The sequence below is a fragment of the Pleurodeles waltl genome, chromosome 6 (assembly GCF_031143425.1).
Source record: "Pleurodeles waltl isolate 20211129_DDA chromosome 6, aPleWal1.hap1.20221129, whole genome shotgun sequence".
NCBI classification, from domain to species: domain Eukaryota; kingdom Metazoa; phylum Chordata; class Amphibia; order Caudata; family Salamandridae; genus Pleurodeles; species Pleurodeles waltl.
In genome coordinates, this window is record NC_090445.1 from 1077638321 (window position 1) to 1077710409 (window position 72089).

Below are 72089 nucleotides of genomic sequence, written 5' to 3' on the forward strand. Positions count from 1 at the left end.
TTGGTTAAAGTTGCCACCTACCTGTCATTTCACTTAATAAATTTCACTGCTAAAGCTAATGTTAGTTTTGCTTAAATACCGGCAACAAAATGCCCAAGCTTTGTTTTGCCCTATTAGACTATTAGCATCCAACTGCAGCTGCTTGCCTTTCTCTCTTTCTACTAACTTACCTGTCGACCTACTACCCTCTGCGTTTACCCTTAGCATACTCTCCTGCTAGTCCCACATCATCCCCACCTATTCTAACTACACTTTTCACACTTACTCTCCACAATATCAACTACTCTCTTTATCGCCACTCTACTGCGTTTACCCGGCTCTCACCCTCCAAAACCTTATCCCTCCTGCCTCCCAGCCTAACCCACCCTGCAAAACCCATCAGCCATCCTTTAATTTCTAACAATGTCCCCTTTAACTCCTAGTTCCCCCTCACACCACTATCCCATACCCCTTTCACCCACCCACCTACCGACCTCTTAATCTCGGTTCTCCAATAATGCTCTTGCATTCTTACCCACCTCCTGCTCATCACAGTGGACTTATTACGTGATGATGCACCACCAACCTGCCATTAGGCCATTCCACTGGGATGTGGAAACTTCTCCCAAAACCAACACAGCACCATGGAAGAAGGCCTATGTCAAACATTCAAGATTTGGACACAAATGGAGGCCAGTCTATCCTGCTTCACTGCTCCCTCTCTTCTACATTCTCCTGGTAATTGCTGATGATATACAGATCTCCCTCAAGTAAAGGATACAGATACTGTATTGCTAGGTACAGTCACGGACATCACTGTAAACCACAACACTTGCAACTACGCAACCCGAGACAACTAGCTCAATAGGTCCTTCATGGCAAACCTAGAGGCCTTCATCCCGTCGAAATTTATCCCTGGACTGACACATTCATCTTGACAGACCAAGAGTGGTGCTTGTGTTTTCTTGTTTACATGATTCCACAGCTAGGTGCTGGTTTTATTGTGCAGTGCCGCGGCAGTCTCCTTACTTTTCAGATACTTCGAGGGTTGTATTTGCTTTTCATGGCGGTGGGATTGCATCCCGGTTTATCCTGTGTACTTCCGGCACATGCATGCATAAGCGTCTTTGTCTGTGAATGGCCTGAACATTTTTTATTTTGTGTGGGCACTGCAGAGAGGTTTGAGGTGTGGGACATCGTTTTCATACTGCCATTTTTGCCACACTGTGGACCAGCTGTACTAAAAGACTTGTTGCAAAAATTGGTCGCAAACTGCATAGAATTGTTGAGACCATTGTTTAATTTTGTAATGTGATCTGTGTACTAAAGGGTAGAATGGTGAAATCTCAAGTCGCAGGGAATCAAGGAGTGAGATGCCAAATAAATGTTAACTAGCAAGTCCCTATTTGTGACCCTGCGATTGCCTTCAAACAAAGGGGTGGTGATTGCCTGGGCCAGTAGTCCACCGTCCCTGGGTTTGCATTCCAAATTGGGAAACTTTTTTTCAGCATCCTATGTTCCTTAAAGGAACCAGTGCTGCTTTTAAATATGTTTTCTGTTTGGGGAGCTGTTGGCGGGCAGGCAGTAGTCCCAGGGACCACTGCCTGCCCCAGTGCTTAATTTGTACTTCTTGTTTCCGGCACAGAGCACCAGCACTTATTTCTGAGGGCCGACATTTATTTTTCTGCCTCAAGCATTTACTTCGAGCAAAAGACACATATGGAAAAGACGGAGGAAGAGAAAAACGAAAAAGTGTCACAAAGGGAGAAAGCAGAAAACTGCAAGAGTGAGCTGAAGGGGCAGCGAGTGGCTGTAAATGGATTAAAAAGGCCCGAGATGGCTTCAGGAATACGCTGTCTCTGTATTCCGTGCTTGTACATTTAATTGCAGCGGCCGCATGTTTAAAAGGAGGGCTTTGGGCACGGGCACGTTTTTATTTACAAATTAAGCACTGCCTCCTGCCCCGACACACACACACAAGGCCAGTTGTACGATTCTCAAAGTGACTGATGTACAAAGGGGACAGCTTGCTATGTGAATCTGTTACCACTTTGAGGAGTTGTTGACTAGTAAATAGTTGGTCACAGTTTCAATCAAAGTCTTTAACACGTGATTCCAACGCGCAATTAGATGGTGTTGCCCCTTCAATGCTACTTCCTAATTGCGAATAGAAATGAGTTGTTAAATTTTGAGATTTGGAATCACAAAAGGTGTTTAGTACATACTAAAATACCATTTTGGGGTCAAAACCCTGTGATTTTGAAAATCGCAGGATCTGCAACCACAAAATGCTGTGTCACATGAGGCAGATAATTCCTGTGATGACACACAGAATTTTCCAGATTGTAATATTTTTGTCTGTTGTAAATTGTTTCCTTGTGGACAGGTCATGTTTAGCCAAAAGTATTTCTCTACTCAGCCATCCCTATGCTGACGTTCATATTTGCGATTACTCTATCTATAGCCTTAACACTGATACACAGTAATGTTTTATGGGATTCCTATTCGTATCCAGTTATTTATTGCACTGCTGGAAATTTCATCTATTCGTTTTAGTTCGAATTTCAACACAGAGGTAGGCTAACTGCAAGTTACAGGTTCTCAATGCACCAGGAATATGGTGGTCACCATCCTTCGCGTGTTTTCCGTTCAAAGATTCCAGCCTGGACTTTTTATGGTAGGTTAACACGTTAGGAATTTTGTAGCCCTGCTTTGCTCTCTTTGAACTAACTTGACTACTACACCTGAAAACAAGGATTTGTGGGTAAAAAGTTCAAGACTGGAGAAAATGTCATTGATAACCTGGTGTGAGGTGCCACTGTTTACTTGGACATCAGAGAACACAACACTAAGTAATGGTGCTGGTGGAGGGTCAGGCTGCCATGTAATGCAAATAATTAAATAGCCTTCCAAATGTAAAAAGAAAAATGCAAGTTGCATCCAGGTTGTGAGAATTTATAAAGCAACTCAGCCATTCGTCACATTTTTCTCTATCAATTAATCAAATATTGTTTATCGGAACAAAGTACACTACATAAAAAGATAACGCATAATTCCATACAGATTTGCGAACAATAAGAGAAATGTGTTAACATTTTAAGAATGCATTAAAGTTACGTCATAAAAGAGTTTTAAAAAAGCAAAATGAGGAACAAATACTGTCTGATGAGCAGAATGCAATATTATCAAAGCAGATTGCACAGTTAGACATTGGCGCATAGCTGGTGTCATGGGCCCAAATGCAAGCAAGGAAATGGGCCTGTGTCCTCTCCTCCACCCGGGTGAGTGTTAAAATACAGATGGAACTTGGGTGCGGGGGGGGGCGTTCATCTATAACTCGATGTCACTGCGCCCGCTGCACTAATGATTGCTACGGATCGCTTATGTGTCTGCACGTTCTTTCTTCCTTCTATCTGTCGCACCCTGTCTCCTCCCGTTCTTTTCCCTCTCTCCTTGTATCTCCTTCCTCTCTCTCCCACCCTCTCCTTTCTCTTCCTCTCTCTCCGTTCCCCTCCTCTCCCGCTTATTCTTATTTCCTTTCACCCTCTGTACCCCACAGCCTTATTTCTCCTTTCTTTCCCGTTACCTCGTTTGCTCTTCTTTATCTCCTTTACTCTGACCGTTTTACCTCTCCTTTTTATCTTTCGCTCTCTCCTTTTACCTTTTCTCCATGTCCACCTAAACCGCTTCCCCATCTTCCGCCACCCACCCTCCAGAGGCGTAAACACAGCCCTAGGCCCCAGGCAGTCTCTGCTTTTTAGGCCACTATAATAACTGCAGTTCTCCAGAGAGACCCACTCTGCGCCCCGGTGCCGCTGCACAGTCTGCACCACAGCTAGGTGTGCCGCTGTTGTTCAGCTCTCCTTATCAACAAACACTGGCTTAACGGTGTCAGGATCTGTGAGGAATCCATTCCTATCTTACTACAAGGGGCCCTATAATATCCTATACCTTGTCGTGACCAGCAGGATCTACCGCCCGCCAAAGGCGAGGCACCGATTCCATGTTTAAATAAAATGGTAGCCTTCGTTTACTTCATTAGCTTTAAGATAGAGTTTCCCGTTTAAGCAAATAACCGTTTCTCTATATGAGCACAGAACTCCCCAGTGACTTATACGGTAAGGGGTACTGTACCCCCTGCCCGATGGTACCCCCTCCTCAGCTGCTTCTTCCAGTCTATACTGGCGGGTTCGGAGCAGGATGTTGGCCTTATCGCGAGACGTCCACTGCGCCTAGTAAGCCAAGGACATAGCGAAGTCAGAAGAGAGGGTCAAACCATTGCACGACTGGCCCCACCTGGGGAGAGGTTGAGGGCTCACTATCCGAACCCAGCCCCCGGAGATGGTGCCACAAGCACCTCCTCTTTCCCTGAGGATGTGAGGGCACTACGGAGACCCCCGGGCAGGGGCCTGTCACGCACAGGTTTAGTCCAGTCCGATTACGCGGGTTACGCATCAATGTTCCTTCTGAAAGGCCAGGATGACGACAGCGTATGCTCCGTTTTTCAGTAAACATGCTCCCAGTGAAACGCCGCCGCTGTTCGTACTATCTTAGAGATGAATGCGAAGTTTATTACGGTAAATCAGCCCGAAGAATCGATGCTACGCTGCGAGCTTTGGGCAGACGAGCCTTAGAGGGGCTACTGTGTCCTTCTGATTGGAAAGATAATGATTTACTGCAACATGCCAGTGTCTAGGACAACAAACCACATTCCTCCACACCACATGGCAAAGTCCAGGAAACTGTCCTCATCAAGTCAGATTTAACATGCCAGTGCCACGGTTTTGTGGGCCCCCGAGGGCCTTCATTACTGACTGAGGGTGGGTAATGTCGAGGTACTACGTTATCACTACCACGTCCAGTAGCCCTCTGTGGTCGCCAAGAGTGGGAGAAGCAACCATGGTTGTTGAAGGTTCTTGGGGTGTTCATGAGTAAAATTATCTCCCATGAGTACTAATTCTGCCTCCCACTTTGGGTACTTTTCTCCTTTCCCCCACCTAAACAAAGGGTTGTCCAAACTGAACAATACAATACAATCAATAACTAAAACTCCCTTCCTCCTATCTGTCTTTAACACACCAACTAACCACTGCCCATTACATGCCATTGGCCCTAAACCGAACACTTCGTATATATTACACAATTCCTGTGGCTACCAGCATCCTCGAAGATTACCTAAAATGCTTATACTTTCCCAGTTATTATTATTCTCTGCTTCCTACATTATCTTTCCGTTTCTTTTAGTCTGCAGAAATGCAAAGCACTTTCACAGCCACCACCGCAATACACCCCTCCTCAACATCAAGCAACCGTCCCAGAAGATCTCAAGACAGGACACAGTTCCCTTCTGCTGAACGAGCCCAAACTGGTGGGGGACATGTACCTGGCTTGCACTCCTTGTAGGAACCAAACAGTTCGAAATACATGAAACTAGGAAAGTAAGAAACTTAAAATGTGCAAAACAATATAAAAGCAAATCCAAATAGTACAAAACAAAAAAAGTAAAACTCAGAGGGGCATATTTATACTCCGTTTGCGCCGAATTTGTGTCGTTTTTTTCGACGCAAATTCGACGCAAAACTAACTCCATATTTATACTTTGGCGTTAGACGCGTCTAGCGCCAAAGTTCATGGAGTTAGCGTCATTTTTTTGCGTGAACACCTTCCTTGCGTTAATGATATGCAAGGTAGGCGTTCCCGTCTTAAAAAATGACTCCGATGCATATGCGTCGTATTTATACTCCCGGGCAAAAATGACGCCCGGGAGTGGGCGGGTCTAAAAAAACCCGCATTTGCGCCGGATTTTAGCGCCTGGGTCAGGGCAGGCATTAAGGGACCTGTGGGCTCAGAATGAGCCCAGAGGTGCCCTCCCCTTCCCCCAGGGACACCCCCTGCCACCCTTGCCCACCCCAGGAGGACACCCAAGGATGGAGGGACCCACCCCAGGGACATTAAGGTAAGTATTTTTTTTATTTTTTTTTTGAGGCATAGGGGGGCCTGATTTGTGCCCCCCTACATGCCACTATGCCCAATGACCATGCCCAGGGGACAGAAGTCCCCTGGGCATGGCCATTGGGCAAGGGGGCATGACTCCTGTCTTTGCTAAGACAGGAGTCATTTCAATGGGGGATGGGCGTCGTAAAAAAATGGCGCAAATCGGGTTGTGGCGATTTTTTTGCCTCAGCCTGACTTGCACCATTTGTGGACGCCCATACGCCATTTTCCCCCTACGCCGGCGCTGCCTGGTGTACGTCGTTTTTTTTAACACACATCAGACAGCGCCGGCGGCTAACGCCGGCTAACGTCATTGAATAAATACGGCGCCCGCATGGTGCTTCAGAATGGCGTTAGCCGGCGCTAATTTTTTGGGCGCAAAACTGCGTTAGCGCAGTTTTGCGTCAAAAAGTATAAATATGGCCCAGAATGCATAAATGCATATTCATGGTAGGCAGACGTGTCCTCTTCAGACCACCCTCTCTGTAGATATTAAGGCTCTCATTCTAAGAATCTTGGAAGTCCCTGTTTGACTGAGTACAGAAGTTTCCAGAGCTGAATCACAACTATGAGATGTGCGGTAATCATGCACCCTCTGGGCTTTTCAAGGGCACATGTTAACAGTCAGAACCTTGTGTAATATATGTGCACAAAAGGCCTAGATTGTGGGAAGTGCTTGTGGAAAATGGGGTAAATAATGCTTTCTGGGATAATTCCCAAACCATATCGGAAATCTCATACCATGTGGTAATACCACACCCGGAAATTATTGCACCTAGAATTATCAGGATTTCCAAGTGCAATATTATCCTGTTTGTGTCTGGTGCTCGCAGCAAAACAAGGTTTACGCTCTTGCATGCACAGCCTGTTTAGTTGGTATTGGAGCGCATGGCCCAGTCGCCACACCACATGTAGGGCACAATGAAGTAAACTGGCTGAGCCCATTGATATCGATTCTCTGCCCCTGTCATATTTGTAACTGCTGATTGCTTTTTTTTAGTTAGGAACAGTTAGGAGAGGAGTGTGGCACAGAGAGGCATTTAGGGAGTTAGAAGCCAGATAATGGGAAACAAGATTCATTGATGAGGGGTTCTTGCGTAAAACACACTGAAAACCTATATGTTAATGAAGTTGTTTTGTGGGGCTGGGTAAGTTTAGCAGATGTGGAATAGAAGATAGGAGGCGAGGTATGGGTTGGATATGTGTACCTGGAGTCATTCTGTTTTTAGTTGGCTTTATTTCTATGAATTCAATTAGTTCAATGAATTTTTTATTGATTTTGTTAGGTAAAATGCTAGAGCCTCAATGCATGTTTACATGGGCATGTTTAATCAGAGCTACTAAAATAGATACAAGATAAATAAATGAAAATGGAAACTGGACAGGGCTCTGCTGGATTATGAGAGAGCTTTGTGAAACAAAATAGATTTACTTAACTAAAATTAGGTTGATTTTGCTTGCATACCAAAATATCAGAAACAAAAATATCATGACACAAGAATATCGTGTTAAAAATAACATCAGCAAAAATACTGAGTTTACATACTTTGTATGTAAACTACCAAAAAATTATGTTAAATTACGATGGAACAGAATATCAACAAAAAAGTCATGTATATCAAAAAATACATATATAGCATTATATGTAATTTATAATAATATAATTAACAATAAATAGTTTTAAATTGTAATGTGAATTAAATTATAAATGTATATGCTTATATTTTTATACTTAAAACATATAAAAACAATATTTATGCAATTTATTTAAAATGAAAATATACTAACCATATTTTTACAATTAAAATTAACAAACAAATTTAGTACAATATATATAAAAAATAATCAAAACATATCAAATGAATAAAAATCAACAAAAATAAAAATGTTAATAAACAATAGTTTTGTTTTATAAATAATATAAATATTAAATACAAAATAATTTTAAAAATAAAAACAATGCAAAATAAACTAAAACAAGAGAAACTGTTGGCCTTTGAAGGAGCCATGTTTACAATTCTAACTCCAATGTAAGCAAACATAGACAAAGAGTTGGACTTCAGAGGGGTTAGATCTACTATTCCCACTCCAACATCAATAAAAGTGGGAATGTGTTGGACTTTGAGGTTAGATTTGAGGTTAGATTTACAATTTCCACTCCAATCTAAGCAACAGTAGGGAAAGTGTTGGAATTTGGAGGGTTTACATTTATTATTCCCGCTCCATTCGTAAAATCATTAGGCAAAGTGTTTGGTGGTGTGAATGTTTATATTCCAACTCCCACTTAAAGAAAAGAAGGGAAGTGGTGGGCTTTGGAAGGGTTAGATTTACTATTCTCACTCCAATATTAGCAACAGTATGGAAAGTGTTGGACTTTGGAGAGTTGAGAAGTACTATTCCCGCTTCAACATAAGCAAAAGCAGGGAAAGTGTTGAACTTGGAGGGATTAGGTTAATTATTTCCATTCCACTCTTAACAACAGTATGTAAAGTGCTGAACTTTGGAGCGGTTAGGCTTAGTATTCACATTCCAATCTGTGCAACAGTAGGGAAAGTGTAGGACTTTGGAGGGGTTAGATTTACTGGTCCCACACCAATTTAAACAATAGCAGGGAAAGTGTGGACTTTAGAGGGGTTAGATGTACTATTCCCACTCCAATCTTAGCAACCATAAGGAAAATGTTGTAGTTTTGAGGGATTATATATACCATTTCAATTCCTAAATTTAAGATTATAAACACATAACCAAATAAAATATTTACACACTTTCAAAATAAAAAAAATCATCATAGATAAAAAAATTATATAAAATTTACCCAGTGCTTCATTTAAGACGGTGGTTTCCAGTACTCAGAACTTAATTGTCAACACCGAAGCTTATGACAGAATGCCCCACACAGCTCTGTTTATCTAATTTAAAGAAGAGCACAGCAAGAGCTGTTTATTAAATCAATACCCATTAAAAATGACTAATACCTGACGCTCAAGCCATTCTTATAGCTTTGGGGGCCTGGAATAGTCTGAATTGTCACACATGTAGGAGTGTGATGGTTAGTAGTTGTGTTAGTACTGTCCTTGGCAGAGCTGGCAGAGGCAATGGGTGGTGCAAGCTATAATGGCCTCTTGACTAAGGCCCTGCTACTTATTTATTTATTTATTTATTTATTTATATTTTTAACAAATTAAGCACTGAGTATAACAAAAAATACATTTCATATTGCAAAATTCATTACGCGACAAATTTAAAATATTTCACAAAATACCGTTCCATCTCTACTATCCAAAATACATCAGTGAGCAAAAATAATTAAAAATCTCATAACTAAACCATTACTCATATTAAATGAATTATTAAACAAGAAAATAAAAGTAAAATAAATAATACATGTAATACTTTCTCAACAGCTTATTATTAGATACACACTGATCAACGATTTAATAATTAATTAGGGAACAAATAATTAACGTTACAATTAATCAAATAAAATAATGTACACACATTGCAATTCATATTTTAATCAACGATAAAGAACATATTACATTTAGATTATGCAATAAAATGAGTAACTGTACTAAAATAATTAAATTATTTACATAATTACAAATTAATTATATATTCATATTAAAAATAAAAATATAAAACAATGATGTATGTTTTAAATAAATTCCCACGCCAATCCCCTACAAGCCCAATAACCCTCTATTAAATTGAAAATTACTAAATAATTGCAAAACATTTTAAACTACATATTAAAAATTACAAACTATACTAACAACAATTATTTGCAAAATATAAAGACCTAAAATAATATAATAAATATATATATTAAATTAATAGACAAACTATATTTAATACAGCTATATTAAAGTAAACAATATAATATCCTATTATATTTTTAAAAAACCTATATCATATAACCGTAAAACAATATACTTACCTCCTATATTCTGTCCCATGATATTTTTGACATTATTATTGTATCACAATATTTTTTCTGCATTATTTTGGTAATTCCCCTTGATTTTATTTAATTGCATGGAAAATATAACTGATACAAAAGGGGATTCAGTATGATTAAGACCACAATTCTAAAAAGTACTAATATGAACAGGAATAGAAAGAGATTCATTTGAAGGATTATTCTACAATTAAATAGCACACAGCAGAGTGGAATATTATTTCCACAGAGAAGAAAAAACTAAACTTTTGCAGGAACAAGCATTCCACCGACCTTCAAAGAAGCGTGAACTGTAGATTTTTAATTGGGTTGTGAAATGTATTATTTTTAGTAAAGCTCTTCACATTGTGGCAAAGAAAACCGACAAAATGTGTGTAAAAGTAATGAAGCAAATTGACAATGACAACTTTCACAGTGTAGATGATTTACCCCAGAAGTGGTGACTTTGTCTGGAGAGCGCCCGTCTCTGTACGAACAACTAAATTTTTGTGACTTGTTTATGTAGAGCCTGGAGATCCTTCTGCAGCAGTCCCAGTACCTGCTTAACTTCCTCTGAGGCTCTAATCACCTTTAGTCTAGGTGCCAGAAGAGATGCTCATACCTATAACAGGGGTCCCCTCTGACCCTGCTGGGACTGATCAGTCCTGGTTCCCCCGAACAAACAGCTTTTCCACTAAAGAATGATATTTGTTTGTGAGTCTTCCATCCACCCAGGCCCAGATACCAACCTCGTTCACCACCAAGAGAGATTCCACAGGGACCCAGAACCCTTGGACTGATGTGACCTACAGTAACCCCTAGGTTTAGGGAGCTTCTAAACCCCACTGAGTCTCTGTAACCAGTCCTCCAACCACAGAACAGTATTCAAGCGTATAGATATTTCCATTAATACCCTTTGAATAGTTAGGGACAGAGACCTGCAACATAATTGTACTCAAGCGTATAGACATTTCCATTAATACCTTTTGAATAGTTAGGGACAGAGACCTGCGACATAGTTTGAACTGTACTATACATGGAAGGTGTATGTAAAAATGTTACTTATGTTTCAAGCATTAATCCTGGCCCTATATTTACATTTAGGGACCTATTACGAGTTTGGCGGGCGGGAACACTCACCCACTGAACTCCCAAAAGGGAGGTCGCCGCCATGCGGGTGACCACCATGCCAACCCCATTATGACTTTCCTGCTGGGCTGACCGGCAGAAACCAAGGTTTCTGCTCTTCAGCCCAGCAGGAAAGTGGCAATAACATTGTCACTGGCTCATGATTGAGCCAGAGGCAATGCTGCCTCACACAAGGGGCACGAGCACCCTCCAGACAGTGCAAATTTCAAGGGTGCTGGGCAGGGGGACCCCTGCACTGCCCATGCTGTGGGCATTGCAAGTGCACGTGCCCTGATCTAGCCCCCTGCACCTGTTCTCCAACGGCCTTTTCAAGGAGGTGGCACCACCATAAAAAGGCTGGCAGAGAACAGGTTGTAATCAGCAGGGTGGCACAGCATTCAGCGCCGCCCTGGCTGATTACAACCTGCACCCGCTGTCAGCCCGTCGGGATCGAAGATCCTGGCGGGGAAGGCGGTAGGTCGTAATGTCGCGGTCAGTCCGCCGCAACCGTGGTGGTTCAACTGCCACTGCGGCATTTGCGGTCCTCGGACCACCAATGTCATAATCGGGCCCATAGTTTGTAATAATTGTTTTAGAATGTATTCATCTCAATCTTCAACTATGATCTATACGCTAGACCATTTATGTTCAACAAGCTACGTTAGACAGCCAAAGTGGCTTTGGTGATCCAACTACTATAAGCAAGCAAAGTTCAAAGGACCTGGAACGTGTGCAATTATCAATACAGCTATGCTTGCCTACTGGTCCCTGCAGGTGAAAGATCTGGGAAAGGGTCTGACAAACCTATCTCAATCCCAGTCACCACAGGGAGCGCGCCAAGATATCACACAGGTAATTGATAATTCATTGTATCTAATATTTCACACAGTCCATCAAAGGGAATGATCCTTCTTAGGGTCCATTAAAACACTGGAGCCATAATGTTGAATCCCAAAGATTTTGTTTTATTTGACAAACATCAAAATCCAGCCAGGCCCTGACAAAGTTACCCTCAAGAATGTAACACAGGCCCACTTTGTAACCTTCAATGAGGCACATCTTGGGCACAATGGGGCACATCTTGGGCAACACAATTGACTATGATGATACAGATAACTAGTACTAGACATCAAAATTACCTTACAGGACCTCTCATCTGAATCACAAAAAAGAGCGAAGCTCAACATATAGAGCCTGAATGAACCCAGACCAGAGATGGAGGCTGGGCGGCACAGGTCTAACCATAAAACCAGAGGATAAAATCTCTCAAAAGTATGAGCCTGAAAGACATTGCCCGATCACTACCAAACTATATACAGATATGAGTAACATAATTTCCCATATTCTGCAAGGACAGCTAAGATGTATTGCGTCAAATGGAAGAGGTAAAGACATACCTTATTCTTTGGGAGTCAGGAAGGAAACAGTGGGAGGGACAGTATAATATATCTGCATAACCCTAAAATAATTACACATTGGCCCTCTTTACATGTTGGGTGGGGTATTTACCACGTATTGTAAATACCATTACTCCAGGATGAGGTATTTAACACATCTGAATACACCTCCTATTTTGAGTTTTCAACCTAAAAATTAAGCATCACTTTAATAATCATTTTAAGGCACCAAATTGACCATTCTTTGCTTTTAATCTGTGCTATTTCCCCTGGTAGTGTTTTCAGCAGATTTAATCTGTGGAATCTACGGGGGGAAAACTGGAGGGTGTGTTAATTATCACACCATATGGCCCAGAATGTACTCTCATAATAAGGGTCATAAACCCTAATCCTGAGTGGGCTGAATGGTGGTGATGCTGCTCCTGGTAAATATAGGAATTTCATTGGTGCAGCAGCTCTCACTCTTCCATTATGTATTAAGTTATGCAATGCATACATTTCCTCTGGCAATGCCTGTCTGACCTGAAAAGTCTAGAAGGTACTAATGTATTGTGCTGGTTCCCTGTAACATTTGACAGCTTCTACTTTCAGTAAAGTTAATTTTCTCTTCACAAAGACAGCATTTTTATTAGAATTCTCAATTGAAAATAAAATTCAGTACACTATACAATACACACAGAGCACCCTGGAAAGAAGCCATTATGGAAAATGCAGTTATATACCTCCTCAGGGAGCATCAATTGCTGGTGCGTCGGGTATGTTCTGTAATAAAGCAGATCGGCCCTAATAATCGCTCCTAATCGGTGGAATACCATGTTTATGCACCTTCCCTGTGTCAAATACCCAGATAATGTCATCAGCAACTCTTTGCCTTCTGATTCTGGATAATTCAATTACAGAAGATGTGCTAAAGCGGAGCTGATCGGGAAGTCTCTGCATGAGTCTTTCCCAAGCAGAGCGCTAACACCGGCTGCCCGAGTTGGCCGCATATGACCATTTTCTGGGGATTTGCGCAATGGTTAAAACTCTACCTCAAGAAAAATATTTTTTTATCACTTCTGAACAAACGTAACCAACATTAAGGCATTGAGCCCAAGTGGGCTGGGGACGGGTGAGGTGTGTACCGCACCCAGTGAATACCGACATTACAGGATGCGTATTTACTGGGTACAGTAATGCCACATATTCTAGGTTTTCCTCTGGAAATCTGAAATTAGGTGTAGAATTTGTGCTGTGCGGACATACATTTGCGTGCATCAGAGCTTACTGGCCCTCTTGTAATTCAGATCTCAGTGCCTCATTTGCAAGAGGCCTGCGCTGCCGGAGCGTCACTTTTTAGGATGTGCCACAAAGCCACCCTACGAGACCTTACATGGCCTCATTGATATGGAATACAGCAGGGCAGCACAAAGCGCTGCCTTGCCTTACTCTACGACAAGGAGACGTGCCATGGGCGTTCCGGTGGGTTCTCCCAAGTAAAACACACATGGGTTTTGACACATTCACATATTTACAAGGAACTGTAACCCTGGGAATGCCTCAAAACTTTGCGCCTCTCCAAGGGAGGAGTAACACGGGGAAATAACTTTATTTCCTCTTGTGTTTTTCCTCTTTCTATGAGTGTTGTGTTCTGCAGCACATATAGAAAGGGGAAAATACCTCCATTGATTGTTTTTGTGCAGAAAGGTGGCACTTCCTGCACAAAAACAATCATGCCAACAATGCAGACACTCTGGAGGGTACTAGGCACCAAATTGTGCACTGGCGCAGGCAGAAGGGAAAGGAATGCGCGGAATTTCATTAATATGATGCATTCCTGCCCTTTCCTTCTGACGTGGGGCAGCACAGCAAAGTGACTTCCTGCGCTGCCCAGCGTCAAAAACTAGTAAATGAGGCCCTTAGTTTAAGAAATGTAATAATTCTCGTCCAAATATTCAGACAATCAAAAGTGCAGGCAAAAGGATGATATTTCCAGTCAACAGTTAATCGCCTCCCAGAGTTCAACGGAAATCCTGCAGAATCCTTGAGGTGATGAACCGGCTGATTGACATCCAAAAGTAAGAGAGGGGGATCTGCAATGAGCCTGCTGGTTATCAGGTCCGCCATGGAGACCCTGTACAGATATGCAGCTATTAGGTGAAGGTCTAGAAGGGAAAGGGAACGCTGACATAGTGCTTCATTTGGAAAAAAACCCATGAGTGCAGGGTCTCTTTCTTAGAAGTCTGCAGGCCTTGTTATCCAATACCAAAGCTGCCTAGTCTTGATTCTACCTGATGCCTCCTTCTTCCATCACCCTAGACTTCCTGTCTTTATATCTCGTTCTTCCATGTTCTTTCCATCCATGCTTTCTCTCTTAGTCTCAGTTTTCTCTGTGCCTCCGTCCCTCCTTTTCCCTTGTCCCTTTTCTGCCTTTCCCTCTGTTGGCCTGGTTAAAAACTGAAGAGTAAACAAAAGTCCTGGTCTCCAAAAATGAGCTGCAATGTCCATCATTTGCGATTACCGGAATAAATTAATCCCCGAGCACACCGGATCTTCAGCACAAAATTGTAGGAAAGTTGCGAGAGAGTTGAACTAGCCAATGGTGTTCACCTGACAGAAACAATGGTCATCCCTGCCAGCATAAAAGATAAACCGAATGAGTCCTCGGTATGAAGGAAACGAGTAGACTAGGTAAACAGGAAGGAAAGCGTGCACTCTGATTGCTCACAGCTTGCCAACCCAAGGACACTCTTCAGTCGGTGTTACTCCAGTGAAAAGGTTTCCTAGAATTCTGACGTGATTAATTTCGTGTTTAAGAAGAACGTGCGCTTGACTACATGTCAAGAGTCAAGCTGTATATTTTATTTCTACTGAAATTTAATACATTAACCCTCAACATGAAATCCCGGGAAACATTAGTGATGTGTCTACTTAGATTTCGTATGTGGAGGAAGATCTGGACTGTGCATAAATAGATGTGTCTTTCCACAGACTCTGAGATATGTGTTGTTTCATTGCAGTGGACGCCATGTTGAGCAGGGTTGCTGCAGGAACGGCTAAAGTAACAGATCAATTTCTAGGAGCCACCAATGAAAGTTAACTCGTTCTTCATATGGAGGACGAATACATAAGTTTTGAAATGGAGGAGCAGCAGAACGCCACAGAGAGTATCCCACACCATAGATATGTGCACAGCAAGGGATAGGTAACCCGTACAAGCCTAGAATGGCCATTATGCCATGCTGGCGAATTCCCAGCGCACTGTCTACCAGGAGGCTACTTTCACAGCAGGATTGGCTCCCATAACTCAATATGAAAGCCACCATGACCCATTCTACTCTTGGCCTCCTCTAGTTTGGTGCTGGTTTGAACATTTTTAAGGGAAGATCTTGCTTTCCAATCTGGACCTGCCTTCATTTGACCATGCTGATTAGGATAGGTGGTTGGGATGCAGAGAATGAGCTATAATAAGTGATGACGCAGAAACGAAGGTTTTATATTTATTAGCGCATAAACGTAGTGCCGCAATAATCAAGTGTGACTTTAACCGAACTAATAAAGATTGTACGGGGACAAATGTGCCCTCAGAGTAGTTCGCCAACATTTATAAGCGTGCTTTATATAACGTGATGTATTAGAATTGTACTAATCTGACATAACCGTAAACGTGTGCCATGATTTGCTTGTTTGAAATGTTTTAACTTAGCATAACTTTAGTGGAGGCTTCGGCCTAGTTGCCTTGTCTCACGGTTTAGATGCTCGTGTTTTTCTAATGTGCTAATAAAACGTGTATTCCTGCTTGAAGCTGTACTTTTCCAGTGAGATCGGTTCACATGCTTATCTTTAAGGTTTCGTGCCAGCCTGGCATCTTCTTCTTTGCTCCAAGGTCAATCTGCAGGTGCAGACAATGGAAGCTCTGAAAGTGAGTTAATTGGTAAAATATGTTGCAACTTACGTTCCCGACTCCAAGGATAATGTATGCCTAGGTAGAAGCTTGTAAATTGTTGTTTTTGATTGGACAATTTGAAGCCAACCTATGAACCCTCCAATGGAAGACCCTACTGGATTTGAACTGTTGTTTATTTAAACCTGGTGCACAAGAAGAAAGCAGCCATTAGCCATTAGCCATTAGCCATTACCCGCCATTTGCAGGACATTGCAGCCATTATGGCCCATCTTGCCGACCTCGTCATTTTGCCATCTTCTACGATGCGAATTGATGTTCGACGCCATTTTGAATGAGACTTTGATGCTTTCTCTAATCGAGAGAAAGAGACTTTAAGTAATTCTCGCCCTAGAGACTTTAACTTTGATTTGCCCCTTTGCATAAAGTAGTAGTTTTGTCCTTTTATCTTGCCGCTGTGAGGCAATTGCCCCATCCACCCTGCCCCCTTTGCCCCCGTCCCATGCTGATCGAAACCGGTACCTGTGAGACAAAGACTTCCTTGAATGCTGATTGAATTTGGTAAATATGAAAGGAAAATGTACAATTGCATTGTGTTTCTTTTTAGGTAACCAACTGCTGATTTTTGATAAGAGCCCTAGTTAGGAGTTTTCCAAATCAATGTTGCTAAATTGTTTTTTGCATGAAGTCCCACATGCAGATGCTAATTTGAGGTTAGATGAGGATTCATTTGTTGCACGATGCAATTTGAGACCTTGTTATGCTGACTAATGTATGCAATTAGCCCATTACAGATTATAGTTTTAGTGGTTTGCGTTGCTACTATCGAATGCATTGTTATTCAAATGCTGCATAGATTGCATCTTCTTCGCCGTTATGGACAGCTATTAATGTTCATTTACATATAACATTTGGTGTTGAGACACATTTATATCGTGCTAGCTTTGTGAATATAGGGAAATAAATTCATTAACTTTGAATAAACTGGTGTGGTTATTCATGGCAGAAAGGTCATGGTTCGCCGAAATGTTTTCTGGATTAATTGTGAAGTGTTATGTTGATCAGGGCATTGCTTATGTTCGTTATTGATTATTGATTTGATTAAATTGACTAATCTCGGGTGAAGAGAGCCCCACTTGGTCAAAAGATTCATCGACCCAAGAGCGTCCAAATACAGGTAATTTATTAGGACGGAACGCTCTATCATAAGTTACGTAGGATTAATGTAGTGGATGCAGGAAAACTGAGACTAAAAGTTTTGTTCACATGAACGTTTAAGAAGAGGGCGTTGTAGCCCCATCAAGAACAAAAGTGTTTATGGACTTTCCTTCTCTGGCTGAGCATTTCTGTTTTTTCTATCTCAAAATTAGCTCCAGTCCTCTTGAGTGCTTTCATTGTTATTCCAGGACTTTCAACAGCCTGGTGTCTTTGGTAGAGTGACCACCTCACTCCAGGTCATTAAGGACATGGGGCCAGATGTTTCAAAGCTTTTTGCATTTTCAAACAGTGCGAATCGCAAAAATCAGCCGTTTGCGAATGCAAAAATGCCGTTTGCGATGTATGAAAGGCATTCGCAGTGCGAAAATAAGGAATCGCTAAAATAGCAATTTTTTGCGAATGAGACATGAAATTGCGTGTCGCAAACAGCATATCGCAAATAGTGATATGAATTACCGAATCGCCAATTGCGAAACACAAATTGCGACACCGATTAGCGAATCGCAGATAGCGATCTGCTAAATCGGGATGCTATTTGAGATTCGCTGATTGCGACACGCAAAAAACGATTCGCAATGCGATGCATCAAAAAATCGCAAATTGCGATTATTCGCAGAATGGCATTTTGCACACTTGAAACCAGGTGGTAACCAGATGCAAACTATATAAAGAGGCCCAGAATGCCTCAGCTGCTCTTCCACAATGGCTGCACTCTACGTCGAAGAGAATGAGGATCTTGGCAGGTTTGAGGAGAGGGAGAAAGAGAGTGCGCATTACCCTTTTTGACCAGACTGAGGAGGAAATTTATGAGAAGTACAGGTTAAGCTCAGCCATGATACTTGACCTGATAGCTGAGCTACAACCCATGCTGCAGCGCACAACACACAGGACCAATAGCATACCTACCCATGTGCAGGTAACATGCTCCCTGCACCTACTAGCCTCAGGGAGCTATCAAGGGGTCATAGCAGCAGCTGGAGGAGTATCACGGAGTGCCCTCTCTAGATTTTTCAATGCATTCTTCAATGCCATGCTGAGCAGAATACAACTGTACATAAGATTCCCCAACACCCCACACGCATTACAACAAACTAAAATTAATTTCTACCAGCTAGCACAGTTCCCACATGTCCTAGGTGCCATAGATGGGACACATGTATCAATCTGTCCACCATCGGCCAGCGAGTATGTGTATCGCAACCGTAAAAACAATCTTTTTATGAACATACAGGTAATATGCAATGCCTCCCACATCATTACCGATCTCGTGGCCAAATACCGAGGTAGCACACATGACTTGTACATCTTTCGCCACAGCGGGATTCACACAAGGCTGCTAGCTGGGGAGCTGGTGAAGGATATCTACTAGGTAATTTGATAGTTTACAATGTTGCATTGATGTAAGTGTGACGTCAGATATCACAAGTACTCGTTTTACTCTCTTTGCATTCAGGAGACAGTGCCTATGCTGTGCGCACCTATATGTTGACGCCCTACCTGAGCCCTGCAACTCCAGCAGAGAGGAGGTACAATGCTGAACATAGGGCAACCCGCAATGTGGTGGAGCGCACTTTTGGGCTGCTGAAGAGCCGCTTTAGGTGCATCCATAAGAGTGGAGGTGCACTACAGTAAAGCCCAGAGACAACATGCAAAATTGTGGCCACATGTGCTATCTTGCACAACAAAGCAACCACCAGGGGCATACCAGTGGAACTCACGGAGCCAGACTCAGATGAGGATGATGATCCCTTACCACCCCTTCTACCAGCAGACAGGACCAGTGAAGCAGAAGGCAGGCAAAGACGTGCTGACATCACGCGCAACCATTTTTGATGTAAATAATGACAACTCCACTTCAATAATATGTATTTCTGTAGTTAGCATCTTTATTACCTTGACTTCAGGTAACAAATGTGTCAATAGGACATAGCAATGCACAATAGGCAGACATGAACGATTAACAGTGTCACACTATTAGCATCATAGTATAACTTTAATGCTACATGTTTAGGTAGTCCCCTGTAGCCCTCAACATCCCTTCTTACGTCCACGCACTCCACTTGAGTGCTCATTGACTTAGCTGGCACCTCTTGTAGCAGGTTCACATGCAGTACCTTGTCTGGCACAGCGATGCCTCGGATCAATCACAGGGACTGTCAGACTGCTGAAGCTAGAGGACTCCTCACTATCCCCAACACCCAGTTCGCTGGTTGTGGTACTGCGTGCTGTTTGCTTTGCATGCAGTACGTGGTTATTCTTGCGTAAAACACACTGAAAACCTATATGTTAATGAAGTTGTTTTGTGGGGCTGGGTAAGTTTAGCAGATGTGGAATAGAAGATAGGAGGCTAGGTATGGGTTGGATATGTGTACCTGGAGTCATTCTGTTTTTAGTTGGCTTTATTTCTATGAATTCAATTAGTTCAATGAATTTTTTATAGATTTTGTTAGGTAAAATGCTAGAGCCTCAATGCATGTTTACATGGGCATGTTTAATCAGAGCTTCTAAAATAGATACAAGATAAATAAATGAAAATGGAAACTGGACAGGGCTCTGCTGGATTATGAGAGAGCTTTGTGAAACAAAATAGATTTACTTAACTAAAATTAGGTTGATTTTGCTTGCATACCAAAATATCGGAAACAAAAATATCATGACACAAGAATATCGTGTTAAAAATAACATCAGCAAAAATACTGAGTTTACATACTTTGTATGTAAACTACCAAAAAATTATGTTAAATTACGATGGAACAGAATATCAACAAAAAAGTCATGTATATCAAAAAATACATATATAGCATTATATGTAATTTATAATAATATAATTAACAATAAATAGTTTTAAATTGTAATGTGAATTAAATTATAAATGTATATGCTTATATTTTTATACTTAAAACATATAAAAACAATATTTATGCAATTTATTTAAAATGAAAATATACTAACCATATTTTTAAAATTAAAATTAACAAACAAATTTAGTACAATATATATAAAAAATAATCAAAACATATAAAATGAATAAAAATCAACAAAAATAAAAATGTTAATAAACAATAGTTTTGTTTTATAAATAATATAAATATTAAATACAAAATAATTTTAAAAATAAAAACAATGCAAAATAAACTAAAACAAGAGAAACTGTTGGCCTTTGAAGGAGCCATGTTTACAATTCTAACTCCAATGTAAGCAAACATAGACAAAGAGTTGGACTTCAGAGGGGTTAGATCTACTATTCCCACTCCAACATCAATAAAAGTGGGAATGTGTTGGACTTTGAGGTTAGATTTGAGGTTAGATTTACAATTTCCACTCCAATCTGAGCAACAGTAGGGAAAGTGTTGGAATTTGGAGGGTTTACATTTATTATTCCCGCTCCAATCGTAAAATCATTAGGCAAAGTGTTTGGTGGTGTGAATGTTTATATTCCAACTCACACATAAAGAAAAGAAGGGAAGTGGTGGGCTTTGGAAGGGTTAGATTTACTATTCTCACTCCAATATTAGCAACAGTATGGAAAGTGTTGGACTTTGGAGAGTTGAGAAGTACTATTCCCGCTTCAACATAAGCAAAAGCAGGGAAAGTGTTGAACTTGGAGGGATTAGGTTAATTATTTCCATTCCACTCTTAACAACAGTATGTAAAGTGCTGAACTTTGGAGCGGTTAGGCTTAGTATTCACATTCCAATCTGTGCAACAGTAGGGAAAGTGTAGGACTTTGGAGGGGTTAGATTTACTGGTCCCACACCAATTTAAACAATAGCAGGGAAAGTGTGGACTTTAGAGGGGTTAGATGTACTATTCCCACTCCAATCTTAGCAACCATAAGGAAAATGTTGTAGTTTTGAGGGATTATATATACCATTTCAATTCCTAAATTTAAGATTATAAACACATAACCAAATAAAATATTTACACACTTTCAAAATAAAAAAAATCATCATAGATAAAAAAATTATATAAAATTTACCCAGTGCTTCATTTAAGCCGGTGGTTTCCAGTACTCAGAACTTAATTGTCAACACCGAAGCTTATGACAGAATGCCCCACACGGCTCTGTTTATCTAATTTAAAGAAGAGCACAGCAAGAGCTGTTTATTAAATCAATACCCATTAAAAATGACTAATACCTGATGCTCAAGCCATTCTTATAGCTTTGGGGGCCTGGAATAGTCTGAATTGTCACACATGTAGGAGTGTGATGGTTAGTAGTTGTGTTAGTACTGTCCTTGGCAGAGCTGGCAGAGGCAATGGGTGGTGCAAGCTATAATGGCCTCTTGACTAAGGTCCTGCTACTTATTTATTTATTTATTTATATTTTTAACAAATTAAGCACTGAGTATAACAAAAAATACATTTCATATTGCAAAATTAATTACGCGACAAATTTAAAATATTTCACAAAATACCGTTCCATCTCTACTATCCAAAATACATCAGTGAGCAAAAATAATTAAAAACCTCATAACTAAACCATTACTCATATTAAATGAATTATTAAACAAGCAAATAAAAGTAAAATAAATAATACATGTAATACTTTCTCAACAGCTTATTATTAGATACACACTGATCAACGATTTAATAATTAATTAGGGAACAAATAATTAACGTTACAATTAATCAAATAAAATAATGTACACACATTGCAATTCATATTTTAATTAACGATAAAGAACATATTACATTTAGATTATGCAATAAAATGAGTAACTGTACTAAAATAATTAAATTATTTACATAATTACAAATTAATTATATATTCATATTAAAAATAAAAATATAAAACAATGATGTATGTTTTAAATAAATTCCCACGCCAATCCCCTACAAGCCCAATAACCCTCTATTAAATTGAAAATTACTAAATAATTGCAAAACATTTTAAACTACATATTAAAAATTACAAACTATACTAACAACAATTATTTGCAAAATATAAAGTCCTAAAATAATATAACAATTATATATATTAAATTAATTGACAAACTATATTTAATACAGCTATATTAAAGTAAACAATATAATATCCTATTATATTTTTAAAAAACCTATATCATATAACCGTAAAACAATATACTTACCTCCTATATTCTGTCCCATGATATTTTTGACATTATTATTGTATCATAATATTTTTTCCGCATTATTTTGGTAATTCCCCTTGATTTTATTTAATTGCATGGAAAATATAACTGATACAAAAGGGGATTCAGTATGATTAAGACCACGATTCTAAAAAGTACTAATATGAACAGGAATAGAAAGAGATTCTTTTGAAGGATTATTCTACAATTAAATAGCACACAGCAGAGTGGAATATTATTTCCACAGAGAAGAAAAAACTAAACTTTTGCAAGAACAAGCATTCCACCGACCTTCAAAGAAGCGTGATTTGTAGATTTTTAATTGGGTGGTGAAATGTATTATTTTTAGTAAAGCTCTTCACATTGTGGCAAAGAAAACCGACAAAATGTGTGTAAAAGTAATGAAGCAAATTGACAATGACAACTTTCACAGTGTAGATGATTTACCCCAGAAGTGGTGACTTTGTCTGGAGAGCGCCCGTCTCTGTACGAACAACTACATTTTTGTGACTTGTTCATGTAGAGCCTGGAGATCCTTCTGCAGCAGTCCCAGTACCTGCTAAACTTCCTCTGAGTCTCTAATCACCTTTAGACTAGGTGCCAGAAGAGATGCTCATACCTATAACAGGGGTCCCCTCTGACCCTGCTGGGACTGATCAGTCCTGGTTCCCCCGAACAAACAGCTTTTCCACTAAAGAATGACATTTGTTTGTGAGTCTTCCATCCACCCAGGCCCAGATACCAACCTCGTTCACCACCAAGAGAGATTCCACAGGGACCCAGAACCCTTGGACTGATGTGACCTACAGTAACCCCTAGGTTTAGGGAGCTTCTAAACCCCACTGAGTCTCTGTAACCAGTCCTCCAACCACAGAACAGTATTCAAGCGTATAGACATTTCCATTAATACCCTTTGAATAGTTAGGGACAGAGACCTGCAACATAATTGTACTCAAGCGTATAGACATTTCCATTAATACCTTTTGAATAGTTAGGGACAGAGACCTGCGACATAGTTTGAACTGTACTATACATGGAAGGTGTATGTAAAAATGTTACTTATGTTTCAAGCATTAATCCTGGCCCTATATTTACATTTAGGGACCTATTACGAGTTTGGCTGGCGGGAACACTCACCCACTGAACTCCCAAAAGGGAGGTCGCCGCCATGCGGGTGACCACCATGCCAACCCCATTATGACTTTCCTGCTGGGCTGACCGGCAGAAACCAAGGTTTCTGCTCTTCAGCCCAGCAGGAAAGTGGCAATAACATTGTCACTGGCTCATGATTGAGCCAGAGGCAATGCTGCCTCACACAAGGGGCACGAGCACCCTCCAGACAGTGCAAATTTCAAGGGTGCTGGGCAGGGGGACCCCTGCACTGCCCATGCTGTGGGCATTGCAAGTGCACGTACCCTGATCTAGCCCCCTGCACCTGTTCTCCAACGGCCTTATCATGGAGGTGGCACCACCATAAAAAGGCTGGCAGAGAACAGGTTGTAATCAGCAGGGTGGCACAGCATTCAGCGCCGCCCTGGCTGATTACAACCTGCACCTGCTGTCAGCCCGTCGGGATCGAAGATCCTGGCGGGGAAGGCGGTAGGTCGTAATGTCGCAGTCAGTCCGCCGCAACCATGGTGGTTCAACTGCCACTGCGGCATTTGCGGTCCTCGGACCACCAATGTCATAATCGGGCCCATAGTTTGTAATAATTGTTTTAGAATGTATTCATCTCAATCTTCAACTATGATCTATACGCTAGACCATTTATGTTCAACAAGCTACGTTAGACAGCCAAAGTGGCTTTGGTGATCCAACTACTATAAGCAAGCAAAGTTCAAAGGACCTGGAACGTGTGCAATTATCAATACAGCTATGCTTGCCTACTGGTCCCTGCAGGTGAAAGATCTGGGAAAGGGTCTGACAAAGCTATCTCAGTCCCAGTCACCACAGGGAGCGCGCCAAGATATCACACAGGTAATTGATAATTCATTGTATCTAATATTTCACACAGTCCATCAAAGTGAATGATCCTTCTTAGGGTCCATTAACACACTGGAGCCATAATGTTGAATCCCAAAGATTTTGTTTTATTTGACAAACATCAAAATCCAGCCAGGCCCTGACAAAGTTACCCTCAAGAATGTAAAACAGGCCCACTTTGTAACCTTCAATGAGGCACATCTTGGGCACAATGGGGCACATCTTGGGCAACACAATTGACTATGATGATACAGATAACTAGTACTAGACATCAAAATTACCTTACAGGACCTCTCATCTGAATCACAAAAAAGAGCGAAGCTCAACATATAGAGCCTGAATGAACCCAGACCAGAGATGGAGGCTGGGCGGCACAGGTCTAACCATAAAACCAGAGGATAAAATCTCTCAAAAGTATGAGCCTGAAAGACATTGCTCGATCACTACCAAACTATATACAGATATGAGTAACATAATTTCCCATATTCTGCAAGGACAGCTAAGATGTATTGCGTCAAATGGAAGAGGTAAAGACATACCTTATTCTTTGGCAGTCAGGAAGGAAACAATGGGAGGGACAGTATAATATATCTGCATAACCCTAAAATAATTACACATTGGCCCTCTTTACATGTTGGGTGTGGTATTTACCACGTATTGTAAATACCATTACTCCAGGATGAGGTATTTAACACATCTGTATACACCTCCTATTTTGAGTTTTCAACCTAAAAATTAAGCATCACTTTAATAATCATTTTAAGGCACCAAATTGACCATGCTTTGCTTTTAATCTGTGCTATTTCCCCAGGTAGTGTTTTCAGCAGATTTAATCTGTGGAATCTATCGAGGGAAAACTGGAGGGTGTGTTAATTATCACACCATATGGCCCAGAATGTACCCTCATAATAAGGGTCATAAACCCTAATCCTGAGTGGGCTGAATGGTGGTGATGCTGCTCCTGGTAAATATAGGAATTTCATTGGTGCAGCAGCTCTCACTCTTCCATTATGTATCAAGTTATGCAATGCATACATTTCCTCTGGCAATGCCTGTCTGACCTGAAAAGTCTAGAAGGTACTAATGTATTGTGCTGGTTCCCTGTAACATTTGACAGCTTCTACTTTCAGTAAAGTTAATTTTCTCTTCACAAAGACAGCATTTTTATTAGAATTCTCAATTGAAAATAAAATTCAGTACACTATACAATACACACAGAGCACCCTGGAAAGAAGCCATTATGGAAAATGCAGTTATATGCCTCCTCAGGGAGCATCAATTGCTGGTGCATCGGGTATGTTCTGTAATAAGGCAGATCGGCCCTAATAATCGCTCCTAATCGGTGGAATACCATGTTTATGCACCTTCCCTGTGTCAAATACCCAGATAATGTCATCAGCAACTCTTTGCCTTCTGATTCTGGATAATTCAATTACAGAAGATGTGCTAAAGCGGAGCTGATCGGGAAGTCTCTGCATGAGTCTTTCCCAAGCAGAGCGCTAACACCGGCTGCCCGAGTTGGCCGCATATGACCATTTTCTGGGGATTTGCGCAATGGTTAAAACTCTACCTCAAGAAAAATATTTTTTTATCACTTCTGAACAAACGTAACCAACATTAAGGCATTGAGCCCAAGTGGGCTGGGGACGGGTGAGGTGTGTACCGCACCCAGTGAATACCGACATTACAGGATGCATATTTACTGGGTACAGTAATGCCACCTATTCTAGGTTTTCCTCTGGAAATCTGAAATTAGGTGTAGAATTTGTGCTGTGCGGACATACATTTGCGTGCATCAGAGCTTACTGGCCCTCTTGTAATTCAGATCTCAGTGCCTCATTTGCAAGAGGCCTGCGCTGCCGGAGCGTCACTTTTTAGGATGTGCCACAAAGCCACCCTACGAGACCTTACATGGCCTCATTGATATGGAATACAGCAGGGCAGCACAAAGCGCTGCCTTGCCTTACTCTACGACAAGGAGACGTGCCATGGGCGTTGCAGTGGGTTCTCCCAAGTAAAACACACATGGGTTTTGACACATTCACATATTTACAAGGAACTGTAACCCTGGGAATGCCTCAAAACTTTGCGCCTCCCCAAGGGAGGAGTTACACGGGGAAATAACTTTATTTCCTCTTGTGTTTTTCCTCTTTCTATGAGTGTTGTGTTCTGCAGCACATATAGAAAGGGGAAAATACCTCCATTGATTGTTTTTGTGCAGAAAGGTGGCACTTCCTGCACAAAAACAATCATGCCAACAATGCAGACACTCTGGAGGGTACTAGGCACCAAATTGTGCACTTGGCGCAGGCAGAAGGGAAAGGAATGCACGGAATTTCATTAATATGACTCATTCCTGCCCTTTCCTTCTGACGTGGGGCAGCACAGCAAAGTGACTTCCTGCGCTGCCCAGCGTCAAAAACTAGTAAATGAGGCCCTTAGTTTAAGAAATGTAATAATTCTCGTCCAAATGTTCAGACAATCAAAAGTGCAGGCAAAAGGATGATATTTCCAGTCAACAGTTAATCGCCTCCCAGAGTTCAACGGAAATCCTGCAGAATCCTTGAGGTGATGAACCGGCTGATTGACATCCAAAAGTAAGAGAGCGGGATCTGCAATGAGCCTGCTGGTTATCAGGTCCGCCATGGAGACCCTGTACAGATATGCAGCTATTAGGTGAAGGTCTAGAAGGGAAAGGGAACGCTGACATAGTGCTTCATTTGGAAAAAAAAACATGAGTGCAGGGTCTCTTTCTTAGAAGTCTGCAGGCCTTGTTATCCAATACCAAAGCTGCCTAGTCTTGATTCTACCTGATGCCTCCTTCTTCCATCACCCTAGACTTCCTGTCTTTATATCTCGTTCTTCCATGTTCTTTCCATCCATGCTTTCTCTCTTAGTCTCAGTTTTCTCTGTGCCTCCGTCCCTCCTTTTCCCTTGTCCCTTTTCTGCCTTTCCCTCTGTTGGCCTGGTTAAAAACTGAAGAGTAAACAAAAGTCCTGGTCTCCAAAAATGAGCTGCAATGTCCATCATTTGCGATTACCGGAATAAATTAATCCCCGAGCACACCGGATCTTCAGCACAAAATTGTAGGAAAGTTGCGAGAGAGTTGAACTAGCCAATGGTGTTCACCTGACAGAAACAATGGTCATCCCTGCCAGCATAAAAGATAAACCGAATGAGTCCTCGGTATGAAGGAAACGAGTAGACTAGGTAAACAGGAAGGAAAGCGTGCACTCTGATTGCTCACAGCTTGCCAACCCAATGACACTCTTCAGTCGGTGTTACTCCAGTGAAAAGGTTTCCTAGAATTCTGACGTGATTAATTTCGTGTTTAAGAAGAACGTGCACTTGGCTACATGTCAAGAGTCAAGCTGTATATTTTATTTCTACTGAAATTTAATACATTAACCCTCAACATGAAATCCCGGGAAACATTAGTGATGTGTCTACTTAGATTTCGTATGTGGAGGAAGATCTGGACTGTGCATAAATAGATGTGTCTTTCCACAGACTCTGAGATATGTGTTGTTTCATTGCAGTGGACGCCATGTTGAGCAGGGTTGCTGCAGGAACGGCTAAAGTAACAGATCAATTTCTAGGAGCCACCAATGAAAGTTAACTCGTTCTTCATATGGAGGACGAATACATAAGTGTTTGAAATGGAGGAGCAGCAGAACGCCACAGAGAGTATCCCACACCATAGATATGTGCACAGCAAGGGATAGGTAACCCGTGCAAGCCTAGAATGGCCATTATGCCATGCTGGCGAATTCCCAGCGCACTGTCCACCAGGAGGCTACTTTCACAGCAGGATTGGCTCCCATAACTCAATATGAAAGCCACCATGACCCATTCTACTCTTGGCCTCCTCTAGTTTGGTGCTGGTTTGAACATTTTTAAGGGAAGATCTTGCTTTCCAATCTGGACCTGCCTTCATTTGACCATGCTGATTAGGATAGGTGGTTGGGATGCAGAGAATGAGCTATAATAAGTTACGTAGGATTAATGTAGTGGATGCAGGAAAACTGAGACTAAAAGTTTTGTTCACATGAACGTTTAAGAAGAGGGCGTTGTAGCCCCATCAAGAACAATAGTGTTTATGGACTTTCCTTCTCTGGCTGAGCATTTCTGTTTTTTCTATCTCAAAATTAGCTCCAGTCCTCTTGAGTGCTTTCATTGTTATTCCAGGACTTTCAACAGCCTGGTGTCTTTGGTAGAGTGACCACCTCACTCCAGGTCATTAAGGACATGGGGCCAGATGTATCAAAGCTTTTTGCATTTTCAAACAGTGCGAATCGCAAAAATCAGCCGTTTGCGAATGCAAAAATGCCGTTTGCGATGTATGAAAGGTATTCGCAGTGCGAAAATAAGGAATCGCTAAAATAGCAATTTTTTGCGAATGAGACATGAAATTGCGTGTCGCAAACAGCATATCGCAAATAGTGATATGAATTACCGAATCGCCAATTGCGAAACGCAAATTGCGACACCGATTAGCGAATTACAGATAGCGATCTGCTAAATCGGGATGCTATTTGAGATTCGCTGATTGCGACACGCAAAAAACGATTCGCAATGCGATGCATCAAAAAATCGCAAATTGCGATTATTCGCAGAATGGCATTTTGCACACTTGAAACCAGGTGGTAACCAGATGCAAACTATATAAAGAGGCCCAGAATGCCTCAGCTGCTCTTCCACAATGGCTGCACTCTACGTCGAAGAGAATGAGGATCTTGACAGGTTTGAGGAGAGGGAGGAAGAGAGTGCGCATTACCCTTTTTGACCAGACTGAGGAGGAAATTTATGAGAAGTACAGGTTAAGCTCAGCCATGATACTTGACCTGATAGCTGAGCTACAACCCATGCTGCAGCGCACAACACACAGGACCAATAGCATACCTACCCATGTGCAGGTAACATGCTCCCTGCACCTACTAGCCTCAGGGAGCTATCAAGGGGTCATAGCAGCAGCTGGAGGAGTATCACGGAGTGCCCTCTCTAGATTTTTCAATGCATTCTTCAATGCCATGCTGAGCAGAATACAACTGTACATAAGATTCCCCAACACCCCACACGCATTACAACAAACTAAAATTAATTTCTACCAGCTAGCACAGTTCCCACATGTCCTAGGTGCCATAGATGGGACACATGTATCAATCTGTCCACCATCGGCCAGCGAGTATGTGTATCGCAACCGTAAAAACAATCTTTTTATGAACATACAGGTAATATGCAATGCCTCCCACATCATTACCGATCTCGTGGCCAAATACCCAGGTAGCACACATGACTTGTACATCTTTCGCCACAGCGGGATTCACACAAGGCTGCTAGCTGGGGAGCTGGTGAAGGATATCTACTAGGTAATTTGATAGTTTACAATGTTGCATTGATGTAAGTGTGACGTCAGATATCACAAGTACTCGTTTTACTCTCTTTGCATTCAGGAGACAGTGCCTACGCTGTGCGCACCTATATGTTGACGCCCTACCTGAGCCCTGCAACTCCAGCAGAGAGGAGGTACAATGCTGAACATAGGGCAACCCGCAATGTGGTGGAGTGCACTTTTGGGCTGCTGAAGAGCCGCTTTAGGTGCATTCATAAGAGTGTAGGTGCACTACAGTAAAGCCCAGAGACAACATGCAAAATTGTGGCCACATGTGCTATCTTGCACAACAAAGCAACCACCAGGGGCATACCAGTGGAACTCACGGAGCCAGACTCAGATGAGGATGATGATCCCTTACCACCCCTTCTACCAGCAGACAGGACCAGTGAAGCAGAAGGCAGGCAAAGACGTGCTGACATCACGCGCAACCATTTTTGATGTAAATAATGACAACTCCACTTCAATAATATGTATTTCTGTAGTTAGCATCTTTATTACCTTGACTTCAGGTAACAAATGTGTCAATAGGACATAGCAATGCACAATAGGCAGACATGAACGATTAACAGTGTCACACTATTAGCATCATAGTATAACTTTAATGCTACATGTTTAGGTAGTCCCCTGTAGCCCTCAACATCACTTCTTACGTCCACGCACTCCACTTGAGTGCTCATTGACTTAGCTGGCACCTCTTGTAGCAGGTTCACATGCAGTACCTTGTCTGGCACTGCGATGCCTCGGATCAATCACAGGGACTGTCAGACTGCTGAAGCTAGAGGACTCCTCACTATCCCCAACACCCAGTTCACTGGTTGTGGTACTGCGTGCTGTTTGCTTTGCATGCAGTACGTGGTTATTTGCACCAATCCCTGTGCAACATCCCGACTGCAATGCGCCATCTCCAACTGTGTGGCCACGGCACGCCGTGATATCAAGGCTGTTGAACTTGCAAGACAATTGACGGATCTACAGAAGCTATCAAACCTTCCCAAGAATTGGTGATGGCGCCTGCGCTGGCTGACGCACTCCTGCTGTAACTCCGTGCAGAGCTCTCAAATGGCATGTGTCAATTCCTTGGTGTTTTCAGCTGCTTTTGCTGTCCCTCAATCAGAGTCTCCAACTGCTTGTGTAGTAATCCCATATTGTAATTGTGAGACACAAACTGTCTGTGCAGTGACCTCATGTGTTTGCATTGCAGGCGCTGCCCCTTGAGCATGGAAGCTTCAAGGCCGCCAAAGATTGATGGGCCCTCTCTTTCATCTATTCACTGCCTGCCTGCATCATGGCACCTCTTGAGGGGAGTTGACTGTCGCTGGCGCAGGGACTGCTGTCTCCCTGTGGGACTAGCCTCTGGTGGTGATGTGGGTTCGTCTTCTGGCATCTCATCTGAGTCCAGGTTGTACTCTGGGAGTGGTAACACCCTTGCCCTGCATCTAGTAGGCGCAGTACTGAAGGACTCACTGGTATTTGAGTCTGACTGTGGCTGTGTTTCTGGTTCCCCCACTTTTTCAGATCCTGCAGCAGCAGGGACCGGGGCATCTGCAAGGACAATGTGCAGCATCTCAGTTTTTGCATTTTTCACAGACTTTCCAATTGTTGCTTTAAATGTACAATTAAATTGTGTCACTATAAGTCATTTGTGGTGTTTCTCTATGCGGCTGACCACTATCTTGCTATTTATTTTGTGTATTCACCGTAGGGTTGTGTACTACCACTCCCATAAGGCATAGTTGTGTTGTATGTAAAATGTGACGTGGACTACTTTTCGCTGTGCATCAAGCTAATAGCTATTTCCTAAGGGGCATTTGTACATGCACATATGGGGCTACACATAAATACTGGCCTTACCTTTGCTGGTGCTGGGTGTCCCTGAGGTGTCAATGTCAGTAACGCCACTGCAGCTTCTGGAAGCAGTGTGGACTCCACCAGGTCTTCCACTGGGGTGTAGGGTGTCTGGGTGGATGGTCCGCCTCCGGTGTTCCTTGCCTCCTCTAGCCTGCTAGCAACCCTCTTTTTGGCACGGGCACACAAGTCATACCATCGCTTGCGTATCTCGTCCACAGAGCGCTGCGCAACACCCACTGTGCATATTTTTGTCTGGATGTCAGACCAGAGTTTCCACTTCTCACTCTCAGGTACTTGGAGTGAGCTCTTGCCAAATAGTCTGTCATGGTTAATAACAACCTCCTCAGTGAGCACCTCCAATTCTTGCTCACTGAATTTGAGCTTCCTCTTCCTGTCTCCCTTCCCATTTCCAGCATTGGCCATGTTGCTGTTTGGTCCTGGCTTGCTCACAATGCTGGCTCCCTGGTGCTAAGCTGTGTCTCTCTCCCTGCTCCTGTGGGTGTGGCTCTTGGAAACAGCATGGACTGACTCACTTACTGGTTGTGAGGTCATCAGGCTGTTCCAGTTGCCGTTTTCGCTATTTGTGATTTTCAATTACTGAATCACAATTTTTTTTAGCGATTCGGTATTTGCATCTCGCAAATTTCGTTTACGAATTTTAAGAAATCGCTATTAGCGATTTTCAATTTCGATACATCGCTTTTTGCATTTCTTAAATAGCGATTTCTAAAAAATCGCTATTTGAGAATCGCAACTGGAATCGTGATACATCTGGTCCATGATCTCCAGTCCTGAACTTTTCACTTAAAAATCATTTTCAGACATGTTTAGTAATTAGTTCAGAGGGAGACAAATAAATCTACAATATCCAGAATACATTTGGTTATCATACAAAATTCAGGGCTGTAAATTGTGTCTATAAGGACCTGGAATTACTTGCCATCCTAGTATAGATAGGTGTCAGGAGAAAGGGAATGAGTAAAGTTTCCAGGAGGCTTGACCATCTACAAGGCCAGTAGAGCTGGGGCAGAGTTAAAGAAATGGCTGGCATGCCTTGGGATACTTGTTATCCTGCATAGGAGGTGGTCTAGTAGTTCATGGTATAATACTCCTTTTGCAGCAATGATTAGACTGATTTGTATATGGCTGATTTTTTCTTGTAGTTGTACAACCAAGCTACCAATGACTGACGAATTAATGGGGGTACTTGCAATGCTTGAGATACATACTCTCAAGCTTTTCTGTTCCATTTACTGTAATCAGTGTTTCACAGTATGTGAGGTGTGTTCAGAATACGATCATTACCGCTTGTGCCTGCAGATGTCCGTGCAAAGAGGAAGTGACCTTAGAGAGGGTGGGGGGAGTGGGTGATGGGGTAGGGGCTTGGGGTGCGGTAGAGGGAGAGAGAAAGAGAAAGAGAAAACAGATAGTTCACAACCCAGAAGTGGATCTTCCAGGCCTCCTCCTAAAAACAAACAGAACAGTACTCAGGGCTTTAAATGGGATGAAAAAGTGCAGTCTTTAAAAGGGACCTCCTCTAAGCAACTATGAGTGTGGCTTAAAATTTGATGTAGGGCAATGCAACAACACAACTTGTAAGTGCAGCATAAAATGGAGAGAGCAGGAATGCACCGTATCTACTAAGACATTCCTTCTCTCTCTCCCTCTGTGCTGGTGCACACAGTGCAGCCTAGTGCAAATGCAGGCATACCTTGCGCCATGGTTGGAATTCAGTAGATTGTGAAAACATAGCATAAAAGAGGGTTAGACTGCTTAAACATAAGATCAGAACTACAAACTCATCTCGATCTTATGTAAACTTCACAATACAAAAATATTGACTTGTGCTTAATCACGCTGTCAAGCATTCTGCTCAAATATGTGACGTCTGAAGTTAGTAATTTGAGCTCGTCCTACAGTTGGCTGGACAAAAGATTCATTGGATCTAGAAATGTTGAAGATGTTGACATTTTATAGTAAGATGTTTAAATACATACCAACATTTTAAAATATGAAAAGTGGGAGATTTTGTACAAAAATAGGGGGGTGTATTTTCACCATTGGCTTATATTGAAGTAGAGTCAATTTTAGGCTGCAGACAGCTAAAACATAGCCATTTGTGTGTTAAAAAACCGGGCGACTCACACCTAAATCTGGTCCATTGGCATGTTTACATGGAAAGGTTGCAAGTTTGGTAGTCAATATTTTGAGTACATGTTTTCGCAGACTGTTTTTCAGTCTATGATTTCACATGAAGCAATTGAATTCCAGATGGCCTGAAATGGATGACCCTATTGCCTAATGGCATAGCCCAGTATTTTTGGGGCCACGGCATCTGTAATTTTGTAGGCTTTTATGCCTCACATATGACTGACTTTTTTCTTTCACTGGCCTTTTGTGCTGAATCTCCATTCCCATATAGGGCATTTCCTCTTCCCTCAGCACACCTGGGGAGTCTCCTGGCAGATATTGATGGCTACCCTCCATGATTTACCCAGATGGAGCATGGGGATACATTTAATTTCTCTTCTGTTCTATAGTAGAGAAGGGACCAATACTAAGTCTGTGCCTCCTCTATTATACCCCCATTATATTGCATGTGGTATGTAGCAAGACAATAATATCACTTCCACTACATCAAACAAACTTTACTTTGTCAGATAAGTCTAGGTAAGTAGATGTAGAGGTAAGAATAATAATTATCTACTATCCCTGACAGTGGAGAGCAAACACAGCAGTGGATGCAATGTTCTTGTGGTGGATGTTTAATAGAGTGCCATATATCATCTCCCATACCTCAATGCATCCTATCTAATCCTTAGAGCTTCAGATCTATGCAGGGCTGTTCCATAGCCAAAGAGAAGGCCCCCACGAGCATCTGGTCTTCAGAGTACAACCACAGAGTTGCCAGTGCTGCTAGAGGCATGAAGCGCTGTTGAAAACATCAGTTCCTGAGCATTTGAAACTCTCTTCTTCCAGGATGAGATTTTTGTTCTGATGACTACAACCCTCTGTGTCAGGGGAATGTAACAATAGAACGCCATAATCCTCATCCTGAAACAAATCTACCCATTTTCTGCCCTCTTATATTCTTGTCAGCACTCACATCCAATTAAGGACCTTCACTTGAGCCTGTTATATGCTCTAGTGACCTTCAAGATGATCTACCATGTGTTAAATGTCTGCCGACCACGTATGCCCTCAAAAGCTCTCATTCAGTGGACTAGGGACCTTTAAGGCACCCACAGATTTCCAGGCAGCTCCCCATCTGTGATGTGTAAGCCCCTCACAGCACACAGCCACAGACTTGCACGGTGCCATATTAAATTCAAAACACCCGCAGATTACCAAGAAGCTCAGCAATAATCTTGAAGACCATTATAGCCTAGCAGTCAGTGACCTGGCAATCTTTAAGCTTTCTCTGACCCTGGTAAGCACTAGGGAAACCATCAACCATAGGCATGATGTATAATTCTGTCTGTGGTGAGACTCAGATACAATTTGTCACTATAATCCTCGGTTCATGTGTTACTACCTGGAATTTGTTGAGTGTGTACACCTTTCACTGAGAAAATTCCAGTATTCGTTCCACCCCCTGAAAAATGGTAACCAGCAGAGGGCGCTGCTTCAAGCTACTTGACCCTTTCCTCTGGAGCCCTCACTTTGCCTTCAGACTCCACCGAAGCTGAAGCTTGCCAGGAAAACCTTCTAGAATCCTCTTTTCAACTGGTCGGTGCTGCCCTCACGCTCACCTTATGGGGAGTGCATGGGAGCAACTCAGTGTACTGTGTTGCATTATATAATTTCACCTGCATTAGGAGTATCTGGTCTGAGGACTCATTATTGCAAATTTCTGTAGGTCAGATTTGGAATAGATGTCTTGCCTATGGCCCGGTCTGCAATTATGGATGACTCCACGCAGTGACTTCACTTTACCCAAAGGAACAACTCCAGAGCTAGTCGCTGAACACTAATCAATCACAGCTTGATTCTAGCAGTATAATTGTATGCCTAATAGCAAAACTTGTCCTCTGACTGGACATTCTCCCTAGGGATGCCAGCCTCCTGGCTCAGGGCCTGAAATACTAGACGTGGGTGACTCAGTGGTTGACAGTTGAGTCCCTGAACCTCAATTAAAGGTCTCACTCCAGTGCTTGTTAGGTGGGCACTTCCAAAGGCCACCAGAACTTGCATTAATCTGCCTGCACGCATGTGGCTGTTCTCAGTAAAAACAAATGCTACAGAATATATGGGTAAGACATCTGAACTCCTTTCTTTTCTTACATAGCAACTCAATACACATGTGTGGAAGGCTGCAACTGGTGGGACACGTGGGAAACTGCCAGGGGAGAGCTGTATGAAGAACTGGCTTTCGTGGAAGGTGTGAGGAGGAGAATATGAGAAGCTGGCACTATAGGGAACAGGAATTGTGGGCATTTCAAGGAGCTGGCACCAATGAGCATTGTGAGAAGATAATACTGATCAGTGGATCGAGGTGCTTGCACTAATAGGGAGTATAAGAAGCTGGCACTGGTAGGAAGTGTGAGAAGTTGGCAGCTGTGCACAGTGTGAAGAGGTCACACTGATGGGCAGTGTGAGAAGATCACTATATTGAGAAGTGTAAAGACCTGGCACTGGTCTGTATTATCAGAAGTTGTCACTGATGGACAGTGTGGTGAGCTGGCACTACTGGGCGCTGTTAAGAGTCAGCACTGGTGGGGAGTGTGAAGAGTGTGGAGTTGGCACTGGCAGGTTGTGTAAAAAGCTGGCACTGGTGAGCATTTTAAGTAGCTGCCACTGGTTTACAGTGTGAGAACCTGGCACTGGGGGGTAGTGTGAGAAACCGCTCCCGGTTGTTAGTGCAATATCTGGCATTGCTGGGCTTTGTGATGCACTTTTGTGTTTTACAGAGTGAGAAGCTGGCACTAGTTGGCACTGTGAGATATTTCCTCCACAAACACTAGGATTACACACTCCCGCCCTAAAACACTCCACCACCCACCACATACTGCCGACTAGGGTCTTTTCTCGTTTATTTCAAATTACGAGTATGGTTGTTACCTTAATTATCTATGTAATTAGAATAATGTTTTCTTCAGCCAGAAGGTCATTCTTCTCTATGCCTCTAACAGGCATTTATCACACACACGCTGTGATCATTATTACACCTTGTTCTTTCTCACTTGAACTTCTGGTTTCCTGCGGGATGGACTGTGATGACACCGTCCACGGCGCCACTCTTTATACAGCACGCCGGGTGAACACAAAACCAAATGGACGTTATTTACCTAGTTAGCGACCACCCTAATCCCCTACAGGCAAATATTTGACCCCCCTATTTTGTCATCAAATCCACAGGCGTCGTAGGAAGTGTTACACGGAGCTCAATTGCAGTGCACCTGGTACCGGAACCGGCTCTGCGCATTTACGCAACAGCCATGGGGCTCGCCTTCATCCTTTGTCTTGGGGTAGGCCTCCTTATTTCTTTGCTTCCTCGCCGCTGGCCAGAATAATCGAATTTACTGCTGCGCAACATGATGCGTGCTGAGCGGACAATGCGGCCTTTGGGAGAGCGGCTTTGATTTCTGCTGCTGACTTCGCTGTGTCATGTGTCTACTAAATGTCGCACAACTCAACCGTGACCCGCTACAATCCCTGGTCTGTCCGCAGCCCCAGTCGCGAGTCACATGCCTGGCTGCAGGGTGGGCGTCGGGAAGGAAGGTCTCGTGTCCCGGGGCTCTGGCTGAACTCGCCTCCATTTTGTTGACTTGTTTGGCTTCCACTGCCCCAGAGGACGCAAAGAGGAAACAAACATGCCCTAGAGGGAGATTATTACCGATGGGATACCGCTGGGCCCCAGGGTCTTCCTGTCTCGGGGGCACTGAAGGTTGGTCCTTCAAGAACACTGACCTCTGGTACTACCGCAGAGCTGTGTGAGAACAGTCGCACAGGCCCACATGGATCAGCAAACTACCTGTGAAAAGTGCCTGCCTAAAGGCATAGTCAACGTCATCAATATACACGTGGACCCAGACTTACTAAGGCCCTGCACCAGCACAAACTGATACAGAGTCACATGATGTTTACTTTCCAGCGCAAAATACATTTTGTGCTAGAAATGTGTCCTTTTTAATAAGTGCAAAAAGCACTTTGCACTGTTTTACGCCAATGGGGCGTTACTGGTGTGTTACTTGGCCAGATCAGCACAAACAGCGAAGCATTTTGACGTAAAGTCCTTGGGCGGATAAGTGCAAACAGTCATAGGTTTTGAGGCAAAGCTCTTGGGTTGGTAAGCACGAACACCCATAGGTTTTGACGCAAAGCCCTTTGGTCGATCAGTGCAAATACCCATGGGTTTTGATGCAAAGCCCGATCTATTAAAATTGCCAGAGCAGGCTTCATGTAAAAAAATAACTATTTGAAGCAGGTGCTAACAGAGAGAAATATTTTAACATCCTCACATTGCATATGTCTGAGGTTCCCAGCACACACCCAGCGTGTGGCATCCTTGGATATTTAAGGGGTATGCTTCCAGTACAAAACCTATGCTAGTCAGCGCACACAGACCTCTTTGTGGCTGTGTGTCACGCAAAGCAGCCTTTTAGGGCACCGGCACCAATGATGGCAGCAGCAGACCAATCGCAGTAGGTATGGATCTGCACTGTGTTCTCCCCCTTGCACAATGCAGCACAGCACATTTGGTTGCTGCATTGTACAAAACATTAGTTAATCTGCCACTCAGACTGCAAAAGAGCTGGAATGGAGAAATAGACTTTAAAGACTGGACCTCAAAGAGCATATCCTTTCAGTGGGTCTTTCAATGGTTTTACAATCCATGTCTCCAAGTGTATAAATACTTGGAGACATGCGTCTTACAAGTTCATTGTGGACAGAGCAGAGCAATGACCCTGGGTTCGCAGATCCTACAGGCTGAGGAAGCAGGGCAATCTGTCAGGTCTTACAGGTACACAGACATCTGAGCTGTACGTCAGGTTGCATCCATCCTACAAAATCAGGGCTAAACCATATTACATAGATAAAACAAGGTCAGACCACAAACCCTAGATGTGTTTCTCATATTGTACAGATCTTAAAGGTTGAGGCTTCAGACAGCAGAACTACTTACCAGGTTGCACAAGCTCAGTTCACAGACAGAAGAGTTGCCCTTAGGCTTCACCAGTTGTGGTGCACAGTCACTGTTTAGGTTTCCCGTATCTAACAGCCAACGGTATCAGAAAGTGGGCCGAGGTGCGGGGTGAGACAGCATAGCACACATGCCAACTGGCCTGATTCGGATGATTTATAAAGTAAAAGTTGCGTTATACTTCAAGTTTCACTTTTCTTTCAGGTCTGGCCTCAAACTGCACTTATGCCTCAGGTTACATAGTCATAAAGGTCCACGCCTCACTCAGAAGAGTCATTAATTATTTGGATCAATCGGTCCTGTAGGTTGGGTCATATTTACAGGTTTGGGTCGTTGGCAGAAGTAGCTCTTGTTATAAATATTGTGTATGATGAGATCTGAGACAGCAGAGCTATCTGTCAGATTACACTAATCACAAAATATCAGTGCCTAGATCCTATAACACTCCTTAAGACTGCATAGATCCCTTAGATGACCAGAAATGGAGGAACCTCTAACTGGCTCCCCCCAACTTTACAGGGAGTGCAGAAATATTAGGCAAGTTGTATTTTTGAAGATTAATTTTATTATTGAACAACAACCATGTTCTCAATGAACCCAAAAAACTCATTAATATCAAAGCTGAATATTTTTGGAAGTAGTTTTTAGTTTGTTTTTAGTTTTAGCTATGTTAGGGGGATATCTGTGTGTGCAGGTGACTATTACTGTGCATAATTATTAGGCAACTTAACAAAAAAAAAATATATACCCATTTCAATTATTTATTATTACCAGTGAAACCAATATAACATCTCAACATTCACAAATATACATTTCTGACATTCAAAAACAAAACAAAAACAAATCAGTGACCAATATAGCCACCTTTCTTTGCAAGGACACTCAAAAGCCTGCCATCCATGGATTCTGTCAGTGTTTTGATCTGTTCACCATCAACATTGCGTGCAGCAGCAACCACAGCCTCCCAGACACTGTTCAGAGAGGTGTACTGTTTTCCCTCCTTGTAAATCTCACATTTGATGATGGACCACAGGTTCTCAATGGGGTTCAGATCAGGTGAACAAGGAGGCCATGTCATTAGATTTCCTTCTTTTATACCCTTTCTTGCCAGCCACGCTGTGGAGTACTTGGACGCGTGTGATGGAGCATTGTCCTGCATGAAAATCATGTTTTTCTTGAAGGATGCAGACTTCTTCCTGTACCACTGCTTGAAGAAGGTGTCTTCCAGGAACTGGCAGTAGGACTGGGAGTTGAGCTTGACTCCATCCTCAACCCGAAAAGGCCCCACAAGCTCATCTTTGATGATACCAGCCCAAACCAGTACTCCACCTCCACCTTGCTGGCGTCTGAGTCGGACTGGAGCTCTCTGCCCTTTACCAATCCAGCCACGGGCCCATCCATCTGGCCCATCAAGACTCACTCTCATTTCATCAGTCCATAAAACCTTAGAAAAATCAGTCTTGAGATATTTATTGGCCCAGTCTTGACGTTTCAGCTTGTGTGTCTTGTTCAGTGGTGGTCGTCTTTCAGCCTTTCTTACCTTGGCCATGTCTCTGAGTATTGCACACCTTGTGCTTTTGGGCACTCCAGTGATGTTGCAGCTCTGAAATATGGCCAAACTGGTGGCAAGTGGCATCGTGGCAGCTGCACGCTTGACTTTTCTCAGTTCATGGGCAGTTATTTTGCGCCTTGGTTTTTTCACACGCTTCTTGCGACCCTGTTGACTATTTTGAATGAAACGCTTGATTGTTCGATGATCACGCTTCAGAAGCTTTGCAATTTTAAGAGTGCTGCATCCCTCTGCAAGATATCTCACTATTTTTGACTTTTCGGAGCCTGTCAAGTCCTTCTTTTGACCCATTTTGCCAAAGGAAAGGAAGTTGCCTAATAATTATGCACACCTGATATAGGGTGTTGATGTCATTAGACCACACCCCTTCTCATTACAGAGATGCACATCACCTAATATGCTTAATTGGTAGTAGGCTTTCGAGCCTATACAGCTTGGAGTAAGACAACATGCATAAAGAGGATGATGTGGTCAAAATACTCATTTGCCTAATAATTCTGCACTCCCTGTACTGGCCTCTCAGGAAATCTCCTGAATAACTATAGTGCTGCCACGTTCTGTAGGTTTCTCATCTGCAAGTACTGTCAAGTATTACACTACTGGCGATGACCTCACATTGCTGGCGCACTTGCCAACACCTCCAACAAATGTGTATGTTTGTTCCACCCTTACCAAGTGCACCCTCTGCTGAGAATACACCTAAAACATTTTGGGGACATGTTTTTTAGCACAAAGACGGCTCTGGGCTGACACAGTTTCAGGTACTGAGGATGTTGCACATAGCGGTTATAGACTAGGCCCACTGAGGGGAACAGTACTCACCCTTTTAAGGTGGGTTCAGAGACAGAGGTAGCTAGATCTGCTTTAAGCAAAGACTGCTTGCGTAGTAAGGGGAGATGAAGATATTGATTTTTATGTTAAGCCACAGAAGGTTGGAGAGGTTTATGCGTTTGCTTGTTGTTTGCATTAATCATTCTTTGTTTGTTGGTGCAGGTTATGTAGCAGGTCCAGAGTGCTGCTCACCTCGGTTGTGATCATGAGATACTCCTTCATATGATGGACCGCTACAAGCTCAGCCACAGCCATTCGGAAGGAAGCTTGGTCTGGATGGTGCCAGAGTACTGTTACCATGGTGGGGCTAAAGTGGCATGAGGTGGGACCAGTTGGTGCCATGTTCAGTATAATACTTTGTTGGAATAGGTTGCCTTTATTTTCCGGCTACCATGTTTGAGGTTACTGAAGGTATGAATTGGGACCTTGAGAGGTTGAAAGAACAGTGATCCGGAACATACATTATGACAACAAAGTTGGTAGAAAGCAGCATTTGGAGAGAGTGAGGAAACAGCACAATTGAGAAGCACTTGCAAAAAGTAAACAGGGAGATGAGTGAGTTTTGCTCCTACCAAGAAATTGGTGTGGTCAAACTTGTTGAAATTGTTCAGGATGATCATTCTTTGATTCAGCAGCATAGTGCACGCCTATTATTTTAGGCAACGAGTGTTAACTTATGGAATTAAGGTGGTCAACTGCACAGGCACGTGAGGAACTATTGGGCTAGTTTGGTTAACATATTGGTGATTTAGGTGAATGCTAAGGGGGGGGGGCAGGAAAACACATTTTTATGTTTCCTGGGTGGCAGCAGGAAAGACAGGGGCAGGAGCGCTAAATAATGGTTGGGGAGGTCGCAGGGTGGTCAATTTTAGCTTGATTGGGTGGGGCTATAACCAGTGACTGTGATGGGTGAACAGAACGGGTGGGACAGTGGACTACAATGTGTGTAATATGGTGATGTGTATTTGGCTGTTTCTTCGGGAGGGTTAAGGGTGACAATAGTAGATCAAATTCATTGTATTAAGGGGGTGAATATTAGGCTGTAAGGTGTGTGCCATAAGATTGTGGTTTAACTTGTTGCATTGAAGCAGCAACTTTGCCGTAGGCAAGAGCGTAAACAGAGAACAAAATATCATAGCTCTGAATAAGAGATCTACAGAAGCACTATTAGTGAAAACAAAGCCTGTATCCAAAAAGAAAAAGCCTTGTACTTTACCCAGAAGATCGAGTCTTAAAAAAACTCTTCTACATAACTGTTCACGGCAGTGAAAAAACTGGCTAATGCTCCAGAAAACAAGAATATTATGGCTAATCAATCTTCCCGTAACACCCTAGCTTCTTTTTTTCAAGCTATGGTTAAAGATGTGTATGACCCCTTTACTAGTAACAATCTGCAATCAAATCACTCTCATACAGATTCTTTTCACCCCCGCAAGACGGATTCATCAGACTTATCTTCCTGTCATCGGGTTAACCCCTGTCACCAAGTAAACTGGCAATATTGTCTTTTTTCCTCACAACTTACGTCTGAGTAGGTTCAGAGTCTACTTATTACCATTAAATCTGGCTCTCCAACTGATCCTTGGCCTCTGAAAATAATTCAATTGGCCCCAGAGGTTATATCTCTATATCCTCAAAACTTTTTTAACCTGATGTTCAGTTCTGACCATTTTGCAAAGGAATGAAAAAAAGAGTCAATCCTGACACCTCAAAAAAAAAAACCAACATTGATGCGTCAGATCCTGCCCAGAACAGACCCATTTCAGAACATTGTTGAAAAAGCCATTAATGAAGAACTTACCTCCTTTATCAATAACAACCATTTCCTTGACTCAACTCAATTCCGGTTTAGAAGTGTGCATAATATGCAATCGACTCCTATTGCAGCATCTGAAGAAATAAGACTGACCCTCGACAAAGCAGGAAATGCAGCGCTGATCTTGTTAGATTTCTTAGCAGCATTTGGTACTGTCAACCATAATTTGTTGACGGAACGCCTTTACTCAATTGCAATCAGGAGAGTTGCACCAGCTCTCCTTAAATCCTTTCTTTCCGAGTGAGAGCAATTTGTTGCACTTGACGAATTCACATCACCCCCTTTCTCACTACCATGCGGAGTGCCGCAGGGATCCTCCTTAAGTCCTACCCTTTTTAATCTTTACATTACTCCCCAGGCCAGGCTTATAAAAACGTATGGCTTTTCTGTAGTATCTTACACCGATGATATGCAGATTGTGGTCTTAGTGGCTAGTAACCCTGAGGATACTGGAGTCAGATTCCACAATTGCATGGCACATATTGGCAAGTGGATGAGTGAGAATTGCCTGAAACTGAACTCGGGAAAACCAAAGTTATTTTGTTCAGAAAACACAACTCTTTTTGGTCCCCTATGGTGGTGGCCACAGGACCTTGGCATCCTACCCACACCAGTCACTAAAATTAAGAACGTAGGGATCTCATTTGATAAAAAATTTTAGTTTGAAAACCAGATCAATGCCATTACTTCATCTTTTCTCACTTTAAGGATCTTTAGAAAAGAGTTTCCTTTCATTCCACAAGAGCTGCAGAAGTCCATGGTTTCTGCTCTTGTATTGTGCACACTAGACTATTGTAACACTCTCTTTATTAATTTGCAAAAAATAATTTCTTAATAAATTACAGATTGTGCAGAATGCTGCAGCCCATTTGTTGGTAGGAATTCCGAGGCATCAGGCAGCATCACAAGCCCCAATCCAACTTTACGGTCTCCTTGTGAGGAAGCGTATTGACTCTAAAACACTCTGCATCGTGTTTAGGGCACTTCATGACTCTGGTCCTGAATACATCAAATGTTGTTTCTCTTGGTGTACTCCTTCCAGGCCTCTACCCTCTTCCTCGGCAAGCAATGTAGCTGTTCCTAGTTTCAGGAGGTATAATTGCGTCAGTCTGCACGGCCAAACTTTGTAACACTCTCCCTTCCAGTCTGATGAAAATGACAGGTCTCCTCCTCTTGAGGACAGCTCTTCATACATGGCTCTTCAGTCAATAGGCATCTTAAGTCTGTTTTTAGTATAGGTTTTTATTATTTTCACTTTCCTTTTGTTTTGGCAGCGCCTACACTCCTCTGAGCATTAGTGCGCCAAATAAATATTATTTTCATTTTCATTTCAGACTTCAGCACTTTAGGATGGCATTGAGTGCTCAATTGCGCTGTCTACCTTCTTTCTACCAGTTTATGGTGTCCATTTGAGTGCACATGTTGAGAGTGAAGAAAAGAGAGTGAAGAGTGTATTTCACACCACAGCTGATGCCTGGGAAGGGACAGCTGCAAAAACCTGGCGACAGAAGGTGATTTGGACAGGAGGTGCTGCCGAGATGAGCAGGGTCTGGAGGAGCTCACGATTCAGCAGCAGAACTTGCCCTGGTGTGAGTGGAGGCTCCAGACTGTGGGGGGGCTGGGGCTGCTAAGGAGGCAGCAGGACTGGCACCCTTCCTGCACCACGCTCTCCTTCCAGTGCCTCCAGCTTCTCACTCCGCTGCTGGTCTCCTCACACCTCCACCGCTGTCTCCAGCTTCCCGCCGGTCCGAGCAGTGGCCAACACTGGAAGCCAAGATGGAGCCTGTCAGAAGAAGCCACCTTCCACAGGAGGCACAATGCGCTCCTCTGTCTCACTGGTTGGCAGTTTCATAGATCAGAAGCGAGTGGACTTGGAGAAGTAAAGATTAAAAATGCAATCATTCATGCTGACTGACATTACAAAATGTGAATTACATTTCCAACAAAGTAATGAGAGAAGGGGGATGACACATTGTCATATTTTATGCATGCTTTCCTATGGGCTGATGTACAACGTGAAGGACACTTGAAAAAACTCAATAGCTGCAGGGAACTTCTCTCCATATACTTGTTTATCACTTTTTATTCTTCACCATAGGAACTCCGGTAGACAGATAATGACATCTTTCTGATATGCCAAAAATGACACAATATTTTTCTACCAAAACTGCAGCAGCTCATGGGGCTTATCCAAGTACAACCTCTTTTTATCTGGGAGAGGACATTTCTGCCCTTTCATTAGGAAATGTGCACAAAACCCGTGGTTGTCCCCATACGTTCCTTTAGTTTTGGTTTTGAAATGTCTAGTAATTATTCAGAGTTTCCCTCATCACTGTGAGGTGGCACGACTACTACAAACAAACAAGATGGTCAAGCATCATCATTCCATTTTCCTTCTTCGAGCTGACAGTCATCTCCCCTTTCATGTTCCCTCGTCTCACGGCTGCTCCCTCTCCACACTTTAATGTGGCCTAGAAGCAACATAGGCACCGTGTAATCAAGCAGCAGCATTTGACCCTGCATTGCTTCCTTCTATTTCTCTTACTTCCTCCCTGGTCTTGTTGTCCTTCTCTTTCCTTTTATGTAATTTAAAGCAGCCTAAGGGCGACCAAGAGATATGTGCGCAAGCTCTTCCCTGCTTTATTCTTTCCATATCTCCTCACCCTGGTGTTCCTTTCGTCTTTTCTTCCCTCCAGTGATTTTTTCGAAACTATTGTATTTGTTTTGTTTGTTTCTTTTTCAAAATATGCAGAGGTAACCAATTATACAGAATAACAATATCACAAGGTAGTCCTGTAATTTTACATCTAAGATCTGAAGCTGTGTAGGTGTGAAGACATATACCAGTGACAAGGGAACCATTTTCCCATCAGACATTTTTAACTTGAATTCCCCCCTCCTTCTGTCACACCTCCCTGATCCTTCCCTCTACCATCCATGGGGTTTGCGGGGCAACCTCTCCATCTTCTGCCTCTTCTAGCCTGTAGTAGATCTGCCATGGCCGCCACATGTTTAGAATAGTCGTGGTCAACCTCCGTTATCATAAGTGACCTTTTCAGGCTCCATGCCTTTGTCCATACCAAGGTACCACTCAGCTCTGGACAGGCACACAGGACTTCTCCATCCTCTAACTACCTCCTTCTTCACTATGATAAGACCCAAGGGTACAACGAGTGAGTCTAGCTCCAGCCAAGTCCACATCATTTGGTATACCTAAAATATGCATAGCAATGTGAGGGGACCAGTCTCCAACTCTTGCTCAGAGTTCACTGACTGAAGTTCTCCAATAGGTATGTATAACCCTGCAAGCCCAAATCATATGGTAAAATACTCCACTCTTCCACTTTTCATCTACAGTAGGTGGGATTTCTTACCAACCCCTTACCTTGGTAGTAAGCTCTATGCAGGATCCTGAGTTGCATGTGCTGTATTTCTTTCTGTATAGCCACCTCTCTCAAGTGCTTTTTCTTTCTAATGCAGCTGTTGCTTAGAAGTGAGAGATTCCGGCCCATTACCCCATCACCATTGAGGTAGCTGCTCGGCATACCCTCATCAGTCCCACTGGCAGGCTACGTCTCACAGCCCCTTTAGCAGAAACGAGTGAATTCAGAGAAGTAAAGATTAAAACTGCAGTCAATCATGATGACTGTCATTTAAAAGTGTGAATGACGCTTTCAACAAAGCCCTGGATGAAGAGGGCTGACCCGTTGGCCTGTTCTAAGTCTACTTTACTGTGGGCTGATCCAAAATATGAGTGACGCTGTTAAAATTAATGGACAAGAGGGAGCCCAGATCTTTTACCCATGAGGCTGTAAACCTATGGAGGCAGTAAGTCGTTTTTGTTCCGAGCCTTGTAAATAGCAGAATTGGTCCTTAGACAAACGTTCCACTAGGCTGGAACCCCACCTTCCCGGAGACTAGATTCCAACAATTCAGCCCATATTATGGGCACGATGTCAGGACATGCGTTAGTTGTATGTATTTATACTTCTGAGTAGGGCCTAGGACATATTCTGCTTGCAAGTGCTCAAGTATCGTCATGCTCCTCTGCCGTAGTAAGTGCCCTACCTTTAAAATTCCATAGAGTTGCCATTTTCTAAATCTTTTTAATGTATTCCTTCTTTAAGACTGCACCTACCCACAGAAGAGTTTGCTTAATAATTTTCCTTTTCCATAACTGGAGTGTTATGGCTCTTTTCCAGGCCCAGGCTACTGCCTGTGTTGCAGCAGACAGCCAGCGTATCCCCGCCTCTCTGTACAGATAGTGTGGGTAATGACATTCCCCATAGCCAGACTGTTAGAGAGGTCCTGCAAACAGACATGCATTCGTCATTTACCACTGTGAGCTGAGAGGCCCGTTAGTACAATTTAGGAAAATTAATTATCCCACACCCGACGAGACACTTCTGTTGGGGCTCTTGGTAAAAACCTCAGTTTGACAGGACACTCAAACATGAATACAATCTGGTAATTATGAGGGACAGACCATAGACTACAGGCTGGCTGGCTATGATCTTGGGGAGCGGGCATCTCCCTGAAGACTGCTGGCCATCCTGGGCTCCCCTAGGCTCTTTGCCCTGCCGTACGCAACCATAACATCTTGGGACCCACACCACCATCTTGGAGCCAAGGTCCACAATGTCTGTTGCTGGGGATGTAACCGACTAAAACGGCACCGACGAAACAGCAGCACCTGGAGGGAGGAGATGGGAGCAGAGGGGCAAAAAAACAGAAGTCAGAGCTGACGTTGTCCTACTAAGGCAGGATGTGAACAATGTGGCTGACTGGGTTATGGAGGCCGAGGAGCGTAATTTGGAAATGGATAACTTGAGGGCAGAGGCCATTGTGGCCCAGAAAGTGGCTTCAACTACTTGATCCCTTGAAGAAAGGGAGGGAGACAAAGGGGGTGAGGGGGTTGGGCAAAACATTATATAAGGACCGTGGGCCTGCTGGAGGGAGTCGAGGGTGGGTGCTCTGAACATGTGAAGACTGGCTCTGTACAGGCGTGCCACAAGAGGATCTTTCCCCTGCTTTATTATAAAGAGTTGACAGGTCTCTACACAAACGTTTACCCTGGGAGCTCCATCGAGATGTATTATTGCAAAGTTTCCAACCACAAAGACACAGTGCTCACAACGACACATAAGGTGACCTCTTTATGAATTTTTCCACAATCATGTTTTTTTCTGGACTATACAAAGATAGCCCTGAAATGTGAAAAATCGTTTGAGTATGTATAAAACAACCAGATGATAGCAGTGCAGTTACAAAGTGCGCCCCTGTATCCAGCCAACCTGAAAGTTATACATAATTCCCACATAGCACTGAGTGGCTGATCAGAAGAACTGTCAAGTGCCAGTGAGGTTAGATAGAAGTGCTTCAGAAAACATGCCAAGGGCCAAAAAGAAAATGAAGAAGAAGAAAGCCTTTCATCCCTGCCAAAGACCTCTCCATGGAAAAAAAACTCTAGAAGATGCGGATGACTGTGACTCATCCACGCAACAGGAGCAACCAGGAAAACACCTGACATTACAACCTTCCATGACCACGACAGGAACTTTTTGAGATGAACCCTCAGGGCTAAATTTATTTCCAAATAATATTTACTAGGCAAAAGATTGACAATGCATCACAGACTTTAGTATGAGTAAGCTTGATTTTACTCTAGCCCTCTTAGGAGATGGAATAACGTGTAGGAGAGACTTACTAGTTACCCATGGGGAATCAGGAAGTTTGAGTGACATTGTGAACAAGGAGGGAACTGATTGTCGACACTAGCATGAACATAGCACAGGATTTTGCTGACTTTCATAATAATTTTTATCAGCCTGGCAAAATGAAGAGAACAGAATAGATAACTGCTTACCCGCAGACCCTACCCTTTCACTATTAGAGGTATGGGTAGCAGAAGGTCTGGACCTCACCATTGACATTACATGAACTAGATCAAGCTATATAACTGCTCACTGGAAGCCTTTCGGTCCCAATGATGTCCCAGCAAATTCCTTCAAAAGAATGGCCTCTCAGTTGAGTGAACATTTGCTTCATATCTTTGTGTCAGTGAGCCAGGCAGGGGAACTGCCTGCCGACCTATGGCGTGCCATCAATACAATTATTCGTATGAAAGGTAAACCCAGTGTAGACTGCTCACCATACCAGCCCATTTTCTTTAATGTGAAGAAGAAGATCTGGCATAGGTGATGAAGAATGTGCTACTGGTAGTCATCACAACATGAATCCGCCCAGATCAGTCATACTTTGTGCCTCCGGGGACTAACAGACTGAACCTACATGGGATGGAGCGTCTCTTCATATAGCATTCGCTGCATTACATAGATCCGTGTATGCAGATTCAATGTAACAAACTAATGAGAGCGAGCAATGTGTTATGTAAAACAACTGAATAACAGTAAACAGCAGTGCTTAATTTGTGAAAGAAAATGTTCCGGTGCCTGAAGCCAGCAGCCTGTTTAATTAAACATTGGCGTGCCACATACCAAGGATGGTAGTCTTCAATCTACTACCAGACACTCTGCCCATTTCTCTTGTTCTTGCAGACCCTACTTTCTCCCTTCCTTATGGTTTTACCATCTTCTGATCTGTGTATTTTACTTCTGTTGCACTCAGGAACCATCTGATGGGGACATATAAGTGCCTGTGTCCAAAAATAAGTGAGTGCCCCCCACCGGTAACCACCAGCTCAAATTAAGTATCGGTTAATGGACTAGTAGTGGACTGGCAAACAGCAAAAAAAAAAAAAAAAAAAACAGGAAGGGAGAAAGGGAAGAAAACGCAGGGCAAATAAGTGAGAAAGAGAGAGCGAAGGGGCAGAGTAGCAAGTGGGGTATACAAGACGGAAGGGGGCGGGAGGTAAAGAGGAAGGAAAGGAAAAGATGGAAGACTGGGTGTTAGAAATGGGGTCTCTAGCTGGAAGTCGGTTTGCACCCTGTCCAAGTAGGGACCCTCACTCTAGTCAGGATAAGGGAGATACCCACTCAGATAACCCCTGCTCACTCCCTTGGTAGTTTGGCACAAGCACTCCGGCTTATCTCAGAAGCAATGTGTAAAGCATTTGCACATAACACAAAGTAATAAGTGAAAACACTACAAACGGACACCACACCAGTTTTAGAAAAATAGCCAATATTTACCTATATAAAACAAGACCAAATACGATAAAAAGCCAACATACAGTAATACAAATATCAATTCTGCAAGATTTACTTAAAAATGTAGTTCCTTGAAGTCAATAGCTCCACCTGGGGCTATCACGACGTCGTGATCAATAAAACCAACAGTTCAGGCCGGCCGCTGCATTGCGGGCCAGCTATGGTGTCGGGAAGACCCACAAACAGGATTTGCAGGGCATCGTGATCCTCGTGGTGAGCTCCAGAGAGCGGCTTCGCTGACGTAGCACTGTCAGTTCTGGAGGCGGTGCAGGAGTCGTCGGGCCCTTGAGGTCACACGCGTTGCGGATCGAACTCTAGGCTGATGAAGTCAGGTGCGCCGGCGTGGATGGCGTCGGGACTGCGGTGCGAAGCAGGATGATGCGACGTGCGGTGCCCACAGGTCACGATGCAGGCAGCGGCTCAGTGATGGTGTCCAGCGGCGTCAGGGAGACCAGGGCTGTAGTGTGAAGCAGGGTGGTGCGACGTGCAGTGTCCACAGGTCACGGTGCAGGCAGCGTTGTCGTCATTGCTGAAGCGCTGTCGTCAGTAGGCCCAAACTAGCGGGTCGGGACGGTGCTTTGTGACCCTCACGAGCGGTGACCACAGAACCACGGTGCAGACAGGATGCTTAGTGATGACACAGGAGTCGATGATGATGGCATCGGTAGACCCGGGCTGCGGTGCAGGATGGGACGGTGCTTCGAGTACCTCACGAGTGGTGTCCACAGGCCACGGTGCAGGCAGCGGCGCAGGTGTCAGCAGGAACAGTGTCATCAGGGATGCCCAGGCTGCTGTGTGGGCAGGTGATGCCGGAGTTGCAGTGCGAAGCGGGGCAATGCGACTCCGTGTGGCGTCGGCAGGTCACGGTGCAGGCCAGCGGCGTCGTTGGTGGCGTTGCGGTGGTTTCTCCTCTTGAACAGCACAAAACACACAGTTCCCAGTGCTGCAGGTCGAGGAAACTGAAGTCTTTGGTGTCCCTGAGACTTCCAACAGGAGTTGGAAGTTCACCCTTTGCACTCTTTTCAGGCAGAAGCAGCAACTGCAGGCCAGTCCAGGAAAGCAACACAGCAAAGGGACAGTACTCCTCCTCCAGCTCTTCAGCTCTTCTCCTTGCAGAGGTTCCTCTTGATTCCAGAAATATTCTAAAACTCTGGGGTTTTGGGTCTTCTTCTTATACCCAGTTCTGACTTTGAAGTTGGCAAACTTCAAAGTAAAGTCTCAAGTTTTTGCAAGATCCTTCCTTGTCCAGGCCAGGCTCCAGATGCACAGCAGGGGGTCAGAAACTGCATTGTGTGAGGGCAAGCACAGTCCTTTCAGGTGTGAACGACCACTCCTCCCTCCTCTCTAGCTTAGATGGCTCATCAGGATATGCAGGCTACACCCTGTCAAACTGACCCAGACAGACAATCCACACACAAACAGGCAGAGTCACAGAATGGTATAAGCAAGAAAATGCCTACTTTCTAAAAGTGGCATTTTCAAACAGACAATTTAAAAAACAACTTCACCAAAAGATGTATTTTTAAATTGTGAGCTCAGAGACCCTAAACTCCAAAATGTTATCTGCTCTCAAAGGGAATCTGTGCTTTAAGGATATTTGAAGGCAGCCCCCATGTTAACCTATGAGAGGGATAGGCCTTACACAGTGAAAACCGAATTTGGCAGTATTTAACCGTTAAGACATATAAAACACACTAGTATGTGTCCTACCTTTAACATACACTGCACCATGCCTATGGGGCTACCTAGGGCCTCCCTTAGGGGTGCCTGACATGTAGTAAAAGGGAAGGTTTAGGCCTGGCAAGTGGGTACACTTACCAAGTCGAACTGGCAGTTTAAAATTGTGCACCCAGACACTGCAGTGGAAAGGTCTGAGCCATGTTTACAGGGCTACTACTGTGGGTGGCACAACCAGTGCTGCAGGCCCACTAGTAGCATTTCATTTACAGGCCCTGGGCACCTCTAGTGCACTTTACTAGGGACTTACCAGTAAATCAAATATGCCAATCATGGATAAACCAATCAACAGTACACTTTACACAGAGAGCATATGCACTTTACCACTGGTTAGCAGTGCTAAAGTGCCCAGAGTCCTAAAGCCAACAAAAACAGGTCAGAAAAAATAGGAGAAATGAGGCAAAAAGACTGGGGATGACCCTGCAAAAAAGGGCCATTTCCAACACTGGGGAATGAGGATATTGTGGAGGAGAAGGAATAATACAGTTTATGACAGAAGTTAAGGCAAAGGGATAGGTACAGTGGAGGCCGAGGGGAGGGGAGAGTTGGGCTGACCAGGAGTACTGAGAGAGTATCAGAAAAGCAATGTGGAATGAAGGAACTAGGAATACGGCTGTTGATAATAATTATTAGAAGGTTTGCTAAAATGAAGAGATAAGGAGTAAGTAATTTCAAACTTGAGCACAGCCTGTTAGTTGACAACATAATGTGAAATAAACAGAGGTTTCCTCAGGGGGTATATAGGATGTTAGTCGTCCGCCATTCATCATTGAGAAGAGACTGTCCAATCACAGCAGTCAAGCAACCAAACATAATGTTAGAGGAAAACTGATTGTGAACCAGCAGGTAAGGGGAACAGGGGGACGATCCCACCCACAGTACACAGAGCACTGATTCTACTCGAGCCTGAGAGGAAAGTCTTGGGGTGCCTGCTCAAAAGAGACAGTTTGGAGTGTTCAGCAGCGTCTGTATGTCAGAGTATCAAAAGAGGAGGGTATGAGTAGAGCACATCTGGGGGAAGGAGTGCGTTAGACTGCTAATGAGTCTTTCTCTATGATGGAGTACTGCCATTCTGCCCCTTTTAAATGCCCTAAAATTAACGTTACAATTATCTCTGCTTTTTCTTCACCCTGTAATAGTGTAGCAACCAGGGCTTTAAGTGGCCCGGGTCCTGCCGGTGCTCAGCACCCGCAGTTCTAAACACCAGATACTGAGACGGGTCCCTCGCAGGCTCTCTATTTTTACCCTCAATGTGAAAAAAAGCAGGTGCTTTTAAATCGCACGTTTCGTAAGTAATTGCTAAACACAGCGCCCCCCTGAGGTCAGCGCCCGGTGCGGTCGCACCGCCCAAAAGCCGGCCCTGGTAGTGTGCAATCGCTTTTTGTCATTTGTCCCACTTCAGTTGTGGTGAGGTTAAGAGAAATGAGGGAGCATTCACATTCTGCACTTGGTAAGAAACTCTGGACTCACAACCTCAGCAGTCATACATCATGCCAATTCAACTTCATCTGGAATGATACTTGATTAATCCCCTGCCCAAATCAACTTCTCCAGCACCCTAAGTTATTTGATCGCTGTCCGCCCATGATTGTTCACAGTCCTTTCATTTTTTTCAAATAAACGTGTTTTTAAAAAAAAGTAATTGCAGTACGGTCTGACGGACAAATTTTTTGACTCTCCTCATAAAAAAAGATATTTTTGGTTAAGTTACAAATATAGTTATTGCAAAGTGTCCATAACTTATCTTACAAGTCTATCCCCCGTCTTCGTAATGGTTTGTGTGTCCTTGTGCAACTAACTTAATTTTTTTTCATTTTTTTAAGTTTGTTCCCTTCAGCGTGTAACAAGTATATACCACAAGAGCATTGACAAATCCATTGCAAAGATAAATGCCAACTATGGGCCTGATTCACAAAGCTAAACTTAGACCAAAAGTCCAAGTTTAGACCAAAAGACTAAGGGGGTCATTACAACCCTGGCAGACGGTGTTAAAGCTGCGGTAATACAGCAAACAGTGCGGCGGATAAAAAAATTGAATTATGGGGGTCATTACAACCCTGGCGGACGGTGTTAAAGCTGCGGTAATACCGCAAACAGTGCAGCGGATAAAAAAATGGAATTATGACCCTGGCGGAAACCGCCAAAAAAGACAGCCACTTTAACACACCGCCCGCCACGGCGGTACAGACAAGCAGCGCGGCGGTCACCGCCAACAGACAGGCGGAACCCAATGTACCGCCCATAGTATTACAACACGCCAATCCGCCACCTTTTCCGGGGCGGATTCACTGTGGATAAAAACACGGCGGAAACAGCTTTTGCAATGGGAAAACGCTCACCTGAACACATCCCACAAGGAACGAGGACTCCATGGACCCGGGAACTCCAAATACTCCCTGCCCTTGTGTTTCTGCTCCTCTACGACCAAGATCTACGTAGGCGCCGAAGACAACGGTGAGTACTGCACCTACGACATGGGGGAGGGGGGAGGCAAAAGTTAGGGGGACACCCACCAATCACCCCCACCCCCACCCTCAACCTCGCATAATACAACATACACACCAATGCATTCACAAAAATCACAGAAACAACCCACAACCCCCCCGGAAGAATGAAAAGACAAAGCGAAATTCGGGCAAACATTGTAATGTGGCATAATACATGTCATCCAAAAATATACAGAGATATATATGAAAATCAGTCATAAATATATACATTACGAGAAGTAGTGCAGATATGTACATAACAATGTCCGTGCACCAACAGTCCAAAAATGCATGGGCGAGGCCCACAAAGGATACCTGACCACAATCGGAGAGAACACTGCCAGGGCATCAGATAGAAATACTACAGGCACCTCAGGGGGAAGGGAAGGCGGGGCACCTCAGCCGGATTACTGCAAAGCCAGATCCACAACGGGGCTCCATGCCCATTGATGTATCCTGGGGAGTGCAAAGCCACAGTCTCTCAAGTCTATACAGTGGGTGGGGTGCCCACCGTGCCATCCTGGGGAGTGCAAAGCCACAGTCTCTCAAGTCTCTACAGTGGGTGGCTTGCCCACTGTGCCATCCTGGGGAGTGCAAAGCCACAGTCTCTCAAGTCTCTACAGTGGGTGGCTTGCCCACTGTGCCATCCTGGGGAGTGCAAAGCCACAGTCTCTCAAGTAGATGCAGGTCTCCACTGGTTCTGGAGGGGGACTGGTGACCAGACTGGATGAGTCTCCCCGTAAAAGTACCTGTCCTGTCACTGTCCCAGCTGCACATGGGATAAGGATGCCTGATGTGGCGGTCTATTCATTCCTACCTGGTGCTTGCCCCGTTCAGCGGTCTTCACCATGGCGGTCTTTGTCCTGTTCAGCAGTGCTTTGCCATGGCGGTCGTTGCCCTGTTCAGCGGTGCTTTGCCATGGTGGTCTTTGCCCTGTTCAGCGGTGCTTTGCCATGGCGGTCTTTGCCCTGTTCAGCGGTGCTTTGCCATGGCGGTCGTTCCCCTGTTCAGCGGTGCTTTGCCATGGTGGTTGTTGCCCTGATCAGCGGTGCTTTGCCATGGCGGTCTTTGCCCTGTTCAGCGGTGCTTTGCCATGGCGGTCTTTGCCCTGTTCAGCGGTGCTTTGCCATGGCGGTCGTTGCCCTGTTCAGCGGTGCTTTGCCATGGCGGTCTTTGCCCTGTTCAGCGGTGCTTTGCCATGGCGGTCGTTGCCCTGTTCAGCGGCGCTTTGCCATGGTGGTTCTGGACTGTTCAGCGGGGCTTTGACATGGCGGTTCTGGTACGGACATTGGTGTGTGGCATGATGTTCCCTAGACTGGGCATTGGTGTGTGGCATGACGTTCCCTACACTGGGCATTGGTGTGTGGCATGACGTTCCATCATAGCCCACCTGGGCTGTGGCAGGCGGGGCCCTCCTGGGCAATGACTCCGGCGGTGGCGGTGGTCTCTGGACCAGTGACGATACTTGGGCCCTCCTGGGCAATGACTCCGGCGGTGGCGGTGGTTTCTGGACCAGTGACGATACTTGGGCCCTCCTGGGCAATGACTCCGGCGGTGGTCTCCTGACCAGTGACGTTACTTGGGCCCTCCTGGGCTGTGACTCCGGTGGTGGTCTCCTGACCAGTGACGATACTTGGGCCCTCCTGGGCTGTGACTCTGGCGGTGGTCTCCTGACCAGTGACGATACTTGGGCCCTCCTAGGCTGTGACTCCAGCGGTGGTCTCCTGACCAGTGACGATACGTGTGCCCTCCTGGGCAATGACTCCGGCGGTGGCGGTGGTCTCTGGACCAGTGACAATACTTGGGCCCTCCTGGGCAATGACTCCGGCGGTGGCGGTGGTCTCCTGACCAGTGACGATACTTGTGCCCTCCTGGGCTGTGACTCCGGCGGTGGTCTCCTGACCAGTGACGTTACTTGGGCCCTCCTGGGCTGTGACTCCGGTGGTGGTCTCCTGACCAGTGACGATACTTGGACCCTCCTGGGCTGTGACTCCGGCGGTGGTCTCCTGACCAGTGACAATACTTGGGCCCTCCTGGGCTGTGACTCCAGCGGTGGTCTCCTGACCAGTGACGATATGTGTGCCCTCCTGGGCAATGACTCCGGCTGTGGTCTCTGGACCAGTGATGATACTTGGGCCCTCCTGGGCTGTGACTCTGGCGGTGGTCCCTGGACCAGTGACGACGGTGCTGGCGGTTGTGTCTCGACCGCCGGAAATGATTGCGCACTTCTCCGCGATACTTGGGCCTCCTGGGCAATGACTCCGGCGGTGGTCTCCTGACCAGTGACGATACTTGTGCCCTCCTGGGCTGTGACTCCGGCGGTGGTCTCCTGACCAGTGACGATACTTGGGCCCTCCTGGGCTGTGACTCCGGCGGTGGTCTCCTGACCAGTGACGATACTTGGGCCCTCCTGTGCTGTGACTCTGGCGGTGGTCTCCTGACCAGCGATGATACTTGGGCCCTCCTGGGCTGTGACTCCGGCGGTGGTCTCTGGACCAGTGACGACGGTGCTGGCGGTTGTGTCTCGACTGCCGGAAACGATGGCGCACTTCTCCGCCGTGACACTCACAACAGGCTGGGCAGACTTCCTCCTGCCCTTCATCACCTTTGGGGGAGTCACAGTTGACTCTCCAATCCCCTTGGAACCCATGTCAGTTGTTTTCCCACCAGGAGTCTTCACACGGTCCTGTCGTCCACTCTCCAATTTTAGAGCCTTTACAGGGGGTGGGCTGCCAGTGCCTTGGCCCCGGGTCATACTGCCTGCCCTGGTGGCCGGTGCACTCCACAAACCTTGAACAGGCACCACTGGTACTGGAGGCTTTTTGGCTGAGGCGCTACGACGGGACTGATGAATTGGAGGGGGTGGGGGCAAAAAGGTCAACTTTACAGAGGGACAGTTTCTGACGAACACTGGGATGGGTAGTTGGAGGGGGCCTGGGAGTGGAGGACTAGGAGGTGGTTGTCGGAGGTGTCACTTTAGGTGTTTTGGGTGCAGGTGCAGGTACTGGAGGCTGTTGTGAGGTGGATGGATGTTGGGTGAGTGATTGCCGGCGTTTGTGTACTTTGGGAGGGGGCGTCACAGACACACTGGGAGAGGACACAGGGGACATGTAAATGGCAGTGGAGGTGGTGAGTGCAGGTGAGCGGCTTGTGGTGCTGGGTGTCCCTGTGCGATTCATGGTGCCTGTAGATGTGGTGCATGCAGGTGTGTGTGTAGACAAGACTGGGAGGGAGGAGGGAGAAGAGGAGGAGGGGGACACAGTGGAGGCAGTGGATGTTGCTGTGTCTGTACGTGGGTGAGGCTTGCGTGAGTGCCTGTGGGTTGTGTGGTGCCTATGTTTGCTTGAGCTACCTGTGTGTGCTGACTTGTGTGCATGCTGGTCTGTAGGTGTGCTTGGGATGGGCTGGGGTACAGGAGATTGGGTCTGAGTGGAGGAGGTTGGAGAGGGGAGGCTAGACACAGGGACAATGGCAGCCATCAGTGCTGAGGCCAGAGATTGCAGGGTTCGCTGAAGGACAGCCTGACCAGAATGAATGCTCTCCAGGAATGCATTACCGTGTTGCAACTCTCGTTGTACACCCTGGATGGCATTCACAATGGTAGACTGCCCAACAGTGAGTGACCTGACGAGGTCAATGGCCTCCTCACTGAGGGCAGCAGGGGTAACTGGGGCAGGGCCTGAGGTGCCTGGGGCGAAGGTGATGCCCACCCTCCTGGGTGAGCGGGCACGGGGCGAACGCTGAGGGGCTGCTGGGAGGGCAGTGCTGGTAGGGGAGGTGGCGGCTGTACCTGTACAAGTGGGGCGCACAGATGGTGCCGCCACCACAAGGGAGCCCCCATCGGCGGACGAGTCTGTGTCGCTGCTTGGTGATCCGGTGGCCGACGTGAAGCTCCCCTCGCCCTCCGTCCCACTGGTGCATTCTGAGTCCGTGGTGTGGCCCTCCATGGCCATGTGGGATGCAGCTCCCTCGTGCTCCGGTGCCACTGTACCTCCGCCTGATGATGCTGATGTACAAAAGGACAGGGAGAGCAGAAAAAGGGGGGGAGACAGTAGAAAGAGAGTTTTAGTGCATGGCATACCGCTACCGTTGGCAGACAAGACAGACACAGCAGCCCCCTGCATTACGCCGTGCTCCTGCCCTCTGCACATGCAATTTCTGGGATATGGCCTACATGGCAATGGTGGACATCTGCGCACATGGATGCCACAGGGGCAACTATACCTCGACTTGGCACTCTGCTGAGGTGGGGTAGAGTGCCACATGGGCTACATTACGGAGGGGCCTTGCCTACCGAACTCGCCCTGGCCTAGGGACACCCACAGCCCACCTCCCCCACCCAGACCCCTCTACTGCGCGCAAAGTCCGCAGAATTAGGTTGTACTCACCCCCTTGTGTCTGCTGTGATGCCCTCAAGCGCCCATCCAACTCCGGGTAGGCCACCGCCAGGATCTGGAACATCAGGGGGGTCATGGTGCGACGGGCACCCCTCCCACATTGGGAGGCCATCCCCAGCTGAGCCTCTGCCGTTTTCTTGCTGCAGCGGCGAATGTCCTCCCATCTCTTACGGCAGTGGGTGCCCTGTCTCTGGTGGGCCCCCAGGGTCCGGACCTCCTTGGCGATGGCACGTCAAATGTCCCTCTTCTGGTGGGCGCTGACCTACATGACATGGACAAGGAAAGAGGAACAGTCATTACCAACTGCACCGTCGTTGTGAGTGGCCCCCTCCCTACTCTGGCCATGTGGCCCATTCATTCCCATGCATTAATGTTCTATGAACTTTGCCCCCTTCCCTCTTCCAACCAGCCCTCTCCACCCAGGCCTAGCCCATACAACGTGCTCCCTGTGTACTAACCTGTTGGTCTGGAGGACCGTAGAGTAGCGTGTACTGGGGGAGGACCCCGTCTACCAGTTTCTCCAACTCCTGTGTAGTGAAGGCAGGGGCCCTTTCCCCAGACGCAGCAGCCATCGTCGCTTCCAGACCGAGGTCACAGCAGCACTTGCAGTGTAGGTCCTCTCCTGTCGAAGGTCAGGTATCTAGTGATTGAACAGATAGAAAATGGCGGTGACGTCCGCGGCGGTGACGTCCGCAGCGGTGCGCATCATCACCACCGGCGCACCTGTTCATTGGCTCCTGGGACCCATAGGGTCCAATGTTAACCAATGCAGCATTGCGCAGCGGTCTACGACCGCCTACCGCGACGTTGTGCAACACCAGCGCAGTTACCCCACAATCCCATTGTCCCAGTTTAGAGGTCAGGCAGCCGCCATTTCAGGGGCCCACATGGCTTAATTTACCTCTGCGTCACACATAGCTAGGCCTACACTCAACACACATATTCAGGAAGGGTTTCGTTAGTGGTGTAGTCTTGTGTGTAACTGTGGGTACATACCTGGAGGAATTATGACTGATTCGTCGCTGTTGTCCTTCGTAGGCACTGTCAGCTGGGACAGTTGAGAAGATGGCAGAATCCTCCGGTGTACCGACCGCTGGTGGACCTGTTGACAATGGAAGAGCGACATGTCATCGTCACCTACCGGTTTGACCGTGCCACAATCCAGGAACTATGTACCCAGTTGGAGCCAGACCTGATGTCACCAATCCGCCATCCGACTGGAATCCCCCCTGACGTGCAGGTGCTGTCCGTGCTCCATTTCCTTGCTAGTGGGTCTTTTCAGACAACAGTGGCCATGGCATCAGGGATGTCCCAGCCTATGTTTTCCAACGTGTTGTCCAGAGTGCTGTCTGCCCTGCTGAAACACGTAAAGAGATACATCATTTTCCCTGAGGTGGCAGATTTGCCTACAGTGAAAGGTGACTTCTATGCCCTTGGACATATCCCCAACGTCATAGGTGCCATTGATGGGACCCATGTAGCTCTGGTCCCCCTCCACAGGAGTGAACAGGTGTACAGGAACAGGAAGAGTTATCTTTCAATGAATGTCCAGATGGTCTGTTTGGCAGACCAGTACATCTCCCAGGTAAATGCTATGTTCCCTGGCTCAGTGCATGATGCCTACATCCTGCGGAATAGCAGCATCCCTGATATGATGGGTCAACTCCAGAGGCACCGTGTATGGCTATTAGGAGAATCTGGTTACCCCAACCTATCCTGGCTATTGACCCCAGTGAGGAATCCCAGGACCAGGGCAGAGGAACGCTACAATGAGGCCCATGGGCGGACTAGGAGGGTGATCGAACGCACCTTCGGCCTCCTGAAGGCCAGGTTCAGGTGCCTCCATATGACAGGTGGATCCCTATTCTACTCACCGAAGAAGGTGTGTGACATCATCATCGCCTGCTCCATGCTTCATAATCTGGCTTTGCGACGCCAGGTGCCTTTTCTGCAGGAGGATGATCCAGATGACGGTGTTGTAGCAGCTGTGGAGCCTGTGGACAGTGATGAGGAGGAAGCTGAGGAAGAAGACAACGACAACAGGGAGTCAGTCATACAGCAATATTTCCAGTGACACTCAGGTGAGAACATTTTCATGTTTGACATTACATTAACTTTCACAGGTCTACCTCTATCCTGTCTGTCGGTTTCAACCACTATTTGGTAACTGAGTTGTACCTTTCGATTACTGTTTCACAGGTGTGGTTACCAACGTGTCATCTGCTTGCATCCTTCAAGTACTTGTGATGTGTGACATAGGTATGTTAGCTTTACAATGGGAAATGCATTATAACACTGTCATTGATAATACACATTTTCAAAATCACAGACTGACTCCAGATTGTTTTGTGTTTCAAGGGTGTTTATTGAAGTGCTAATTATTGGTGGGGGTGGTAAAATGGTGATGGGTGATGGTGGAGGAATGTCCATGGCAGAGTCCAGTCTATTAGTCTCACAGGTGCACTGCCCATCTGAGCATAGGAAGTGGAGCTGGGGCTGTTTAAGTATGGACATGGTAACAAGGTGGGACAGTGGGATGACAATCAGGGTGGTCTCATTTCCTGGCGGGGGTCTTGCCATCTTGCTCTGTCCTGTTCCTGGATCTCAGGGAACGCTTGCGTGGTGGTTGTCCGTCTGCAGGGGGTGGGGTGCTGGTGTGGTGGTCCTGTGGCGGGGCGTCCTGTCCACTAGCGCTGGCGGAGGTGGTGGGCAGTTCATCGTCATGGCTAGTGTCAGGGGCCCCTTGGAGTGCCACGGTGTCCCTCAAGGTCTGTTGTATGTCCTTCAGCACCCCTACGATGGTGCCCAGGGCAGAGCTGATGGTCCTGAGCTCCTCCCTGAACCCCAAATAATGTTCCTCCTGCAGGCGCAGGGTCTCCTGCAACTTGTCCAGGACCGTCGCCATCGTCTCCTGGGAGTGGTGGTATGCTCCCATGATGGAGGATAGGGCCTCGTGGAGAGTGGGTTCCCTTGGCCTGTCCGCCCCCTGTCGCACAGCAGCCCTCCCAGTTCCCCTGTGTTCCTGTGCCTCCGTCCCCTGGACCGTGTGCCCACTACCACTGCCCCCAGGTCCCTGTTGTTGTTGGGGTGGTGGGTTATCCTGGGTTCCCTGTAGTGGTGGACACACCGCTGATTGACCTGTCCTGGGTATGGAGGTTTGGGCCCGCTGGGTGGGTGCTGTGCTGGTGTTACCAGAGGGTGGAAGGTCGGTGTTGGGCTGTGCCTGTGCAAGGGGAACCGACTGTCCCGAGGCCCACGATGGTCCGGGCTGGTCATCAGGATCCAGTAGGGCAGAGCTGCTATCGTCACTGTGGGCCTCTTGTGGGGGTGGAGTGGTGTTGTCTGGACCCTCTGGTGTGGTAACGGTCCTTCGGGTTCCTGCAGGGTCATAAGAGCATGATTATTGCATGTGTGTGTGTGTAATGGTGTGCAATGGGTGGGTGAGCGTGTACCCCAGTGCAAGCATTCCTGTGTGGAAGCTTGTGTGATGGTGGTTTAGGGGGTTGTATAGGTGTGTGCAGTGGGCATGCTTTAGTGGCATGCTTTAGTGCTGGGTGTCCATGCTTAGTTCTGTCATGCAGGGCTTGGTGTTGGGATGTGTGGTTTGTGTTATTAGTACATTAGTGAGGAGTTGGAGTGATAGGGGAGAGTGTGAGGGTGGGGGTGTGTGATAGCATGCAGGTAGGGTGGGGGATATGATAGTTAAGATTTGACTTACCAGTGTCCTATCCTCCACCGACTCCTGCGAGGCCCTCAGGATGCATGATGGTCAAGACTTGCTCCTCCCATGTTGTTAGTTGTGGAGGAGGAGGTGGGGGTCCGCCGCCAGTCCGCTGAACCGCGATGTTGTGCCTGGAGACCGTTGAACGCACCTTCCCCCGTAGGTCGTTCCACCTCTTCTTGATGTCCTCCCTATTTCTTGGGTGCTGTCCCACTGCGTTGACCCTGTCCACGATTCTTCGCCATAGCTCCATCTTCCTGGCTATTGATGTGTGCTGTACCTGTGAGCCAAATAGCTGTGGCTCTACTCGTACGATTTCCTCCACCATGACCCTGAGCTCCTCCTCGGAGAAGCGGGGGTGTCTTTGGCGTGACATGGGGTGGTGTGTGTGATGTGTGGGGCAGTGTGAGTGTTGATGTGTAGTGGTGTGAGGTGTTTTGTGCGTGGATGTTGTATGGGTGATGGTGTTGTGTGCCTCTGTATGGTGGTGTTGTCTTGGCTGTGCAGTCTCTCTAGCCTTCGTCTCTAATTTGTGGTCGTAGGGGTTTGTGGGTGATGTGGGTGTGTGTTTTATATTGTGTTGGGTGTGTGGGAGTGGTGTTTGTATGTGTGTCAGGTGTGTGTATTTTGAATAGTCCAATGTGGCGGTGTTTTGGAGATGTGTGTGTATTTTGAGAGCGGCAGTGTGTACCGCCAATGGAATACCGCCGTTGAAAGACTGCCGCGTGGATTCGTGGGTCATAATAGCATGGGCGTGTTTCTGTTGGTGTGGAGGTGGAGGTTTTGTTTTCGCCAGTTTATCACTGACCTTTGGTGTGGCGGACTTGTGTGGGTGTCTGAAGTTCGGCAGATTCCGAGATGTGGGTCATAATAGCTGTGGCGGTATTCCGCGGCCGCGGCGGTGTATTGGCGGTCTTCTGCACGGCGGTAAGCGCCTTTTACCGCCAATCTTGTAATGACCCCCTAAGTTTACTCGTAGTAAAGTAAGACTTTTGGCCTAAACTTAGACTTAGACTTTTGGTCTAAGTTTACCTTTGTGAACTGGGCCCATGGCCTTTGCCCGCATGACGATGCACCCAGGCTCACACTGCTTCCTGGACTGAACTTATTTCACCTGAGCCATCATCTTTAGAATGTCACTGGGTTGTGCAGCATCTTCTTAGTCTAATCATGTGTCGTGTTCTTCATCCTAGAGCTGCTCCTGGAGTGCTTGTGCAGCTGTTGTTGGAGCGCACACTAGTATGACAGCCACTGAGTAATTCAAATAATGTCTCCAATGATGTGGAGCGCCCAGTTAAATCTTTGTCAAACCTGTCAAAATACTTATAGGTAATATGCTTTCATGTAAAGGTGGGAGTCTTGCCAACACAAACTTCTCAGTTTTCCTTCTTCTTCTCTGTGTTTTTTGGACAAAGAAGTTTTTTTCACATGGAGTGCATCTCTGTCATCCACCGTTTGTCCTTTAGTCTTTTTTGTTGTTTCTCCTTGTTGGTGAAGTTGCTTGAGAATGTTGCTTTGGCAATTTTTCAGTGAACGCTTCAGGCACCAGCTCCTTTCTCTGCAGTCTCTCTTTTGGCCCTTCCTTTGAAAGATACGAAAATACACTGTATTGTACATCACAAACCTAGCACAGTGTTCCAGTCTCTTGGTTACTTCTCAGCAGAAGATGCTACAACATGTTTCCAGGTTATGAATTTCAGCGAGTCGTCTAATGAGTTGATTTGATGGACAGATCCACTCAGGGAACGTAGCATTTCATTTTTCTTTTCTCGTGAATATTCTGAAGAACAGGGGTCTCCAACCTTTTCTTTAATAAGAGCTACGGATGCACAATAAAAAATCATTCAGAGCTACTAACAAATATTATCAGTGTTGTAACCGCATCAGAAAAGGCAACATTAGTGGTCACTCTGTTCAGGATTACCAGCATTAATGACTGTGGTGCATCAGCTGTCATGGCAAAACGTGTTTTATCAATTTAGAATGTCTAAGTGTGGGTAATACATAACAGCCATAGCTGCAATGCCGGTGGTACCAAGGTAATAATATCAGTAATAAGTCTTCATGATGCAGCATGAGTTATCTTTCAATTATCAGCTATATTTTGGAATGTCAAGCATTTTTCTTCAAACATCAGCGTATGAGTTGTGAAATTACATAGTTTCTAAATTGTGAATACATGTTGATTAATTCAAGCAAAGCTTCTAATTTAGTAGGTTGAGCTGCACACAGGAGGGCTAATTACTGGTAACAACCAGTAGATGATGTGCCTGCGCAAGAGAGTCAGTTGTCAGGCTTAGGGTAGCTTGTCAGCTGGTTCTGTTCTGTGCTTCTCCTTATGCACTGGGATCTGGGTATTGGATTTTGAAGAAGAGAGTTCATATGTATGCCGTTTGCAGAATCTGTAGTTGCAGCTTGGACACTGCAGCTTGTTTGCTACCAAAGGGTCTAGGGCACCACAGATCCTGTGTTTCATGGTTAGCACTGTGTAAAGGGGTACAGACAAGTTGTTCATACACCAGAGCCAAGGCTCTGTATGTGATAGAAGAGCAAACTGTGGGAAAGGGACCCCCCCCCATCTAAGAAAAGACATATTGCCCAATCTATTTAGTCTGGTACACAGCAAAGAGGGGTAGTTGAGGCTATTGGCAGGGGCCAGCAGTGAGGGAAGGAAGGAAAGCAGACAAATAGAAAACCTTAGACATAAAGGTTGCAAAGGGAGTAAGACTCTCAGAACAACCCATTAATATCACAGATACACTTCGGATTTTCCTGGGTTGCTGCATTTCACATCTCTGTAGGGTTGTAGCAGTGATGGACCTCTGCCTCAGGAAGGATGAGGAAGAAATGCTTCTTGGTTGGGCTGGGCAGCAGGGTAGCTCTCTGATATGTGGAGTCTCCAACCAGAGTTCCACTAGAAGGCTCAAGTCAGATGAGCCCTAGTGATTCTTGAAGTGAGACAGAACAGATTATCAGAATATAGGGTGGTATACCACTTTACTCATAAGCCCCAAGTTACAGCTTTTTCCCTCAGTTCTGGAGTTTAGTCCGGGCTCTTAAAGTAGTTCAACCAGATAATTCTTGCCTTGGTCAAGATTTTCTGTCAATGCTGGTGCTTTAAACTTAGTTGAAGTGAAACGTTGTTTTTCTTAATAAAGGGGTGTTGGAATGGCAATGTCGAGTGCATGGTAAATCGGCAAGTACCCCCGCACTGAGTCCTAGATTATATGTAAAACTGGTATTCTGACTTTTTGTTAGGCCCTGCAATCATGTTAACCTAGCATGTGCGCAAAGGCCTAGGCTTACCCATAATAGCGCAAAGTACAGAACCTTTTCTGTGTCCTCCATGGGCATACCAAGCATGCACTGGTAGCTGGCATAGGACTACTGTCCATGCCCTCGGTATGGGTAAGTGGCATAAAGTGATGGGGGCAACATACCAAGTTTTTGTGACTCCTTAGTATAACAAGACCCCTTTCTCTGTGTAAGGACAGAGTGCAGAGTACTAATCTGCCTTGTGTAAAGGTCCGCTCTAATGTGTATCTCAGATCTTGCACTGACATTCTGAATGTGGGCCAAATGCACATATGTGCTGTAGATATGTAGCACATGTTTGTCAGTAGGACTCTGTGTGTGGTCAGAGTCTGAATTCTGGGACCAGTGTGATAGATTTTGGGTGGTCCCTGGTTTAGCATTACACAAGACAGGAGGTGGGCATAGCTTCACCACACAGTGGACGTATACTGTCTGCCTTCTGGTGCTGAAGGGTGGAGATGCACACACTGGAGTGGGGAAGGGTGGAGAAAAGGCTTCCCTTAGAAATTCAACGAGGTCCTTTTTAGCAGAGGGCTGCTGAATATGTTTTCCTGAAGACTTTGTAGATGGTAGGAGTGGGGTGGGACTGCAGTGTCTGTTAGTGATGAAGTTCCTTGGCAGTCCCTTCCCTTTTGTCGGTCACTGATTACGGATTCCTGAATGCTGATGGCAACCTGGTGCAGAGAGCTTGCACTTCACTGTGCCCTAGTTGTGGATACTCCTGCTTGTAGACAGTATCATTGCTACCTGCTTTGACAGCTATCACCTTGCACAAAGATTTTGGGGCATATTTACATGCCCCTAGCACCACCGGAGAGTCACTCTTTGCGATGCTCCGGTGGCGCTGTGCTCTGGGCCATATTTACAAGGCGGCGCTAAGACACTTTTTGTGGCTTAAAACGTCTTGTAAATATGGGCCCCTCCAATGCAGTTTTCCACTGCAACACTCATTGCTTTTGATGCTGCCCCAGATTTACAAGAATCTGTGGCAGCGCCAAAAACTAACGCTACCCCAGGGGTGGCATTAGAATTGTGCAACAAAGAGAAATACTTTTATTTCTATGTGTGTTGCAATCTGCACTATGGTGCAAGGATGCCTGCGTTGGCACTCGCAGCTAAATTTAGCGTCAGCCCTAGGGGAAATACCTGGGTGTAAATATGGCATATACCTACATTTCAGAAGTGACGAAGCGTGGTGCTGCCAATTTTTGCACAGTGCTGCAATGTGCCACTTCTGTGTAAAAATGCCCCTTTGTCTGAGAGGCAGGCTGAGAAAGACATTTGAAACAGAACCAACCCAACCCAGTTCTAAAACCTGAGACAGTGGGTCTATATCCTTTACCTGGAAAATTAGTTTTTAAATGGTATCCAAACTACCCTGCTTTATTCTTATCCATGTTTTTCTTGACTAACGAAAGAATGGCTTGCAGAGTACTAAAAGAGCTGGTGTGTGACAAAGGCTGATGTCTGCATGACAGCCAGTCTCTCAGAGATGAGGGTAGTTCACTTACTGCCAAAAGACAGCGATGCCAGGAGTGATCCTTGTGTTGAAAGGGTCCCTCGGTCTACTTAAGCAATTCTGTGTGAACTGTACCAAGACTTTGAAGCATCAAGCATACTGTGTCATTCAGGATCCAGCCATATGCCTGAGACATTGGTGAGGCCTCTGCTGATGTTGGGAACAAAAAATCCCTGTACCGAAGAAGAAGCATTTATCAGCTTGGAGGATGAAACTGCCAAAGATACACAGCCGCTGAAGACCTGGCACCCTTCTGCACTTTGCTTGTGAGGCCACTACTGCAGAAGACAAATGCTGCCATGTGAGCCTGCGCTGCTGCTTCAACCCAGTGGCTTGTGTTTCAAAGTGAGTTCACCACTGCAACGCCTGCAGTTACAAGCTGCTGTCGCAGAAGTGGGAACGATGAACACACCACAATCACCACCTGAAATGCATTTCCAATGAGCAGGTAAAAGAGAGGCTGAGAGTGAGTGAGAGTGGAAAGAGAGTCTGAAGTCACTGAGAAGTCTGCCATTGAAGGGCTCCGTTGAGAGTGGAGATGCAGGTTAGTCTCTTCAAGGGATCCTTTGTGACAGGGACACTGGAACAGGATAGGGTTTGGTGGGAAGGGAAACAGGGGAGGGATTTAGGGGTGGGATGTAAAAATAATGCGGTAGTGGATGGGTCGGCCTTTTCTACACGAAGCCTATCGCTCTGTAGGAAGTTGGCAAAGGTAGGATAGGGAGTTTTATTTTAGGTATTTTAGCAGGCGTCATGGCTTCTAGCCATTTAGCGGATGAGGTTTGTGCCTCGCTTCGCGTCTTGGACCTAGCCGGCCGGACGGAGCTACTCAGGCCTGGTGTCCTCGACCAGGCCTGGGGTAGGTATGGTGCACCCTTCGCACACTGTGGCCCATGGCGTGGTGGGGTGGTCACTGCTTGCCAATCACTGTTGCCTCTAAATCTAAGAAGGCAGCAGGGGCGCAACTTCAGCGCATCCACCCCCCCCTGAGGTTTACAACAGGCACTGGAGGGGCAGGAGGCTTGCACTGAGGGCTATGGAGGCAGTGAAGGGGGGGCACAGGTGCATGGGGCCACACAGGTGTTTGGAGGGCCTGCAGGGCAGGCCTCATGCACACTGAAGCCCTTCCTACGGGACAGGGGAGGCAGGGCCCTGCAGAGGGGGACATGCCCTTGGACTTGTCTGCTGGGAGGGCCATGGCAGGTAATTCTGGGACGGGGCAGTGAAGAGGCTCAAGAAGTCCAGGCAGGGGCTGGGGCCTAGGCATGAGACAGGGTTACAGGCTGGTGAGCGGGGTTGCACTGGGACAGCATTTAAGGCATGGATGAGGGTCCAGGGGGAGCGAACATAGCCCAGCGGGGGTGGGAGCCAGAAGGGGCCAGGGCGTGACCAGTACCTGCCATGGATTGGTCCACAGTGATATGAGGCAAGGATCAGGGAACAGCGCAGATTAGTGGCGGAGACCGAAGATAGGTAGGCGCAATTGTGTAGAGACAGGGACGAGGCACTGGGATGTGACTGACAATGCAAGAGGAAGTCAGTTAATGGGGGAGCAGAGGGTTTGGAGGACTCAGAGAGTCAGGGAGAAGGCCAAGGTTACTAGGTATGGGTGCCTAATGAAGTGATGGGAGGTGAGCAGGAGGCCTATGCGGCCAGTGGGTCCAACAGCACGAGAGGCACACGTGGCAAAGGTGGCCAGGTGGTGTGTGGAGAGTCCAGGCCAGTTGGTGATGCCAATGGGGTGCAAAGTGGCCCCTGGATGTTTGTCGGAAGCACTAGGGGGGCCTGCGGCGGCTTTCCCTACAGTGTAAGATCGGTCAAGAAGGACGCATAGCAAATGCCATGGGGGAGATGGTGCAGAGGAGTGGCGTGGTATGGTGGATACTGAGTATGAGGAGTGATGGTATGCAATGGATGAGGAGGATGTGGTGGAGCTCTATTATGAGGAAGACAGTGATGAGTGGGAAGATGGAGAGATTCGCAAAGCAGAGGTGAGCATGGGCAAAGGGAAGGATAAGGGGTGCAAGGGTGGCGCAACCCCCTCTTGCTTTGGTGTCTTACAGGGGACGAAGCTGGGTACAGGAGCACGAGAGGATACATGTAAACATGACCACAGTCGCAAGACGGTTCAAAAGGTAGAGGATGGCACCCACGAGCAGGGGCTCAAAGGTAAGGGAGAGTGATGGTCAGCTTGGGGTAACCCCCGGCTTAGTGCTGGTACACCCCTTTGCAAGTCCATAGGGGTGGGGGATAAGTCTATCCACGTGGTGCCGTGTGCAGGTACGGCACATTCAGAGAGAACAGGTGACACAGCGCCAAAAGAGGCTGTCTGGCTGGAAGGGGCAGCCAGAAGCTGACTGGGGGAGAGGCAGATGGCAAAGCGAAAGATGGGGGGGAACATAAGAAGCGTCTCCCTTATATGAGACTGGCGATGCCACTGGGTTCTCCTATGGTGGACAAGATGAAAACTAAAATATGGAAGCATGAATACGTAGATGTATTCATGCTCGTTCACAGGGACATTCAGGCAAAGGAAGGGTCCAAGGAAGAAGAGTTCCCATAACCATGGAAAATTGGAAAGCTGTCTTTCTTATTTACACAACCATTTATTGTGCTAAATACCCTGATAGGGCCATCGTCCTATGGATATATGGATATAATCTGTAAAGTGCAGATGCATTTTGGGGGTTTTGCTTGGCTGAGCTTGGATAAGGAGTTCAGGGCAAGAGTGAGCATGAACCCGGAAATACCATGGGGTGACGTGGATTCGAAGTTATGTATGCAGTGGATGGCATCTTCCCAATCGGCTGCATCAACACACACGGCAAACGGCTTACCAGTACTATATAAGCCCTTTCAACCCTGTCCTGCCAAGGGGGGCGGGTACTACACAGCGCTCTCCCGTTCCCAGCACAGGGGCCTGTTGGAATTTTAATAAAGGTTTCTGCTCCAGGCATCCCTGTAAATTTAAACATGAGTGCTCTAAGTGTGGAGGAAGACACCCGGTTGTGGAGTGTTTCTCCCTGTCCAGTCCGGCGGAGTAATGGAGATCTACCAGGGGCCAGGGATCGCAAGGTGCTTCTGGCCCGAAGGGCTTCTACACCAATTAAGCTGTCTAAGTTGCTGCCTTGGTTGCGCATGTGTCCTGATACAGACATAGTGAGAAGATTGGAATGGGGTTTCAAAGAAGGTTTCCAAGTGGGATATCAAGGACACGGAGTACGATGATGGGCTGACAATTTGCGGTCTGCCAGGGAATTGCCGGAGGTGGTTGCTAACAAATTGAGTAAGGAGGTTTCAGAGGGAAGGATTGCGGGCCCCTTTTATGAGTGGCCTGTGGAGGAGTTGATGATTTCGCCATTGGGCCTGGTGCCAAAAAAGAATAGAGGGGAGTTCTGTCTCATCTATCATTTATCATGACTGAAGGGGGCGTCAGTGAATGACTTTGTCGCGCCAGAGGACCACAGGTGGTGTATGTGTCAGTCGATGATGCCATTTGCCTGATTCGTGCGTGTGGCAAGGGATTGGAGCTGGCTAAGTGTGACATCGAAGTGGCTTTCTGACTCTTGCCCATTCATCCTGAAGATTTCTCTTTGCTGGGTATGCAGTTGGATGGGGCCATATATGTAGACAGGGTCTTACCTATGGGGTGTGCTGTCTCATGCGCCTTGTTTAAAGCTTTGAGCATATTCTTGCAGTGGGTTTTCATGAAGGTGAGCGGACACTGAGCGGTGGCACACTACTTAGATGACTTCCTGTTTGTGGGCAAGGCAGAGTCTGGGGCATGTGACAGGGCTTTAAGGTGTTTTGAGTGACTGGCATTGGGTGTAGGGTTTCCTTTGGCTCCAGAAAAAAGGAGGGACCAAGCTGCATACTAACCTTTTTGGGTATTGAACTTGACACAGTGGCACTCATGGCACGTTTGCCAGCAGATAAAGTGGAAGAAATCAAGTTTTTTTGTCAGCACCTCCAGCTGCTACATAAGATTGAATTGCGGAAAGCCCAGTAGCTATTCGGATTTCTGAATTTTGCCTGTAGAGTGGTTCGTGGGGGTTATGACGTTCTGCCGGCAGATGGGCCTTACTATGTTGGGCGCATCCCTTCCTCATCACTGGATTCGGATGTCGGTGGGTTTGAGAGAAGACATCAGGGTCTGAGAAATGTCCCTTACTCAGTTTAACAGGGTCTGTATGAGTGTTCGGGAAGAGGACACAGTGTGGCAGGTCCAGATATTCTCGAATGCCGCGGGAGCCTCAGGTTTCAGGCTGTTCAGGGATGGTTGATGGTGTGTGGAGGCATGGCCGCAACTCTGGTTGACGAAAGGCAGAAGCATAGCTTTTTTGGATTTTTTTTCTTTGCTCTTGGTGCTGGCGGTGTGGGGGGGATGAGCTCGCTAATAAGACTGTAATGTTTCATGTGGATATTTTGACAGTGGTGTAAATGGTGAATAAGCAAAGGGCAAGGGACCTCAGGGTATTGCGGCTGCTGAGGCCTTTTATGCTTCGCTGTTTAACCTTGATTATTAT